Source organism: Equus quagga, chromosome 7, assembly GCF_021613505.1.
Source record: "Equus quagga isolate Etosha38 chromosome 7, UCLA_HA_Equagga_1.0, whole genome shotgun sequence".
Lineage (NCBI taxonomy): Eukaryota > Metazoa > Chordata > Mammalia > Perissodactyla > Equidae > Equus > Equus quagga.
In genome coordinates, this window is record NC_060273.1 from 113,031,590 (window position 1) to 113,103,678 (window position 72,089).

The window sequence follows — 72,089 nt, forward strand, 5'->3', positions numbered from 1 at the left end:
TTTAAATAGACATGTTATGAACTCAGGCTAAAAATAAGAAAATTTGTTTTTAAAACATACTTGTAAAAAGATGTGATATGCAATAAAATGTCAATTTGCAATATTCTTTTATATCATCCTCCTTGTAGTCATAAAAACATATGAACTTATTATTTCAAAAGCAGAGATGGTGAGGAGGAGGAATGCGATGGTATAGAAAAGCAGCTAAAGAAGTTCACCTCGTGTTTAAAGGGATAAAACATCATGGGCTAGCTAGAAGTCCTGTCTGAAATAGTCATGAAGTAAGATAAGGCAGCAGGATACAACTGCTGAGCAGTGAGAATACTTCCTGTTTTAGCGGCATAAGCAAGACTCCAAGAACAGCCAGAGAAAGGCATACTTGTGCCTGGTATATAGCAAGAGACCACGTAGAGGCATGAGTCACTGAGAAGGGATGGATTCTCAAAAAAAAAAAAAAAAAAAAGAAAAATTTAAGCTACAGTGTGCCTAGGAGAAGAAAATAGGGGTGAAAAAAAGTGTGACTAAATCAGATCTAAAGACTATATGGTAACTCATAGGTCATGGGATTCATTTCCTGTTTTAGAAGAGTCATATTTCTATATCCGTGGTTCCCAGGGTTCTTGTCATCACCAAGAGTAGAGGCAGTGGATTCCGCCACAAGTAAAGAGTTCCAAAGGAATGACAGACTGGGTAAGAAAGGAACAAAAGGAAGAAATTTATAAATTGGGATTGCTTTTTGTTGATGTTCTTTCAGTTTGTAGGATCATTGACTAGCGGTTTTATTTGGGGGAGATATTTGGGGGTATATTGATGTTAATTTTGGGTGTCTGAATGCTAACACTGGAGCATTATCTTTTAACGATAAACGACTAAGGAGCCTCATGAAACTAAATCAAATCTGAAAGCAACCTTAGTCTTGGGACTCATTTATAAAGCAAAGATAAACTAGGATCTAGTGCGTGCTGCCAATCATGCATTCATAATACGCAAACAAAAGATGGTAGGGTTAAATCTTGTGTGAAATGGAAAATGTGTATTTTAAATATTGAAACTGAAAAAGAGTTATTAAAGATTCACTTAATGCATGCATACACAGATGCACATGCACACATACATACACACAAACATATCTCCCCAAATTTAAAATGTGCTTCCATTAATTATCTGTAAAGTTTTATATATTTCTCTTCATGGAATAAAGTCAATGGTCTTTCAAGACTTTTTTTTTCAAAGTTTTAGGGGTGTTTTAATTTACCTTTAGTTTCCCCAACATCAGTTCACTATGGATTCTCAGTACAGTTTAGATGAAGTATATCCATTGAGCAGTTTTCACATTTTGGACACTTAGTAAGTGTTACATTTTCAAAATAATGTAATGTAAAATATTCATTTTATCAAGTATGTCAAGATATATATGAACTAAACTATGTTTTAAGAAAAGACTGGGTTACAAATTTATTAGAAGAAACTCTGAGATTTGAGGAAAAAATATCATTGCTGTTCAAAACATATAGATGTTAAAATTAAAAGTAGATAAGATATTTTCATTTTCCGAAGTCAAAGGCCCAAAGTGAAGAAAATAAAATGAATACATTAAACTTTGGCCAGTCTTAGCAAAACAAAAGTAATAAATTAAAAATAAAGTATTAAAAACATCCTCAAATTTTACAGAAGCCATCATGTAACAGGAATTGCTATGAACTCTGCTTGAGATTTTAAAACTAGTGACTAGATTATTGGGTAAATATTGATTTTCAGTAAACTACCTTTCAACAAATTGGTCATTTGGCAAATCGGCTTTCTAAGGATTAATATTTTTCTCTCCCAGAAAGTTGACAAACTCATTTTGTCACTTTCTCTCACCATGCTCTAACTACACTGAAGCACGTCCCTTCAACACATTATGCTCCTTTCATGAATGAGTCTCTTTGGATAATGTTCCATTTGGCTAAACACTCTTTCCCTTCCCCTCCCTATTTGCCTAATGAAATCCTATTTATTGTCAGCCATATGCCAATTCCAGAAGACATCCTCTTAACCCCAGAATAGATAATATAAACATAGACCTGATCTATAGTTACATGTTCATTGGTTTGAATATTTGACTAATGATAGTGATACACTGGATTATTTTCCAGCAAATATTTATGACCCTCCCCCTTGATGCAGAGTATATTTTCCTGCTCTATTGATGTTGGGATGGGTCATGTGAATTGTTTAACTACGGAACATGGGCCATGTCTGAGCCAAGACCTTAAGAAGCATCACGTATTCCACTTACTGTCTTGCTCTTGCCCTTCTGTCACTTACCATGAAAAGAATGTGCACTGGATAGCCAGAGAACGAGAAACGCCTGGAGCAGAGCTGCACCCACTCTGTATCTTGTAGTCAACTTCAGCAGAGTCAGAGCCAAACCAGAGATTTGTGAGTGAAAAAAGTAATGGTTTGGTTTTAAATCTGTCACTTTGGAGATGGGTCGTCATACAGTGTTATTGTGACAATAGCTGACTACTACAATGACTGTTTCTCCAACTATACTAAAATAATTCTTGAATGAACGAATAAATGCATGAAAAATGGAAATAACATAAACTGTATATGCTATAGTCAAATGGTTAAATAAAACATGGTTCATCCTTTTGAAGATGACTATGCAATAACTAAAAATTCTGCTTTCAATCTTTTAAACGTACAATACCAGTTTTAAAAAAATAATAGCATTTTTGGAAAATAATACAATTCATTATAAAAAGTCAATATAAGAGAGAATTCCAACGAAGACTTATTTTTTTTAATTATGCAAAATAAGCCATTCACACACACACAAGATAAAATTGTCAAAAAATTCCAGAGGGGTATGTATATAGATAAATAGATACAAAAATAGAAATAATTTTATAAATAATGGGACCACATTATATGTTATTTTAAAATTAAGAGTAAATTAAATTTAAAGTTAATTAAATTAAAATTAAGATAATATAATTTTACTTGAATGGAGCAGAAAGAAATATTTTGAAGTGAAACTGCAGGAAATGCTAAATCCCATAAGACATACTATCTTCTAAAAATAAAACTTTCTCTATTTAGAAGAGAAATAAAAATTGAGAGGACAAAATCATGCATTTGTATTATATATTTCAAATGTGGATAGTATATATTGACTTTCTTTCATGACTTATTAGATAATTGACACTCTCATACTGTCATCCAAAATTTCCCCATCTCAATGTCTATTAGTTCCATGATCGTTGAGGATTATTGCATTTACATTCTATTTTATAACCATTTTTCCCACAGTTGTTTAGACTTAAGTAAATTCACTGTTTACTACCAGTCCTTTTTCCAAGACTTCATCACTGACTTCTTCATTTAAATTCATCTCTCATTAGAATTCCCTTTGAAAAGGAGTCTTGAGTGCATTATTACATGAGTTCTTTCATGGTTGAGAATGTATATCAATTGTTTCTGAACTTGAGTGACATAGTGGCTTAAAATAATTTTGTTCTGTTGTGAGTTATACCTTCATTCAAACATACCCCAGTTGTCTTATGTCATTGAATATTTCTATTTAAAAACCTAAAGCTAACTGGGCATTTTTCCTCTTTATAGGGCCCTAGATTCTTTGTTGGCCTTTGTTTTCACTTCAATTGCAATAACATACATAGAATATATCAATATTGTTGATGATCTTTCTGAGTCAACATTTCTTAACATTTAATTTTGCCTTTTGATACGTAGATTTAATTCTCTCTTCATTTCAAGGGTTTTTTTCATGTCATTGCCTTAAATATATATATATATATATATTCACTTGTTGAGCTTCTTAACAAATTTGTAATGACATAGAAAAGTGCTTATATTAAAATTGTAGGTGAAAATTGAGGTTATAAAATTGATATGAGAGAAACGACACTTATTTACACAGGGGAAAAAAACAAAACACAGAAAGAGATTGCGTAGAAATCCACACTGAAATGGTTCAGTGTTTATACTGGTTGCACTGCATGATTTGTGTGCACATCTCCCTCCTCCACAATACAGGTTTTTTGTTTGTTCTGTGTTGTTTTAAATAATCAGCTTTGAGATTCTAAAATAAACACAAAATAGAACAAAACTCGTGGTCAGACTGATTGAAGGTCAAAATTCAGCTCAAGCTTTTATTAAATGATCTTGGGAAAGTTCCATAGTTTCTTTGAGATTCAGTTTACTCATCTGAAAATTGAGTTTAGTAAGAATATTCCATAGAGTTATATGAATTAAGTAAGCTAAAGGAAAGCACTCAGTCCGTATCTGTAAAGGATAAATAAGCAATAAAATACCTCGTATTCATTGTCTTTCCAATATCTACCTTAGCCCAAGCCACCTTTATGTATTGTTTGCACTGCTCGTGTTCTCCAAGTCATTCTCCACACAGCAAACCATAGTGTTCTTTTAAAAATATAAATCATTCTATGTCATTCCTTTGCTTTTGTAACCAGTACAACAAAGTCTGGGGTACAAAAATTGTCATGTCTCATTTTTCCACTAATGACTCCAGCGAACATATGTGAACATAAGGAAGAGGCTCCAAATCTCCCTCTGAAGCTTCTTCCAGCCCTGATTTCAAGAACCCTAGGCACTTATTTAAAACAAATAAATCTCTCCAGAGACTCTGGAATCTTATGATCTGAGTGTAAATTGGAACAATTTTTCTGGAAAACAATTTGACAATAACTCCTAAAATATAAAACATGTATACTGTTGATTAAGAAATTCTATTTTTCAGAGTTTATTCCTACATATTAACAAATATGCATAAAGCTATATGTGCTATAAAGCTAAATAATATGCTTGCTTCATTTTCTTTTGTTAGAAGAGAGGATAGGAACAACATTAACGTGCACCAATAGGGTAATAATCAAATAAGTCACACTATACCCTACACTATAATAAAATGATACTATAAAAAAAATGAATGAGGTAGAGGGATTGGGCTTCTAAATAAAAATGGTAGAAAATAGTTATCTTCCTCTGCTTCCCTTCACTGAAATCCCAAAATGCAGTGAAAGGAGTAAAGGACATAGACATCATTTCCAACCCTGATAACTCGAAGAGACAACTGAAACATCAAAACAGAAACAAGAAGAAAGACTGATAAACAGGGAAGATAGAAGGGGTGTGGGAGGATGTGGAGAGAAAATGCCTATTGCTGCACATCTGGGTGTACGCTGGCACATTTACTTAGTGGGTAATAGTAGATAATAGGATATAAAATCACCAAGGCTTCATTTGGAAGAATAAAAATAGGGTGAGCTAAACAATCACATCTCTGCTTTTTCTCTTTGTTATTGAGATAATTGATTTCTTGTTTTGAAAAGTTTATGGGCATACATTTGGCCAAAATTTTAGTCTCTTATATGGTGACAATTTTCTGGTTGTTTGTTTCGTTTCTTGCCTTCTTCTTCTTATAGTATCTTTGCATAGATTCTTTTTCTTTCCTTTGGAATTAGTGAAATTATAAAAATAATGATAACAACAATAATGAGGAGCAGAGAGTTATCCAGGGATATAAACTAGGCTGTCATTAATTCTTCTAATGTTGCAGAATTGAGTGTGTGAGTAAGATCATTCAGGCTTCATATTTTCGCTGTCAGCTGGGATGCTCAAGGCTAGTTCATCCACAGTGGGAATTATCTCTCTATTCCTGTCCTATGGTCATCTGCAGAGGCAGATGGACCTCACCCAAAATTTGGTTCAGATGTCAAGGCTGATGATGCCACATATACAAAAGGATGTGAGAAGTTTTATTATTTTCATAATTGAGTTGTCTGGGGACAACAGGACAAGCTCCTGGTAGGTCTGAAATGGCCTGAGAGAGCAAAGAGACTGGCTCTGAGCTTTACTGTGGTTCAAAGATAGGCCAAGGATGAGACTTCCTGCACACAGGCAGGGGTTTGCATGGTTTGAATCTCCTGCCAGTGCCAAAGGAGAGAACATTAGACTTTCTTATCAGCTTGCCTAGATGTGGGGCACAAGGGGAAAAGGTTGGGGAAAGCTTAAAAGCTATTGGCAGTCAGAAAAGAAAAGGAATTGGACTTCTCATTATACCCCACCACACTCACAGAGTGCTTCCTGTAAATATGGCTTAATTGTGTGCTTCTCGATGGAGCACCATATTAAATGCACACTTTAAACAAACACTATATTTATCAATATTTAAAGTTTTAATATGACATTTAATATGACAAATTTGTGTGCTTCCTTAACTCATCTAGTTTGGATGGACAATAATGTTACTCACAATGGATAATGTATATTTAAACTGTTTTTATGTTTTATTTTACTAGTGTTCATAGTAGAGAAGCCAGTCTTAAAATTTGCATTGACTGAAGGAAAGAAGATATTTTAAAGCCATGTTAAGAAATTCAGAATATTAATTTTTACCTTCTTTCTAAAATGAGATAGGTGATGCTTCATATGTTTAAATTTTTTAAATTTATTTTTATAATTTAAAAATGAATTTAAAAGAATCTCCATAAATTTATTTTTATAAATTTTTATTTATTCATTGTTTATTTTTAAACTTTATCTTCAATTCATCATCATAGTCAGGCCAACTATTTACTCTATGATGTAAAAGCTAAATTTAAATTATCTTTCAATAATAAAAGATATCTAATAAAAATGGTTGCATGAATTTCCTATCAGGATTTTTTTGATTGAAAATAGAATTCAAATGTTTAAGGGATTTGATGACAATTTTTGCAGATGCACAATACCAATATTATCTCCTACTTCATTGGCAACGGTTGTTAAATTATGTAACATACAATAACTATCTGGAGAAACTCTGTTCTAACGTCTAACTTTTGTTGATAATCCATACATTTTCCTCAGTTTTGTTATACACTCATTACCATTGACAAATTAACCATAAGATATTATACATTATATCATGGTCTTAGTGAGCTCAACTAGTATGCATGCCTTGCTACCTGTGACTTATCACATGGGCACAATAACATCCTAACTGGTCCATCCAGTCTTGTTCATCAGTGCTTGTCAACTGATCACATGCTTGGATGTTGCATCAACATCAATTCCTATAAGTTTCTAAAAGCACATTCACAATTTCTATACTCATCTCAGTATAGGTCATTAACCAACGGTTTGCAAATCAGCACTAGGTCACAGACTAACCTTTGTGTCGCAGTGAAGAAAAGGTATAATTATAAAAGTAATCATTAGAACAAAATCTATGGCGACATATAAAAGAAATCACAGACAAAAATGTATTCCTTAGAGTGAAAGACTCAAAAAGAAGCAATCGACTCAGAAAGTATTACATAAAATATGTCTCTGAGACTAGAAATACTTACATCAATAAGTGCAAATAGGGAAAATGTATTTTTAAAATGAAAAAAATTCTCAGAGCAAATCACAAAATATTTTAAACATAGATGCAAAAAAGATAAAAATATGGGCAGAGTTATATAAGATAATTATTACAAAAAGAAGGTATGTGATTTAACCTTCCTATCTGAAAAGGTGAATTCAAAGAAAAGGAGCATTAAAGGAGACCAAAAAAAAGGTAATTTCTATTGCTAAAGAATTCCATCAGTAGTGAGTTCTACAATTTAGAAGTATTTATGCACCAAATAACATAGCATCAACTTTTTACACAAGAACATCAGGAGATAAAAGAAAAAATAATGGAAAAGATAATACTGAGTATTTTTTCACTATGTGACAGATCATGTGAACAAAACTAAGCAAATTTGTAAAGGCCTAAACAGCATACTCTATAAGTTAGATCTGAAAACAAGGAATACACTCTCTTTTCAGCTTACCCAAGATCATTTGTAAAAATGGCCGTATATTAAGCCCCACAAAACTCTCCATATGTTTCAAAATACTACTAACAATATCCTCTGAACAAAATGCAATTAAAGTAGAAATGAATAACACCCAGACATAAATAAGCATACAAGGAATGCTTTAAAGTCTCTCAAACAATTCTTAAGCCAAATAGGAAATATATAAACAAATAATTATATATATATATGTATATATGTGAAAGGATAACAGTAAACAGAAAAGGATAAAGATTACCATTATTTGCAAATATTATTATTAGATTTCTTAGAAAAACTAAGAGAATCAACATTTTTATCATTACTATGACTAGGACCACCACCACTAATAATAGAAATAATAAATACCATTACAAATAATAATAATAAATAATCTAATAATGTAGCATTGATGATTTGCAAATACATAAAATCAATCAATTACAGAATGTGATTTTAAAAAACTGTCTAAAATGACACCAAAAAGATAAAATATCTGAGACTAAACAAGAATTTTGTTTAAAAATATCTATAACAAAAACTTTAAAACACTTCTTTAGAACATGAACAGATAAAAAAGGAAAAGCATACCTTATTCTTGGATAGAAACACTCAAAATCCGAAAATTGTCAATGCTTCCCAAGTTAATCAATAAATATAATGAATACTCCCAAATATCAGTGTCTATTATGTCTGTATTCATATCTATATCTGACTATTTATGCTTTTTTAAAACTAGATGAGTCAATTCAAAAGTTCTTCTGGAAAAATATACATACAAGAAGAGTCAAGAAATCTGAAAAGACAATAAAGATATTAAATATCATTCAGCAGAATAAATATATGTGGCATTGGCTCATGAAAGGATTGAAATTTCAAAGGAATAAAATAGAAATCCAAAGAAAGTACCCAATACATCTGAGAATTTAGAATATGATAAAGTTATTTCAAATTTATATTAAAAATTAATTACTCTGCAAATAGTGTGGGAACAACTGGCTTACTCTCTGGGGGGAAAATGGATTCCTGTATCAAATTTCTGATGATTAAATAACCCAAACCCCTAGCAGAAGCCATAAAATAAAGATTAGTAAATTTAGAGTATAAAAAATGTGTGACTGGAAAAAAATACAAAAAGCAAAGTTAAAAAACACATGACACGCTTGGAAAAAATATATATAGTTATATCATAGACACCCAGTAAATTAATTCAGCATATAATATTTCCACCAAATCTATAAGAAAAAGACCAACAGTCCAATAGAAACGTGGGAAAAGTAGAAGAGGAGAGTTCACAGAAATGGAAATGCAATTGACCTAAAAATGTGAAAAGATACTCAGCCTCACTCACAGAGAAATAGAAAAATAAAAGCCTCAACAAGTTTCTTTAAAAAAAATTTTTTAGAAGTGTTTTTAAAGATGATGTTGTAAAGGATGTGGGAAAAGAATCATCCTTATACTTTTCTGGTAGAAATGCAAATTGGTGCAGCAACTGTGGAGAGCAATTTGATACCTTGTATGAAAACAGTATTTGCACAAGCCTTTGTTCCAGCAATTTCATTTCTAGGAGTATATTCTAATGTATACTCTTATATGTTCTCTGTTTTATAGTATGCACTGTAACTTTGTGTATAATAATAAAAGACGGAAAATTAAAACGCCCATCAAAGGGGACTGAGTAAATAATTTCAGATACATCTATACCCTGGGAATATCATTCAGCTGTGGAAAAATATTAGCAGTTCTATATATACAAAAATTGAATCACCTCCAAGACAACTAGTTTTGTTCTATTTTTAAAGTGCAGATCAGTTTGTATCTTATACAACCTTCAGTATGTGTGTGTGGTGGCGGTGGGGGAGTGTTATATGTGTTTGTAACTAATGGAATATCTAGCAATCTCTGGAAAGATAGTTAAATTGGTCAAATGGCTGTTGTTAGTGAACAGGACTGTGTGGCTGGAGGGCAGGCATCTAACTTTAAGTTTTATAATTTTGTGACTTTTGAATTCTGTGATATTGCCTCTATTATCCACCCAAACAAATTAAATTAAAACAAAGCAAATGAAAAAGAATGAAGTACATTTCTAAGTGCAAGAATGGAACTATCTCCAAGACGTATGAATAAGTAACTCAAGGTACAAAACATTGTCTAATGCAAGTGTGCATCTGTTAGGTGTTTAAATCACATATTTGTATACATTTATTTGCTTTCGTTTGCTTGAAACATTTCTAGAATTATGTACTCAAATAAAGTGTTGCAAGGATCGCCTCTGGGAGAGAATCTGGAAGACCTAGCTCAGTTGTGGGAAGATTACTTGCTTTTAACCTTTGCATTTTGTTAGTTTGAATTATTTACTATGGGAACATTACTTTTCAAAAGAAACAAAAACATTTTCTAAAAATACCTTCATTTTATCTATTATATCTTTCAATAGGACACAGGTAAGCTTTACCTACAATTCTCTGATATACATTTCTTTTTATCTCATTATCCTCTTATTTTGATTTTTATTTTCTAATCTATGTTTTATTCCTTCAGATGGAGATTTTAATGCTAAGGGACAGCTATGACTCATTAGTAACTCTATACCAAAGGCAAGGTTTACTTTTTTTTCTTGCATACAGAAAATTTTGCATTACCATTGTTCGTCTAACTGGCAAGCTTCTTTCGAATGCAGTTAATTTTATGTAATAAAATATGTATGTTTTCATGTAGATTAAGACAAGTTTAATTAAAAATAAAATGTCTCCAGAGCAACCTACAAAAAAGCACATAGCTGGTAGTTACTTTTGTTCAAAAACACCTTGATCACTAAAAAAAAAAGACTATCAGAGTAATTCCAGAACAATTTTAAATTTTAACGTGTTGTTTGATGTGCTAAATTCATAATCATAATCAAATGAAGTAGACAAAAGATCATTGACCTTAACTCTTTTGAAAAAGGTGTTTTTATCATTTGTTTCACAAAGTCAAACAGAATAATAAAATCTGGTATCAAAAGAATTCAAACTTTGACCAGCAATACCACTGTTCCAAATGGGGCCATCTTTCTCATGAAATAAGGACCAGTTCTGTGCGTGTGTGGTGCATGTGTATATGCAAATAAATTAATCAACTCAGACAGGCAGGAAATCACTTCCATGGCTTATTTTAATATATTTGGCAAATTTACACTCTCCTTATGCTTGTGATTTACTACTATAAATGGGGCTAATCTGATTGCATGTTTCAGTATCATCCATATCATAAATTAAAAACCAGGCTTTGAAGGTTGTTTGCCCATCCAAACACAAGTATAAGCAAAATGGTAGCATTGGTCTTCTGACTTTATCTATTTTAATGAAAGAATTATTATTTTACAAGATTCCTAAGTCATTTAGTAATAGTTTTAAATGCCAATTGTACCATTCCTTTACACTTATATTCCTTTACCAAGGTAGTTTTCCCACTTTTTACTTCTTAAAATGATATTCTAATGAGCTTCAGTGCATAGCATCTGGGAAAATAAGTGCCTCTGTCATATCAAATATGTTCTCATCCACATGTTTTTTTTAAAAGAAGAAGGACTATTTACTGGTGGTTGTATTCATAAACTAGCCATAACTAATAGTTGAAATATCATTCACTTTCTAATCTGGGACTAGTTTATTAGCGATGAATCTTGCTATGGTTGGCAAAATGAACTTGTTTAAAAGGGATTTTATTTATCCAGAACAGTCTGAAGATGCAATGGCTTATCAGGTCATTTAAAAATTCCTCCAGGTTAAAAAACTGTAAGTTTTAACACCTTTCAGCGGACTTAGACTTTAGAAATCTACTCCTATTCATCTAAAAGATAGAACAATGCAAAATCTGCAACCACAGACATCAGTAAATAATAAAAAGAGGTAAAATATATAATAAAAGAACAAAGAAAGGCATATAGAAATAAAGTGTTCACAACTAGCACATATTACTGTGGAGGACTCATCCACAAAAGAAAAATCCAGTGGATGCTGCACTTCTTACAAATCAGCTTCCAAAAGTGGGGGGACCAATCAACCCTCTAACTAGGATGAAAGAATAAAGTCTTTCTATGGAACAATTATTTTATTGTAATTATAGAGAATATAATTAGACAAATATCCCAAAGGGAAATGAAAATCGCTGTTGTGTGTGTGTACACACGTGGATGAAAGAATAAAGTCTTTCTATGGAACAATTATTTTATTGTAATTATAGAGAATATAATTAGACAAATATCCCAAAGGGAAATGAAAATCGCTGTTGTGTGTGTGTACACACGTGTGTAAACTTGCAATAGTCAAATCGTCTCACACTCTTTACACTCTATTGCTTTCTCCTTCCTCATCCCTTTTTCACACTCAGCATAGAGTTGTCCCAAAGTCTCCCTGGGGTGAAGGCTCTTCTCAGATATCCTCACAGCTAACTCTCTCTCAATTACCTCAAGTATGTCCTCAAATGTCACCTCATCTGAGAGGCCCTTCCTAATTCACCTCTTAACTGCACTGTCCTCCACCTTTCTTCTCTCATTCTGCTTTAATTTTCTTCTTATCATTTATCATCACCTACTAGATAGATAGGTAGATAGATAGATAGATAGATAAATTTATTTTTGTCTCTTTACCCCTCCCTCTCAGAATATAGTTCCATGTGAACATGGATGCTCTTTTCACTGTGGCATTTCCAATCCCTAAAGCAGTACCTGACAAGTAAAAGATGATCCAAAGAATTTAATTAACAGGATACTGAGTAGAATTTGTTCAATGAATTATTGGAAAATAGTTGATAAGTGATTTAAACAACCCCAAACAACTAAATTTCTTTTTTCATTGAGAATTTAAGGCCTTATTCCAGAATTCCCACTCATATTGGGAACTCTGACAGGCAGGGAGTGGTAGGTTTGTGATTTTTGATTGAGACAACATGCCAGTTCAGAAAGTAGATCTTTCTCTGTTCCATTTGATGACTGATAACCAAGTCTGGCATAAATCATTCTAAGAAAACTTTCATAGAATTGATGTGATGATTAAATCAGTTCCTGTATTCAAGTCTTCTCAAATTGTTCTATTCAAGTCTCAGTACCAACAACAGAAACTAAATGAATACAAGACTTTCATATCCTGGGAACCTGCCAATCAGGGAGGCAGTAGAATCGAGTGTAATATAGTGGTTAAGAGAAGAATCTGGAGTCTGACTGTTCCTTTCAAATTTTAGTCTGCCACTTAGTAGCTATAGCATCTTAAGACCAATTTAACTTCTCTAACCTAGTTTCCTCATCTACAACAACAATACTTACTTCACAGAGCTATAGCGAGGATTCAATTTTTAAAAAATCAACAGAAATCTCTTAGCACTGCTTAGCACACAGCAAGGGCTCAATAAAAGTGAGTTCCTATTAGGTTTTTGTTTGTTTCTTCAGATCAGGAACTGTGTCTTTTGTTTAGCAAATAATTATTGAATGACATTCAGGTCTTATTGAGTATTTCACAAGAACCTGCTTATCACGGAACATTTTGCAAACATTGAACACTTAGAGAAATCATAAATGTACACAATTTTCTTTATTTCTAGACTGAAATCTCCCAAGGATCAGAAAGGTTCTATCATCTTATTGCTGTATTCTTAGCATCTGACACAATATCTGGCACATGGTAGATACTCAATAAATAATTGTCGTATCAATGAATGAGTGATGAACCCTTAAAATCAGCCACTAATATTTTCATAATTAAATATTCTATTAACTGTATTCTCCTTTCTTAACTCGCTTTTTCTCTTAGATAAGTTCCAACTCATGTAGAGCTGTGTTTCAGCCACAGAAAGTATATGTTTCTCTCTCAAGGAAACATTAGTTTGGCTCCTACCTCCTAGAAGCCACTGAACATAACTTTTTTTCCAGTTACCTGGTTTATATTATTCTTGCCTTTTAGAACATCCTTCTAAATTCCTCAGTTTCTCCCTGACAACTATGTCCCTTCCCAACATCTTAACTCTCCAAAAAAATATGACAAAATGTAGTTGGCTTTTTGGAGGGGAGAGGGACATTTTTTTCATCCTTCTAATTTTGTGTTTCCCATAAGAAGCACCCATTACTACCAGAATGTGGCACAAATCAATATAATTGGGTATGTATCATCATGAGTCATCTAGGACTTTCAATTTCTCATAAAGTGCACCCTCTTACATAGAGCTTAGGATAACACGGAGTTTACTATCACTTGCCTTAAGGATAGAGCTTCTATTTTGTTTGACTTTGTATCTCCAGGAAATGACTCAGTCTCTAACCTATATCTGGAGCTCAGGAAGTGATTGCTGATTGTTGAATCACTACTTCAAAATGCCAAATATAAAATAAGAGGGAAATTTTCTATAATTTTTATGAATAGAATAAATCTGGACAGGACACACTTTTGAATGGCAATGTTGGAAAGAATAGAAAGAATGAAATCCGTATAGAAGCATATCCTTCATTTCTCAATGAAGTAGTGATGAAAAATCTCAAAAACAACTTTTTAATTTCTAAGAAATAGAATTTATTAATAGCTTTGTATTCAAATCTAAATTATAAGAAAAATCTATTTTGAGGTTCAAGAAAAAGTTGATAACTCAAGACCCAACATTGTTGCCTCAAGTAATTTAAAAATATGTAGTCCATTCACTTGTGACAAGGACCAAAACACGATGTATTGAAATGTGAATGTTCTTCTACTTCTCTTTTTGTTCTTTCCTCCCTTAACCCTCTTCTATCCCTCAAGAAAATGTGCCTTTACCAGCCCATTCTCTCAAATGTCACATGGGGACTTGAAGGGATGAGTGAAGAGACACAAAATTAATGAGACAGGAGGAAAATCGAGACATAAAATCTTCATGAGTTGAAGTTCAGACAATTTTTTTGGAGAGAAGGGGTGAAAACAAGAGGCTTATCAGAATCTGTTATGCTGTGAGCAAATAAGGAGAAGACAAAAGGATGATTTTTCGAAGTATTTTTCTGAGACGTGAACTTGATTGAAATTGGAGTTATTTGAGAGAGACAAGATAAATCGGTATTACGTTACAGTTGCCTTTTTTATGTACTGGTTTTGTTTGTTTTTTAGTGATGCTAAAACTGGGCCATGCAGGTCACTGAGGTGATCATTAGAAACATGAGTTGCTACGGAAAAACATTCTAACATTTATTAAGCATCAATTATTACACATACAATCTATTTGTAAACAGGTATTTTTTGTAATGTTCATAGCCACACTGTGATTATAAATAAGTAAACCAAGATTCAGAGAGATTAATTAACCCACACTAACAAGTAATGGATATAAGATTCACTCCCAGATATCTTATTCTGAATTTTATGAGCTACATCCTGCAACCTTTGTATAAGTCACAGAAATTAGTATGCCAATGAAACAAACTAACCACCAAACCTAATAAAATATAATAAACAAACAAAAATTTATTTTAATTGTATTTGTTACAAATATTTGGATTGAAAATACCACATTTTCAATATAAGATTGAAAATGTTTTGTTTGTTGAGTAGAGGATAACATAGTGTTAAGCAAATTATTTCAGAAAATGCCTGTTTCAAGATAACTCCTTTTACAAACTAGATATCTGTTTGACACCACTCCCACTGTGTTAGTCCATGATACAATTCATCACACTGTAATGTTACAGAAATAATCTCTTTTCATTTATTTCCAGGCACCTGTAATTGACCCAGAGAGCAGTTGCTGTATTTGAAATGAATCTGGCAAGTGGAAAATGAATGGGCAAGAAGCTCTTTTCTTCATCTGCTTGCCTCTTGGCTCCCCAGTTAAATTTGTCTAGTCTGAAAATCTCCAGTAGTAAATGCTCTTATTATTCTGAAACACTATAAACATTTTCACTGAAATGTTATTCAATTCATCATAACAGTCTTTGGGAGGTATCCCCCAAAATATAAATAAATCTAAAAATGTATTCTCAGGTCCCAGATCACTGTATACATTATGAGATCATATAATTTGCTTGTCTCTGCTATTTTCCAACATAATTATGTCAGTTTATACCATATAAACCATTAAATCACAATAAGAAGAGGTCATGAGGTGAATTCTGTTTTGTGAAGCTCTTATATGTAATAATAGTCAATTTTGTTATCAAATGTGCAAATGATTAAGGAAATAAGACTATATGAAGAAGAAAATTCAATATAAATACAAAACACTGATCTTGTATGCAGTCAATCAGATCTTGAAAAGGTAAACATTTATGGTTGTAAATTAATATTAAAATAACCTAGTATAATATAGCTGTTTATCTTGATTTGGGGGCACATACAGAGAAAATTGGTCAAACCGAAAGAGAGATTTCTTTACAGTAGAGATAGTTAAACTCTGATGCACTACTGGAAAGATTTTGAAATAAAAATAATTTGCCTGTTCGAAATTGTTTCAACATGCTCTATCAACCCACAAATATGTGTTCTGCTCCTGCTGTGTGTAATGTAACATAATATAATATGCATATAAGGGCACAAAAAAAGTCAAAAGTCATAGACCTTGCCCTCACAGAACTGCAGTCTAATTGGTAGACTGCATGAAATAATTAAGACGACCAAGGTGTAAACAGAAGGCAAATACGTAAATACATATAGGAATTAAAAGGCAGGGATAATTACTGATGGAAGAGGAGGAAAGAGCCGGACAGAATTTAAAATAGAGCATGTATATGAGATGACTGCATAAAAGGAAGGAAGAGGGAATTCCGTGTAGGGTGAAGATTATGTAAAACAGAATTAAATTAGGAAAACACAGGATATGAGACAAGAACATGCCAGATATTGGTTGGAGTAGAGCATTTATATATGAGAATAGTTGGAAATGAAATTTAAAAAGCAGTTTGGGACCAAGCTGTAAAGATCCTTGAGTGCTAGGTTAAGAAGCATTGTTTTTTCGTGTTGTAAATGAGAAATGTGGTATATGACCAAAGTGATGCTTTACAAAGATTAATTTGATAACACTTGGCATTGTATGGGGAAGTGTAGGTAGGTAGGAAAATTAAGAAGACAAAGAATTAGAAAAAAATCAAATACTTTTTAGGAAATTGTGGTAGATACTGTAGTTTGGCTGTCTCAGCACCAATTCCAATCTCCTTTTCCTTAGCCTTCCCTGACTATAAAGGATAATGAGCTAAAAAACCACATCTTCCAAGACTCCTTTTCTTGTGGGAGAAATCATGTGACACTCTTGGTCAATGAGACAAAAGAAGAATTCTCTTAGAAGATCTGGAAAATCCTTAGACGTCCTGATAAGGTTGTCACTCTGTCTTCTTTCTTTTTTTTTTTTTTTTAATAAAGATTGGCCCTGAGTTAACATCTGTTGCTAATCTTTTTTTCTTCTTCTTCTCCCCAAAGCCCCCCATATGTAGTTGTATATTCCAGTTGTATATTCGTCTAGTTTTGCTATGTGGGATGCAGCCTCAGCATGGCCTGATGAGTAGTGGCTGGGCCATGCCCAGGATCCGAACCAGCAAAACCCTCGGCTGCTGAAGCAGAGTGCATGAACTTAACCACTAAGCCACAGGGCCAGCCCTTCTGTCTTCTTTCTTCTACCTCTTTTACCTTCCTGCCAGGATGGAGACTTTATGGCAGCTATATCACAGCCTTAGGTGAAAAAGACCAAGAGAATAATAGAAACCTTAGCTTGGACATCTTTGAGACATCAATCTGATTGGGGTATTTATACATAGGCATATGTATTATATTACCCTGTTGTTTAAAACACTTCATTGACTTCCCCTTTCCCTTAAAGGACCAACTCTTTAACATGAATCTCAAGACACCTTGTGGTCTGACCTGCAACTGTTCACATCACAGAAATCTCCCTCTGTGGACTCTAGCCTCTGAGACTTTCTCTCAGTTTCTTAGAATGTTCTGTCCTCCTTCCTTTGTACCTTTGCACATGCACCTTCTCTTTACAGGTCTTCCTATCCACACCCTCCTGCCTCACATGCTTCTCCTTCAGCTCTCAGCTCAAAAATTATTTCAACAGAGAAGCTACACCCACCTACCTGCTAAATCAATCCCTTTATTGTATAGCCTCATGGCCCCAGTGCACATCCTATTCCTTCATAGCACTTGTCTCAGTATAGGGTTCATATTTATTTGTGTGATTACTGTAATTAATATCTATCTACCAAACTCGAATGTCTAGGGTCTTGCAAAGTATCTTACACTGTCTTACAAATAAGGAGCTAACCAATATTTATGTAATGATGGATTATTCTGAATCAATTCCAGAAAAATGAAGCCCCATGAGCCCAGGGACAATGTCCACTTTGACTCAGTGTTGTAGCATCAAGAATAAATGAATGAATGAATGATCAAGATAAGAAAGACAAAGTAGGAAAGGTACCTCCTACCTTGAAAAAGTTCCAGAGATGGATGGTGGTGATGATTGCAGAACAATCTGAATGTACTTGATGCCACAGAACTGTACACTTAAAATGGTTAAAATAGTAAATTTATATTTTACCAAAATAAAAGATTTCAGAAAAATAATAAAAGAACTCAACTGTACTAATTTGAACTGGATCTGCTATATATTAGTTGCATTACTTTGGACATAGCCTTAAACCTCTTAACCTGTTTTCTGATTTGTAAGAGGGAGGTATTATTCCTAACCTCACAGGAATTTTGTATGATAACCAGAATCTGACAAGTAGTGGGTATTCTAGTAGTACGGAATTTGTTGGATTTATATATTTTGAGAAGATATCTCAGAGATTCTTAAATAGGTGCATTGTTTCTGCTATTGCCTTAAGGAGTATTGAGAAATAAATATTGTAGGAAGGCCCTTGCATGAATGGATGACAGTGATAAGAATTAAGTAGAGGGTTTAATTTGGCTACTTCCAAAAGTACAGCAGTATCATTTCAATTCAGCTTGGGACTAAGAAGGCCCAAATGTTCGGTCCAAGTTTCCAGAAATATTTAGCTTTGGTAACGGAAATAAAACTTATATCTAAATTTTGGGCAATTGTGTTGTCTCTCTTAATCTAATTTACCTTCCATACTGTATAAGAAAGATTCTTTTCAAGAGGAAATTGAACATTTGCATCAAATGCCAATGCAATTAAATTTTGTGCTGACAGTTGTGGATATTGTTTTGTCTTAGGGAGAGCAGAGCAAAAGTTCTGTTCTTTGAAAAAAATGTACTTGCACACTTTTTTATTATAATTTTTCCCTTTTTTTAACTTTGTCCAATTCCTCAAAGCTATGATCTATATTGCAGCTTTAAAATAGAGACAAAATCTGCACCTAGAATGCTTGTTAGCTCATATTCATTGAACAATGTCATTCTCTCTGGTTAAAGGGCGGGGGATGGATGTCGGTTTGAAAGGTATGTAATGCACATCTGGCTGAAGCTGTTTCATGGCTGAATTAAAATGCGAATAAACCCATCCCATATGGTATCACTCATCAGCATTAATTTAGATTGACTTTTAAGAAAATTAAAATGCTAAGAGAAGAGTAATATGGTGCTCCCATTATATCAGTTACAGTACTACCAAAATCAGAAAGAATATAATCTGCACCAAATCTACAATCGTTTTTGTGCATTTGAATTTATTGCATACACACAGGGGACATATTCATTTGTTAATAGCCTATCAGTTTCCAATTTCTTCTTAGTTTTTGCTAAGTCAAACTCAGAATTAAAAACTAAAAGCAATTTAAAAATTCCACAGTGCTGCATGGCACTTTGAATTAATGCAGCAGTTAGGAGAGTGAATTAATGTGCCATTTTGCAATTCTTAAAGAATTGTAGGCAATGAACACATCAACTTGCAAGCAAAAAGAAAATAAAGTGTTGATAAAATAACTCTTCAATCATCATTTGTTCCATCATCACTCTTTAGTGACTTATGTATAATAGTCATGTCTCCACTGTAGCAAGAGAGAAACTGGCAGAAATAGTGTAAGACAGGGAGTCAAGGAGGGACCTAGACCACTCAATGCCTGTCCAAGCATCTTCCATGGGCATTCCATGCCCCAGGACACAGGAGTATGCTTGGAGAACAAGGCTAGGCAATTCTCTACACGGTTTAATCCATGTCAGGATTTGGGAGGCAAAGGCCAAGCTGGAATCCAAGAGGGTGCAGAGGCTTGCCTTGTTCTCTGCGTATCTCCTCTGCAAATATATAGTGGTAATAGAGAGATAACTCAGGCCTTGGGGCACTTGAGTTCTAGCTAGAAATTATCAAAATTTCTCCTACACTGTGTGTGGGTGGGTGGGTGGAAAAAGAGTATATAGAAAATAAGGAAAATTGGATGGGATGAGTTCATGTAGTAAGAGGAGACGATGAATATAATGGTAAGAGGATACCACTGAGTATAGCAGTAGTGGTAATAATAATAATAATAACAATGATAAATTTAAAAATAAAGAGGAACTATGTTTACATGACCATCATATGTCAGGTACTGTTTGAATTCCATAAATGCACCTAGTCCTGCCTCAAAGAATTTAAATTCAATGAAATGATGGAAATAGTTAGATTTTGAGTACTACCAGAGTCAGAAGAGAAATGTTTAATCCAATCAGGAAGTTTAAGAAAGGCTACCTAGAGTAGAAGTTTCCTGAACTGAATCCTGGAAGATAAGGATAATTTATCTGAGTTATGAGGATGAGAAAAAAGAGTAATAAAAAGGTATAAGGTGGTAAAATAACATAACTTCAAGTTATTATTATTAATGATTGAAGTTCAGGTTAAGAAGCAGAAGTTAAGTTAGAAGACAAGTCACAAAGGGTCTTACATCACCAGATGAAGTATATTAAGCTTATATTGTAAAAGCGGTGGAGTAAAGACAATCCACCATGGTCTCTGAGCATCCTTCCATGTTCTTGCTAGTTCTACCATATTGCAAGACTTACCTATCTTAAGATACTGAGAAACTTCTGTAGTTAGTCACATAGGCAAATAAGTAAGTCAAGGTTACTACAGTATACCTACTGTGTAACCGCTCACATCCCACAGGAGAAAAGCGGCTGGTTTGTTTGCTTCTTGCTCTAATGAGTGTTGTTTGCTCCAAAACTGCTGGGTTCCTGGGTTCCCTAGCTGAGAAGTAAAGCCACTGCATAGGCAGCATTCATCCAGGCCCATTGTATCACTCTGGTGGAATTGAAGGTAAGAAGACTTGATACACATATGCTGCTGCTCACTGTTTGCTGGGCCACATGAAATAAATTCCTTTCTCTCTGACTCTAGAGCCTTCTGACAAGATCCAAACAATTGTGGTGACCTAACTTATTAGCTTGCAAATAGGGGTAAAATCTCACACTCTTCACAGTCCTTGACACTTGATTTCAGTAATAAGAGTAGCTTGAGCAGGGTATTGTTTCCTAACCTTGGAACTGTTGACATTTTGGGCTGGACAGTTCTTTCTCATGGGGGACTGCCCTATGCAATGTAGAATGCTATTAAACAGACTAGATACCAGTAGCACACCCCCATTGTGATAACCAAAAATGTCTCCAAGCATTGCCCAATGTCCCCCAAAGGGACACTGTTGAGAACCACCAGAGTAGGGGAGAGACTAGAGTTTACGGGGATTAGCTGAGAGAATCTTGCAATATCTACAACAAAGGAGTGAACTAGGAGAGTGGTAATAGGGTGAGATAAGAGAAAACAAATTCAAGAACTATTTTGAGGTCTGATTAATTATTATCCTTTTGGACTATACTGTGGCAAAGCAGGTAGATAACATACCCCTAGGGCAAGATCATGAATGCATTCAGCTGTCTATCCCAGATGAATGAAAACTTTTGATCTTTTTCCTCGATAGAGATTGGGGGTAAAATGCACTTCTCAGATCTATAGCCATATTCCATGTTCCAGAGGCAATATTGATCTATTTTAGTAGAGATGCCATATCTCCCATAGCAACTGTAATTCAGGTAACCCTTTGGTTATCTTTATGGTATTCCACCATTATTTGCCCTGATAAACATGGTTTTTGAAGGAAGTGAGCTGGTGAATTAAATGGAGATATGGTGGGTACCACAACCTCTGTATTGTTTAAGTCTTTGAAAGTAGCACTAATTATAGCCAAATCTTTCCTACCTGAAGTTCAGTATTGTTTCTGATTTACTACTTGGTCAAAATCAGGGTAGGGTTACTTTCAGGTGCTTCCACTTTTACTTTCCTACCATGATAAATCCTTTCCACAGTTCATGGAACCAATGTGAATGTTATGCTGGCTGCTAACAGTAACCATTCCAATTATGCACTGAAAGATGAGGGAAATGACCTGAAGTTTGGTCCATAGACCAACTAGGTCTTTTCTAAATGAGCTTGCAATAAGACTTCATTATTAATGAGCTTCCATATACTCTCATTTTAAAGAGGGGAGGATGATATTTTGGGGCCCCCAAATCAATGTTAGCTTAGACGTTGTCTCCAACAATCATCAAATTATTTGGGTATTGCCTTTTCCTGAAGCCAAGTTATTCTGGAAAATGGTCATAGAAGTATTGAGGTAATTGCTAAGTAATGCTATGGGATTATAGTCTTTTCCCAAAGGAACCAGCCTCCCTTTCACTCTATGGGCTCTGGGCTTGAGAACTGGGTCAAGTCTGGAACATAGGAAAAGAATTATAATTTTTATTATGATGAATGATTTTAACCTCCTCTTCCTTGTCCTTGATCTCTTCTGTCATAAAAGGCAAATAGTACCCTCTATTGCTGCTCAACTATCTCAAACTTAGGGTCATCATGATCTACTAGCCAAATCCATAAATTCCTGTCAGTCGAGGCTCTATGTTTGCCAATTCTATCTATGCTCCCTCATACCGTAGTTCGCCTTGGTTCTGACTGTTAAGTACCACCACCTTCCTATCATCCTCACTGACATCAGAAGCCTAGATCCATAGCATTCTACTACTAGCTTTTCAACAATGCATGTGTCCCCTTCACTGATGTATTCACACTGCTTTTGGGAAGAATGTATCATGTGGGATCTGCCAAAGCCCATAGTCAACTGTGTGTTCTCTGGCCTATCACCATTAATCAATTCTAACATTTCTATTCTCTGAGACTTTTGACGACTTTATCAATACTTTTCTAAGGCAGTTCCACAGCACTACCTCATTTCTGTAAGCCACTGTTGTTTCTAAACTTCAAAGAGCAATGCCAGAAATGGAATGAGATAGGATCCAATTTTCCTTCCTGTGAGTCCTGAGTCATGGGAGGGTGCCCCCATCTCAATAGATTTTAACCTATTTTATATTCTGCATTACCTGGGGTCCAGTACTATTAAAATCTTTTCTCAGATATGTTCTCCCAGTTCTTGTCAACATATGTTAGCTAGATCTGTAGCTCTTTTAATAAATCATCTCATTCCACAGCAGGGACAGTACCACTCTATACAGGTCATTACTTCTTTGTTGAGCCAATACTTCCCTGATAAGATTTGGCCCTAGTTACTGGTTTGGAAGAAATGAGGGGATTCAAACACAGATTTAGAGGAAGGAAAGCATCATCTTGTGAAAACTTGGCTGCAGGTGAAGTCTTTGCATGATATTCAGACCTTAAGAAGCCATTCTCCTTTATTAAGTGGAAGAGGTCATTTGTGTTGGCTCATAACATTCAGGAGAATCTTGGAATTCAATATTTTTAGGTGCATTCAACCCAAATATCCCCACCCCACGACTCAGTGCCCCACTACTTCCCTATCAGGATTCTGATGTTAGCCTAGAAAATTTTCTAGTACTATTAAGTCAACCTTCTTTGTTTCTCTGCTTCTCTCACTATTAGTCCCTGAGTCTGAAGTATCTCTTTCAATGCTGCCATGGAGGTTATGATTATTCCTTGGGTTGATAGTTAGGTGAACTGAGCCTTTTATTTTCTTTTTTCAACATTTCATTGGCAATTAACAGCCAACGATACCTCAAATCTTATAATTACCACTGTCTCCATATCACTCAAGTACTAGAGACATTGCATGAACTCTGGTATCTCCCTGTACGTGTCTTGAATCTCAAATCTCTATAAATGAGAGTTTTAGTAATTTTGATGTGACAATATGCCAGAAATGATCCTCACCCCAGGCTCCACCAGGAATAGGGTAGTTTTTACCACCTGGCCATCAGTGATTCAATTCCAAAATCCTATCCTGAGAGCCTATATACTAAGACCACTTCTGGTGCCACCTGTTGTAAGTTAGCTTTCCCAAGAAGCAGACTCTGAAACATGGATTTAATGAAAGTAGTTATTTGCAAGGCAATTCCCAGAAGCACTGGTAGAAGGGTGGGACAATGAAATAGGAAAGGGAAGGAAGTAATAAAGGATGTTATATGGAGCAGGTAACTGCAAAAGTCACCTGGAGCTCAATCCTACTGGGAAACACTGAATAACAAAGTAACACATACCTTGAGTTTATCCCATCCGAGAGGCCAGTAAGCTGGGAGTTTTCCATCATTTCCCATCAGTTAGTCACTGATGAGGGCTGCTCATGGGAGTGAAGTGGATGAGTATCAACTACCTGGCAATACTAGCCCACCCAGCTCACAGGTGAAGAAAGTTATCAGCATCAGAAAAAGTCTTTAGGTAAAGAGTTGCAGGTGCTTCTACTTGGAAGCTATCAAGTCATTATGCACGGATGTAGTGAGAACCAAGAAAAGATGTGCAGGCCATCTTCAGTGTCTGCTACCTTTGGTCATTTCAAGTCACAAAACAGCCTTACTTCTGTACTTAAAATGCCCAGTCGCAGGTAATACTCAACTCTTCCAATGTGAATCAAACATACGGCTACTCCACCTCCTCCTAGGAAGGTGGTCATTATTGTCTTTTCTGTCCCAACTCTTTTCCCCGTGTTATTTTGCTGCCTCTGGTTTCTGAGCCCTCCAAAGTTGTAAAATAGAAAGGAGGAAAATTAGGGGAAAATGCAAAGTTCTGATTTGTCTGGAGCCGTCACAATCTGGTGTCAAGTGCTCTCTGGACACGACCAATGTTTAAAGCCTGCTCTTTAATGGATGCTCTTGTAGGTTCTTTGGAACCCTTTGTCCCACAGGTCCCATGATACAATCTTTTCTGATTCATAGCTTTCTCCTCCTGCAGGCACAAGAAATCCTTGGCTATATTTTCTTTGTCCTGAGGCTTCTTTAGCTCTGTAGAAAGCCCTATTAGGCAGGATTTATGATCACTCGATGCTGGTCCTCTCTGCTGTGTGTGGACCTCATCCATCCACAGACAACATTCCTGATCCCTCTACCCTGACAAACTCAGAAAATGCAGATCACTCATGCAGACATCTCTCCTTTCCTCCACCACTGAGGCACTGAACCAGCCCACATTTGCTTTTATATATTCTCATATGGGAGTTGGACATTAGTCTCCTGCATCCATCCAACCAATAGACATGTATATGCAACTCTCTTAATGGTCTTAGTGAAGCTTCAAACCCAGTTTAAGGTGGTGGGCAGAAAACTCTGACCCCTTTCCCAGAGTAGGAGAAGGGGTTTCCAAAATATCCTCTCCACAAACTCTTTCCTAAACTCTTTTCTCAACTCTATATATCTACAATGTATGTAAGGGATTTAAGAATTATCTAACAAATGTTTGGCCACCTACTTTTTGCAAAACCTTCATGGTGGTCTACCTTATAATTCACTGTGGCTTCTGATATCTACTGTCATCAGACCTCAGACAAAATTGAGACAGGAAGGTCCAAGTTAAGTATCTTATAATAGACATTTTTAAAAAATCAAACAATTCCTAGAAATTCAGAATGTGGTTGCAAAAATAAATATGATACACACTCTTTACAGGAAAATTAGAAAAAAAAGGAAAGTGAAGAAAAAAATAGAAAAGGAAAACATGCCCCATAGCTCCAGTAACCACAGACAACCAACAATATATCATTTTGATGTATTTCTATCCAGTTGTTCTTTATTCTGTGCATATGATTCTTTACATATTATGGTAATACTCTACATACAATTTCCCATTGGGACTTCTTTTGACTTACTTAACTCTGGTATTTTCCATATGATTCTAAACACTTCGCAAATGGGATTAGTAGGCATAAACTAGCCCCCTGGGGAGATGTACCACAATTTATTTGTCTCTTCCCCTATTGTTACATACTATGATTGGCTCCAAATTTTAGCAATTGTGAATATTAATACCATAAGTACTTTTTTCCCCGTAGCATTTTTTCCTAGAGCCTAGGTTTAGAATCTACTCACAGAGGCATAATTACTGGCTTAAAAGGAAACCCTCAAGATTTAAAGGTTTCTCACTGGTCTAAAACTAGGACCCCACACTGTTTTTTTTATCCTGGCAGGATAGCCATTGTAAAGACTGGAAGAGGATCAGAATAGACAGAGGCTGAGACCCTAATCTAGCGGCCACTTCTGAGATCCTTGAAAGGGCAGGTAGAGCCCAAGGCACAAGGACCCTAACATGTGACCAGGTACTTTTGTGGGATGATTTTGGCTAAGATAATCATACTCCGTTTGTAGAACTGAAGGCTGAAATACTATGAGAGACTCAGTTCTTTAGTTTAAGACAGTGGTGGAAACCTCAAAGGTTTACAAGTCCTGCAGGCCACATAGGGAAGTGAAGAGGGCTCAGTGAGCCTGCAGCAAACTGTTCCCCATCTATGGTGAGAAATCATTGCTTGCCCTCAGATAGGCTTGTGAGATTTAGCCAACAAAAAATACAGGGTTCCCAGTTAAATTTGAATTTCAGATAAACAAGGGATAAACCTCTATTGCCTTAGTAAAGTGTGTCCCAAATATTGCATGCGACGTACTTATATTAAAACATTATTCGTTGTTTACTGAAACTCTAATTTAACTAGGTATCCTGTATTTTATTTGCCAACTCTAGCCTCACCCAGCTGTTGTCATCCAGGAGCGAGAGCCTAGAATTGCTAGTTCTTCAAATCTCCCAAGAGCCACCAGAAATCTGTACTTTCTTGTGAAATCTCCGTATTTCTAAATTTCAGCAACTAGTTCAAATGTTTTAAAAACACATCTGGAAGCCAGATTATGGCAGTAGGCCATCAGTTAGGGACCTCTGATATTAGATTATGATCCAGAATACAGACTAAAACATATCTACCATTGGAAGAAACAGTTCTAACACATATTAATGTCTTCTTCATGTCAGTGATTTTCTGAGAGCAGGTGTAGATGGAAAAAGACAGAAAAAAAACACGTGGCCACAATACCTTCAAAGGAGGCTGGAAAAGAGAAGGAAGAGTTGGAGTCATGCTGGAGAAAAAAAGAGTCTGGATACCACCTATAAACTATTCCTACTTGACTGGTTTAGATACAGCCAGACTTGTGGATTAAAAAAAAGGAGTATGCCCTTGAAATTCAAATTTATTTCATTAACCATAGTCAGGTCAACCATTTTAAAGTTATATAAGGAAAATGCAAACTTTTCCTTTATTTAAATCCCATAAGGAAGAGCTTCCAACAGAAAACAATAAAAAGCTACTCGAGTTAACATGTACTAGAATAAAGCAAACTGTACCTTCATTTTAAATCTCTGTTTGTTAATTAAGCATGTTTATGTTTTCTTGGTACTAAAATCAAGGCAATTTTAATTGAAAAATCTTCCATATCTCTACAAGGTAAGAATGATTTCCTCTGATGGTGTGCAAGTCCCAACTTCCTAATTAAAATAAAATAATGGCTTTCCAATCAGTTGTGGAAAGGAGACATTTAGAGAATTACCATGAGGCACTTCACAAGGAACACCATTAAAAATGATGAATATGGGTAGCTGAACATTTTGCTGCAGCTAAATTGAATTTAGTGGATAGGTGAAAGAGCTTTTATTTACTTGGTGCCAAGCCTTGACACATTCATATAAATTGTCTGGCACATGCAGTATTATGAGTCAAACAACTCTGCTCTTATAAAATATTCTACAGTTTCCCAGATGTAATTTCCAGAGTTCTATATTCAGCATAAAGAATTTGCTTCTTACTTTGGCTGGAACAGGTGTAACAGTGTACAGTCTTTAGCAAAAGGGAGTGAGGTTTGTAACTATCTCTACCTGGGGTCGGAGCTTCAGTTTAGAGCTGAATTCCAGATGTCTTAGTGAGTTGTTTAATTAATTAATCAATGACTGAGTATAAATATTATTCAGTCAGGGATGATATTCAAAATATTTAACTTTCCATATGGCATAAGTACTAACCAATCAGAATGGATACCAACCTAAACAGAATAGATATTTGCTACAAAAAAAAAAAAAAATGTATTCCTGTAGCAGTATATCAGCACTGTACAATCCAGAGAGAGTTGCTTTAGGAGGAAGAAAAAATTAGACTCTGCATTCAAGAACTGTGTACTATAATTGATGTTTACACTGGGAGGCAACCTCTCCGATTATCATCTAATACACCTGCTCACAAGGATGAGGCCCGGGGAAGAGGAAAAGTCGGAAAGTGGAGCACCACAACTATCCAGTTCTTTTCTTATCCATAACATCCAATAGATTGGTGTGGTTTGCAAAATTGGTGCAGTTATTCCACTCCTGGTAACCATGCACCTTTTCAATGTAACTTTGAGGCTACTCTCCTCAAGAAGGGGCTATTTCTCTTCCCTTTGAATTTGAGCTGGACTTGTGATTTGCTTTGACCAACAGTGGAAATGTTGTGCCAGTTCTGAGCCTTGGTCCCAAGAGGCAGGCATGCTTCCAAGCTCTTTCTTTGAAACTTGCTGCCACAATGTGAACAAGTTTGGGCTGGCCTGCTGCATGATGACAGCATATAGTCCAGTCACCCCTGCTGCCCTAGTCGAACTGCTGGCTGACTACAGACACATGGAGAAGCCCAAGCCAAGACCAATCCTGGCCAAATCAGCAGTGGCATCCAGCCAACACAGAGACTTGTGAGATACAATAAATAGTGCTATTTTAAGCCACAAATATTGGGGGTGGTTTGTTATGCAACAATAGATAATAAATACAGTTGATTTGGCTAATTTGAGAAAAAAGAAAGCAAAAACTAGAATTTTTATTAGCAGACAAGAATACAGATATACTGTCAGTTTTACAGGAGTGTAGGGAATGCTTCAGAAATGCAAGCAGGTCCCTCTCACTTCTACAGAGCTGAGGTTGACAAAAAGGTAGCTGTTTGAATACAAAGGAATTGAGGGGATAAAGATTTTTTTGTACCATATTACAGTAAGAAGTGGAGAAACAGGTTTTCAATAGATAGTCTCTATATTATTTTTCTCATTGATGCTACAGATAAAAATAGGCAGAAATCATACTTCCAGAAATCTTCTTTTCACTACAAGTCCCAATGTACTATGTGAAAACCTTCTGAAATTGAAATGGACCTGATAAAAAGATATTTCTTTAAAGAAATTTCTTAAAAACCATGTACCCACAATGTCACTTTAAATACCAATTTACTAAAATGTCTAAGAAAAGAAGCTGACCTTTCTCGTCATTTAAATGGAAATATTTGGGTCTATATAGTACTTTTGATTTAAATGTCATTGATTTTTAACAAATGTTAACAAGAATGCTGGCACTGAACACTCCTAGTTATATATATTTTTTTCTAGATGCCAAAAGAGTACAGAATTAGAGCTGGAAAGTTGTCATTGAGGGGTAAATATTGCATAAGGTTAAGGATAATGAGAAGGGTGAACTTCAGAAAAGATCATAGTGACTGTTATTTCAGAAGAATTACAAATGAGATAGACATTACTGATTCATAATGCCCTGAAATCCTGACAAGATGGCCAACTAGCCTAGGCTGTCATCTCACTCCTCTAAAGTCAGCCTGGGAGAAACTATGCAAGTGAAATGGAAACATGGATCTGAGGAACTAACAGTAAAACAATGAGAAGCCCCTGGGATGCTAATACTAAGAGAATGAAACAAAAGACTATCTTGAATGAGCGTGTGTATGTGAGAGAGAGAGTGTGTGTGTCTGTGTGTGTGTGTGTGTGTGTGTGTGTGTAGAGTCTGAGGAGTTGTGGAAACAATGGGAAAACCTGTGGCAAAGTGGACCTATACTGCTGTGGAAGGAGCAGCTGGGATGAAGTATTTAAATTCTGTTCTTGTTTATTCCCCAGAATCTCTGGAGACAGTCATAGTCTGTGTCACTCATAGATGTCAACAGTAATAGTGGAGTCAGTGGAGAAGCATCAGGCAGCCTGAAAACCCACGGGGTGAGGAGCTAATGAACACGGGTGTAGGCTGCCATGCCCGGCCACAGGCAGTCGCTCCACCACTGCTCCTACCAGTGGAGAGCCAGTGGATTAGAAGCCATGGAGTTTATTTCTTCATGAAAGTTCCTGACCAAATGAGTTGCCTGAAGTCACGGCAGCAAATAAGGGTCGTTCTAAAGAGTTCTGAGGTATGTGGGGCAACTGGAGTCATATAACCAATTACCTGCAAAACATTTCCCTTTGAATGCTTCCTTAGGCACCTTAGTTTTCTGTTTGTTTGAAATTGAGATCATAATAGTTTACAACACTGTGAAAATTCAGTTGTACATTGTTATTTGTCAGTCACCATACAAGTGTTTTCCTTTACCCTTTGTGCCCACCCCCCCAACTTTCTTTCCCCTGGTAACCGCTAAACTGTTACCTTTGTCCCTGTGTTTATCTTCCATATATGAGTGAAATCATATGTTTGCCTTTCTTTGTCTGGTTTATTTCACTTAACATAGTTCCCTCAAGGTCCCTCCATGTTGTTGCAAATGGGACGATTTTGTATTTTTTTTATGGCTGAGTAGTGTTCCATTGTATATATATATACCACATCTTCTTTATCCAGTCATCAGTTGATGGGCGCTTGGGTTGCTTCCACATCTTGGCTATTGTGAATAATGCTGCAGTAAATATAGGGGTGCAGAACTGTCTTTGTATTGTTTATTTCAAGCTCCTTGGATAAATACCCAGTAGTGGGATAGCTGGGTCAAATGGTATTTCTATTTTGAATTTTTTGAGAAATCTCCATACTGTTTCCCAGAATGGCTGGACCAGTTTGCATTCCCACCAGCAGTGTATGAGGGTTCCCTTTTCTTCACAACCTCTCTAACATTTGCTGTTTTTCGTCTTGGTGATTATAGCCATTCTGACACACGTAAGGTGATATCTTAGTGTAGTTTCTTTTGCATTTCCCTGATAATTGATGATATTGAACATCTTCTCATGTGCCTATTGGCTATTTGTATATCTTCTTTGGAGAAATGTCTGTTCCTATTCTCTGCCCATTTTTTGATCAGTTTGTTTGTTTGTTTTGTTGTTCAGTTGTGTGAGTTCTTTATATATTATGGAGATTAATCCCTTGGTGGATATATGATTTGCACATATTTTCTTGCAGTTGGTGGGTTGTCTTTTTGTTTTGATCCTGGTTTCCTTTGCCTTGCAGAAGCTCTTTAGTCTGACGAAGTCCCATGCATTTATTTTTTCTTTTGTTTCTCTTGTCTGAGAAGACATGATATTCGAAAAGATTCTTTTAAGAATGATGTCAAAGAGTTTACTACCTATATTTTCTCCTAGAAGCTTTATGGTTTCAGGTCTTACTTTCAAGTCTGTGATCTATTTTGAGTTTATTTTTGTGTACAGTGAAAGATAATGGTCCACTTTCGTTCTTTTGCTGTGGCTATCCTGTTTTCCCAACACCATTTATTGAAGAGACTCTCCTTTCTCCATTGTATGTTTTGGCACCTTTGTCAAAGATTAGCTGTCCGTAGATGTGTGTTTTCATTTATGGGCTTTCGATTCTGTTCCATTGATCTGTGTGTCTGTTTTTGTACCAATACCATGCTGCTTTGGTTTCTATAGCTTTGTAGTCCAATTTGAAGTCAGGGATTGTGATGCCTCCAGCTTTGTTCTTTTTTCTCAGGATTGCTTTAGCTGTTTGGGATCTTTTGTTGCGCTATATGAATTTTAGGATTTTTTGTTCTATTTCTGTGAAGAATGTCATTGGGATTCTGATTGGGATTGCATTTAATCTGTAGATTGCTTTGGTTAGTATGGACATTTTAAGTATGTTTATTCTTCCAATCCATGTGCATGGACTATGTTTCCATTTCTTTATATCATCATCAATTTCTTTCAGTAATGTCTTATAGTTTTCATTGTATAGGTCTGTGACCTCCTTGGTTATATTCCTAGATATTTTATTCTTTTTGTTGAGATTATAAATGATATTATATTCTTGAGTTCTCTTTCTGTTAGTTATTAGAGTATAGAAATGCAACTCATTTTTATAAGTTGATTATGTACCCTGCAATTGTAAATGTTGATTATTTCTAATAGTTTTCTGATGGATTCTTTAGGGTTTTCTATATATAAGATCACGTTGTCTGCAAACAGCAAGAGTTTCACTTCTTCATTTCCTATTTGGATTCCTTTTATTTCTTTTTCTTGCCTAATTGTTCTGGCCAAAACCTCCAGGACCATGTTGAGTAAGAGTGGTGAGAGTGGGCACCCTTGTCTTGTTCCTGTTCTCAGAGGGATGGCATTCAGTTTTGCCCCACTGAGTATGATGTTGGCTATGGGTTTGTCATATCTGGCCTTTATTATGTTGAGATACTTTCCTTCTGTCCCCATTTTGTTGCATTTTTATCATAAAAGGATGCTGGATCTTGTCAAATGCTTTCTCTGTGTCTGTTGAGATGATCATGTGGTTTTTGTTCCTCATTTTGTAAATGTGGTGTATCACATTGATTGATTTGTGGATGTTGAACCATCTCTGTGTCCCTGGTATAAATCCCACTTGATCATGGTATATGATATTTTTGATGTTTTGCTGTATTCAGGTTGCCAATATTTTGTTGAGGATTTTTGCATCTATATTAATCAGCAATATTGGCCTGTAGTTTTCGTTTTTGTTGTTGTCCTTGTCAGGTTTTGGTATCAGGGTGACACTGGCCTCACAGAATGTGTTAGGAAGTGTTCTGTCTTCCCCAATTTTTTGGAATGGTTTGAGAAGGATAGATATTAAATCTTCTGTGAATGCTTGGTAGAATTCTCCAGGCAAGTCATCTGGTCCTGGACTTGTATTTTTTGGGAGGTTTTTGATTACTGTTTCAATCTCTTTACTTGTGATTGGTCTAGTCACATTATCTATTTCTTCTTGATTCAGCTTTGGGAGGTTGTAAGAGTCTAAGAATTTATCCATTTCTTCTAGACAGTCCAATTTGTTGGCATATAGTTTATTATAGTATTCCCTTATAATCTTTTGCATTTCTGTAGTATCTTTTGTAATTTCTCCTCTTTCATTTCTAATTTTATTTATTTGAGTTTTCTGTCTTTTTTTCTTTGTGAGTCTGGCTAAGGGTTTGTCAATTTTGTTTATCTTCTCAAAGAACCAGCCCTTTGTTTCACTGATTCTTTCTACTGTCCTTATTTTTTTTCAATTTCATTACTGCTACTCTGATTTTTATTATTTCCCTCCTTCTGCTGACTTTGGGCTTTGTTTGCTCTTCTTCTAATTCTGTTTGGTGTGGTTTGAGATTGCTTCCTTGAGATTTTTCTTGTTTGTTAAGGTGAGCCTGTATTGCAGTGAATTTTCCTCTTAAGACTGCTTTTGCTGCATCCCATATGTGTTGGTATGGTATGTTTTAATTTACATTTGTCTCTAGATTTTTTTTATTTCTCCTTTAATTTTTTCAATGATCCATTGGTTGTTCAGTAGCATGTTGTTTACTCTCCACATCTTTGTCCCTTTCTCAGGTTTTTTCTTGTAGTTAATTTCTAGTTTCATAGCATTATGGTCAGAAAACGTGCTTGTTATTATTTCAATATTCTTAAATTTATTGAGAGTTGCCTTGTTGTCCAACATATGGTCTATCCTTGAGAATGTTCCATGCACACGTGAGAAGAATGTGTACTCTGCTGTTTTTGGATGGAGCGTTCTATATATGTTTCTATTAAGTCCATCAGATCTAGTTTTTCATTTAATTCCACTGTTTCCTTATTGACTGTCTGTCTGGATGATCTATCCATTGATGTGAATGGAGTGTTGAGGTCCCCTATTATTGTGTTCTTGTTAATATCTCCTTTTAGCTTTGTTAATAGTTGCTTTATGTACTTTAGTGCTCCTATGTTGGGTGCATAGAATAGATATTTATAAGTGTAATGATTCCTTTTTTTTTTTTTGAGTAAGATTAGCCCTGAGATAACATCTGCCACCAGTCCTCCTCTTTTTTGTTGCTGAGGAAAACTGGCCCTGAGCTAAGATCCATGCCCATCTTCCTCTATTTTGTGTGGGATGCCTGCCACAGCGTGACCCAACAAGTGGTGCATAGGTCCACACTCAGAGTCTGAACTGGCAAACCCCAGGCTGCCAAAGCAGAACGTGTGCATTTAACCACTCCAACACCAGACCGGCCCCAAGTGTTATGATTTCTTGGTGGAGTGTCCCTTTTATCCCTATATACTGTCCCTCTTTGTCTTTCTTTGCTTATCTTATCTTGAAGTCTACTTTTTCCAATATAAGTATGGCAACACCTGCTTTCTTTTGTTTGCCATTAGCTTGGAGTATTTTCTTCCATCCCTTGACTCTGAGCCTGTGTTTGTCTTTGGAGCTTAGATGTGTTTCCTGAAGGCAGCATATTGTTGGGTCTTGTTTTTTAATCCATCCAGCCACTCTATGTCTTTTGATTGGAGAATTCAATGCATTTACATTTAGAGTGATTATTGATATATGAGGGCTTAATGCTCCCATTTTAGTGCTCATTTTCCAGTTCTCCTGCATTTCTTTTGTTTCTCATCCCATGTATTTCAGACTACCAATCAGTTAGGTAGTTTTCTATGCTGGCTTTCTTAGTTTTCTGCTTATTTATTATTTGTGTCTCTGTTCTACTTATTTGTTTAGTGGTTACCATGAGATTTGTATCAAAAACCTTGTAGATGAGGTAATCCATTTTCTGATAACCTCTTATTTCGTTAGACTAAGCTGATTCCATCCCTTTCCTTTTCCCCTCCTAAGTTGTTTTTGTCACATCTTATTCCATCTTGTATTGTGATTTTGAGGTTAAAATGACAAGATTATATTTATTTTAGATGTTTTCCTTCCCTTTATCCTTAACATTATACTTGAGTGTTTGCTAACCTGTTCTGATGGGTATCTACTTTTCTTATTTTGTCTACCCGTTTATCTCTATGCTCAGGGCTTTGTAACCCCTGTCTTTTTTTTTTTTTTTTTCAGGTATGAGGGTCTTTTTGAAGATTTCTTGTAGGCAGCATCTTGTAGCAATGAACTCCCTTAGCTTTTATTTATTGTTTGGGAAAGTATTTATTTCTCCATCATATCTGAAGGATATTTTTGCTGGATAGGGTATTCTTGGCTGAAAGTTTTGCTCTTTCAAAGATTTGAATATATCACTCTACTCTCTCTAAACAGAAGCCTGTAAGATTTCTGCTGAGAAATCCCCTGAAAGCCTGATAGAGGGTTCCTTTGTAAGTTATTTTCTTGTGCCTTGCTGCTCTTAGCATTTTTTCTTTGTCAATGACTTTTGCCAGCTTCACTACTATATGCCTTGCAGTAGGTCTTTTTACATTGATATAGTTAGAAGATCTGTTTGCTTCTTTCACTTACAATTCCAGCTCCTTCCCCAGGTTTGGTAAGTTCTCCACTATTATTTCTTTGAACAAGCTTCCTCCTCTATTCTCCTTCTCTTGTCCCTCTGGAATACCTATAATCCTTATGTTGCATTTTTTAATTGAGTCAGATATTTCTCAGAGGATTTCTTGATTTCTTTTTAGTCTTAGCTCTCTCTCCTCCTCCATATGAAGCATTTCTATATTTCTGTCCTCAGTATTGCTGATTTGTTCCTCCACAATATCAGCTCTATTGTTCAGGTACTCCATATTCTTCTTTATTGCACCCATTGTGTTTTTCATCTCTAATATTTCTGATTGGTTCTTCTTTGTAGGTTCAATATTTTGTTGTGAAATAGCTCCTGAATTCATTGTACTATCTGAATTTTCTTGTAACTCATTGAGTTTTTTTTTATGATAGCTATTTTGAATTCTCTGTCATTTAGATTATAGATTTCCACGACTCTAGAATTGATTTCCGGGTACTTCTCATTTTCCTTCTGTCTGGAGATTTAATATATTTTTTCATACTGCTAGATTGCATCAATTTGTGCTTCCACATTTTGGTATCATTTGTTAGCTGTTTCCACCTGCCACTATTGGGTGAGGGTCAAGAGCTGTGTATTCTGAGCACACCATGATCCATAACTCACTCACTCCAAGCTGCCTCTTTTCTGGTCCTGCTGAACTAGGATGCAGGGTGGGGCAGAGGGGTGCTTTCTTTCTCCTGTGCGATCTTGGGGTCTTCTTGCCCTACCCTCACTATCTGCTCTCCTGGAGTGTTAGCTTGATGTGGACACCCCCACGATAGCTAGTTACGTCTGTGTGGGGCTTTCCCCTGGACTGTGAGGGACCTTGGATAGCTATGGTGTTCCTACAGAAGGTTGCCCCTCCCCCTTTTCCTCTTGGAGCTGTGCACAGTCCCTGGGTTGCTGCCCTTCAGGAGGAAGAGAATATTTCTCCTATTTCCTTCTACTTCCTTGGGGGGGCCTCCAGCTCCTCCACCTTCAGACTTATGGCTGTGTGGCTTTCTCAGACGTTTATTGTGTTGTGTGGATGTCCTCTGTTGAAATATGAATGTCCTTTTTGTTGTATTTTAGAGAGGAGAATTTATGGGGACAGCTCACTCCACCATCATGCTTGGCACCTTAGTTTTCTTATGTCCAAAATAGAGTTTGTCTTCTCCTTAAACTCTACACCTCTTTCTTTTTTTCTTTTATCCATGAATGGAACTATCACCCATGAAGCCATCCAAGCCAGAAACTTGAGAATAATCACATACTTTTATAATAACACTTGTTACTAAATCACGTCACATTTTTCTGCTAATATACATTTTCTCCATTCCCACTGCTAGTGCCTTAGATATAGAATTTTAATTTATATTGAGCCATATGTAATTTTGCTATAAGGCTATCATTGTCCCTGACTTCGTTTATCATCAGAGAGAAATTTATAAAACAAAAATATGATCACACAGCAAGACAAAAACTTAAAAGTCCTCCTTTCGATCTTATTTCCAGATTTTATGTTCAATCATAAACCATTCCACACAAGTAATATATATGATATTTTTAAAGATGTCCAGAGAGAGAAAAAAAATTGCTATGCCAGTACTTAACCATCTATGTTCTAAAGATTATTTTTCTGCATTAAAATTATGACTTTTGTAATGCTATTTGAAGGTCTCCCTATTATTTCAGTGTATACTGTTAACAATAATGACTTTTCATGAATGATTCTGAATTATCCAGTGTGTAATTCCATTATTTATTAATTTTCCTAATTGATTGCCTAGAGAACTACCCTCTCCCCATTTCAAACCACTCACATTCCAATAACAGAACTAAGGAAATGGTTGAGGAGAAAGAGCACTCCTCAGCTTCATTAGTTCTTTTCTTTTCGTTGTCAGTGATTTCAACTCAGCCACCAAAAGAAATCCCAAGTTCTGTAAATAGGATGACACGTTCTCTCCATTGAAGGAGGTGGGATAGAGTGGGACAGTTTTGTGTTGCCACCCTGTCTTTTCAGTTTTCCTAAGACAATTAAGTGTGCTGGCACAAGCATGTATGTGTTTTTAAATACATAGGATAATATCAATAGCTGATATAAGTAGAAAGAGAAATGTAAAGCTCATCCTAATTTTGATCCTTCCCAGAGTTTCAAAGAGAAAGCTTTTAAGGAATTAGTTAGAAATGTACTTATAAACATCCCTGAATTTTGATCTCTCTCCCTTACCCTGAGGTCTGAGGATTCCTTATCCATGAGCCTTTTTCTAGGAGTTCCTATACTCACATTTTCTCCTTCCTGTCTTAAGAAAGCACACCTCTAATCAAAAGTAGAATGTTATTCCCTGTATTCATTCTACCCTTACTCCACATGCCCAAGTCTAGGACAGTTGGTCTGGAGAAGCAACCTGAAACTCTGAAGCCCAGCCAGTGATAGAAGTCTCTAGAAGAATAGCAGGTAGGGGAGCTCAGGTTCTTCCAAGTTCTATGGTCCAGTCTGAAACTGGCTCCTCCAGCTTGGATTTTACTTTTGATATCTCCACTAATATGAGATAAAAGCTCAGCTAGTTCTTTGTCTGTTGAACCTATTATATTAAATGCAAGATCTTTCCCTATGGCAGGCACTAATTTGGGGGCCAATACTATTGATATTATGGCACATCTCCCTTCTTTTAGCATCAGTGGGCCCCCTACTGCACACTATCATATTTGGTTTCTTTTCTAGTCCTGCTTGAGTTCAAGCAATATAAAAAAGGAAATATATTTCTTTTAATGGCTTCTCTTCTTGGAAGTGCTCAAGATTGATCATTCTAGGAAGGATTCACTAAGTTCTTCTATTGTCCTCAATCTTTACCTTGTGGAATTTAGGAATGGGAAAAAAAGAAGAAAATCATACCCAATTCTTCTCAATATATTTATTTTTGCTCCTCTTTCTCCATGTCTAAGCTGTCATGCCTACCTTATGCGTTCTGATTTTCCTTCAATTAATAAAGTCCAGTATGTCATTGTCTACCTTAGTACCTGACACATAACTCCCTAAATATATGATGACCACATGAATAAATTACTGAATAAAGAAACACAATTCATGGTGAATGTGCATGGCTGTTGCAGAAAAAGCCTTGACTCTTTAATTGTGGTACATTTTACCTGCCCAGAGTAATGGGTTGTTTGCCATTTAATGAAATACGGAATATCAGAATATCAGAAAGTGACATTTTAAATATTACCACAGAATGAAATCTTGGCACCAGTGCCCCCTCCAAATGCCAAAGCTAACTGAAACTCAAAGAGCTTTTAATAAAACAGCAGTTAGAAGACATTTATCCAGCGGCTCCTCTAGGTCTGTCTGTAAGGGCCACAGAGTACTGCAGTTGCACCCTGAGGGAGAAACCAGCCAGCTCTTTATCCCTGATCTCTAGCTTTCTTATCACATTCTCAGCTCCAAAAGTTACCATGACTGAAACCCCCAGATATTCCAGAGTATGGAAATTAAATCTTACTTAACTAAAATTCTGATATATCTCTATCTTGCCAAATAAGACTATTTTACTTGCATTCAACTTTACTCCTCCATGAGGATTTATAAGCACCCACTGTTTGCTAGCATTGTCCTGGACATTTTAAGGATTTCAAATAGATTTTGAGCTAGGTGGCACATAGGAGAAAAGCACAAAAATGATTTGGGGAAAATATAAGAAAACATCATTAAACACTAAGAAAAAGCTATAGTTTATAGAAACAGCTTTGGTTTAAAGAAACAGAGAGAGAACCAGGAAGGGATAGGAGAAATAGCATCCTCAAGTAGCACCTTAAGACATAGGTGAAAAAAGAGCAGGGTAGCCAATGGAAATGCAGGTGCTGGTGTCCTCATCTCCATCTCCCAACCTCCAAATTGTATCTTCAACTCTGTTCCTGATAATCCATACTAAAAAGTATTGACACAAATCACATGAAAATATCTTTGAGTTAACCAAGAAATGCACCCAAAGGAGTAAATTAAAATCATAGTAAAATATTGTTTCTTCAACATTATTGAGAGGTTTTTTGCTGTGTTTTGTTTTAGCACAGTGAAAAGTAGAAAAAACTTTGGGTGAACAAAGATGCGTATTTTACCATTAGACATTCTTATCATGTGCTGGCTTTGGGTGAATCTAATATTGCTTGTGCATCGGTCATAATGATATCTGGGATTTGGTACTCAGGATCAAATAAACCCACCAAGAAATCCAGGGAAATCTGTGTGTCACCATCCAATACTGCTGAGCTTAGAGGAATGATGAGAACCAGAAAATTTTAAAGTTTATAAAACAAAAGGGAAAACAGCTGTAAAAGATGAGATCCAAATAGACAAATTTGTCTAAGGAGGAAAACAGATGTTGCTCAAATTTATTTCCTGTTTCTTCCTGTCAATGATGTAACTCTCTGAACTCAGACATTAAGCCCAGATGGTTCAGCCACAAGGAGACCTGTGGCCAGAGACCTCATCTCAACCAATTATGGAAAAAATCTATTAATTTATATTATTGTATTCTAGTCTTTATTTGCATGACTTTCAATTCCTGAATTTCAAAAAATATCTGAAAATGTTTGCTCAAAAAAATTCATATCTGGCCAGATTCAAGCAAGAAATTATTTTAAAAGTTTATCAAAATTAAACCCAAGCCGTGAGAACTGTCCTTGGCAACATTCACAAAAAAATGAATTGTATGATTAGGATGGCAAGTGTGTAATACATTACATAACCTAATATTCTAGAGGTAAAAACTGAGATGAAATACACTTAGATAAAAGAAGGGTTTAAAATAAAAAATAACGGTAATCATCCAACTCAAGAAATTTTTTTTAAAAACCAAACAAATAAAATAGGGACATAAATAAATAAAAGTAAACAGAAATTATAGAAAATTAACAAAAACAAAAGTGAGATCTTTGAAAAGACTACTAAGTCAGATGTATGACCAAAACCAGTGAAAAATAATAAGACAAAAAAAAAATCAGAGGAATGGGTAAATAATCATTGATACAACAGAGATGTAACATGTAATAAAATAAAATTACGAATAGCTATTTACTAATAAATTAGGAAATTTGGATTAAATGGATTAATTTCAGCAAAATACAGCAATGCAAAATTGGTTCAATAAAAAAATAGAAATTTAAGTTTAAATAACTTTTAAACCTATTGAAATAATAATCCAAAATTCTCTCAGAAAAGCCTAGTTCTGGACAATTTTACTAGTGAGTTCTATACCCCACTACCACTCACATAGCTAGTAGTTAATTTGATCTAATGCAGACTATTTCAACCTGGTTTTTGTGGTAAAGTGGATGAACTCCACCTCAGAATAGTGTTTTCATACATTTCATAAAATAAACATAAACAGTTTTTGGTTTGCACACTGCTATGCTAACAGATTTTATATCAGTTGCCACAAAACTATGCAAAGCAAAGACTATATACAAAATTGAAAAGAAAACAACTATATTGAAATGCAATTATTAAATATGAAGTAGAAAATGAATAAATGCATTCCTGGCTTCTTCATTAATGCAGTAAACCAGTAAATGAGATCTAGACGTGATTCCAATACCTACCATAATTTCCAAAAAGTGATGAGCATCAATATTATTTCAAGATAGCTGCAACAACCGAAAAGTGATATAAAACTACGTCTACATTTTATCATTGGAGCAGTAAGAGATATATCAACATTATCGTGTTATTTTGCCTGTATTCGTGGTTGGAGAAAGTGCTAAAATTCAGTTTCAGGGTAGTGAAAATAAATACTTGCTTTTATCTTCTTCTAAATTTTTGGATACATTGAATTCAATCCAGGGAAACTTTGGTTCATAGACCTCAGATTCAGAACCTCAAAAGGCGAATTATTCAACCTACGGTACTTCAGTTTCCTTATCTATAAAATGGAAAAAATAGTAGTACCTACCGTGCTATATTGTTGAAAGAAACAAATTAATAAATATAAATATAAGTAAGTTAGAAGAATAGATATAAATAACCATCTGCTGCTGTTATTAATGTTCTGAATCTTTCAATGGACAATTAATTCTTACCTAATAAAAGTCGCTCCAGAATATAGAAAAAGATAAACAATGCCAATCTGATTTAATGAAGATAGTGCAATTATTCAAAACCAGATAAAGACAATTTATAAAAGCAATCAGAGGTTCATTTCACTTATTAACATAGAAAAAAGAACTCTAAAATAAATGTATCCATAAATAATAGATCATGCTCAGAGTTTGTCAATACAAGAAAATTTACCAATGATATTCACCATATTAATAGATTCAAAGATAAAAATGATATAATTACCTCAATAGACACACACAGAAAACAATTGTCAAAGTTCAGCACTTATTTAGGACACAAACTCTTAGTAAGCTAGGAATGGAAGGGAACTTCCTTAATTTGGAAAAGGCTATAATTCAGGTAAGCACAGTAAAAATTATATTTAATGGAGAAGATGTATGTGAAAGCCCTTTAAGATCAAAGCCTGAAGTAATTTCAGGGAAGCAGATTTCCTTATTAACCCTAGGGTTGCAGGTTAGTTGCAATTAAGATATTAACAAGAAGATTGATATATAGATAATGAAAATTCTATATGGCTAGGAATAGAATGTTTAAGAGTTCCAGACACCAGCACTTTGCCATGCACCTCTGTGTGCTTAATATCGACAAACTGACTCCAAACACATGCAATGGAGCTGGTTACAATATTGTTCTATCACAACTATCGATATTGAGTTTTTATTCCAAGCCAGAAATAGAAATAAATGTCATAAACATCAACATGAATTAGGACACCTCAGTTATGCAAGGGCTCCTAATTTTAACTGCTGTCTTATTAAAAAGGCATGAATCAGCTATAAATTATTTCTTCAGTGGCTGTGAAGCCTATTACTGCATTATTTCTACAAGGATTTACAAAGCAAACATACCTGTGCACCTCCTGAACCCTCAGAAGGAATTCTGGAAAAAAAAATCAATTCAACAAATGAATTTGACAAATACGTATTGATCTGCTAATAGTACCAGACTTTGAAATAGGTGAACATATATGAAAATAAGCATGAGAGGAGGCTCTTTGCCCTCAATAAGCTAACAATTGAAGAAGAAGAAAATATAGGAAACCAAATAATTATGATACAACGTAAGTGCATTTTTACCTGTGCTCTTAAAATATAATCTGTCATCTACATCTTCATGCAACTCTCAGTTCTGCAATGACTCAACCTCTCTGAGGACATAGATGAGGGAGTGATTAATTCTAAAGTGGGGTGGGGGAAGTCAGAGAAGATGTTTTAGAAATTTAAACTTTCAGCTGACTCCTGAGTCTTATGTTAGCTCCTATAAACAACTTAAAACCCATATCGCCACCCGGCAACTGAAAATATTTGGTGTTTTTTAAAAACAAATTCTTTATTTCAGTCTTTGTGTTCATTAAGTTACTTAAGGTTCTTAGATATTGAAAGTAACAGAAATTAACTCAGAGTAAATTAGACAAAATAAAATGAGTTAATTTGAAAAGATATGCTGATGTCAAACCTAAGAAAATCGGAAGGACAGATCTTAGAAAGCATAGGAACTGAAAAGGACCTAGAAAGCTACATAGCAGAAACTCTTAAAGAGTCCCTTCAACATGCTGTTGTCCAGGAAAAAAACTGAATTCTGATCATATGTTAAAAGTATGACATATAAAATATATGCAAAATAGGTATATCACAAATGCACGTAACAAATATTTACAAATAACAGTTACAAAGCAAATACTCATGTAGCAGTCACTCTATGAAGAAATAGAATATTACCAATACTCTTAGAAATCTTGAATACGTCCCTTCCTCGTTACAACCCAATCATTTCTCCCTGAAGGAATCGAAATTCTGACTTTGTGAAAATAATTTTCTTCCTGCTGCTAAATTTATATAAAGTTCAAAAACAGGCAAAACTCCAACTATTGTCCATTGTCTATTCTTTCTCACTACAATCAAATTCATATTTTAGGAAGTAATAAAGACAAGACTGGAGGGAGAGAGAGAGAGAAAAAAATGTGGTGGAGGGGAGAGGAATAGAGAGAGGAAAGGAAGAAGATTGACTTAGGTTGACCTAGCTTGGGGCACATCCCCACCCTTGACTGATAGTCCCAGTAGAGACTAGAATCAGGAGAGATAGTACCGAAAGCAATGCAAGGATTCCAATACCAGCAGAAATGTGAATCAATGCTTGTCAGATAAAATTGACAAATTTCTATTATATCCCTAAATTTTCTATTAGTGTCAACATAGAAAAATTTTTCTATACACAAAAAGATTTCCAAATGTCAGAAAACTGTCCTGTTTGGGACCATATATCTTAACTCAATCAAAAATTGAAATCTTGTCTCAACATTTTTTTTATAGAGCCATTTGACCATACCTTCTCCACTTTCTCCATGTTGTAGATTTTATTTAAGACTTTGATCAAATTCTGCCTCTGCTAAGAAGCCAGCTAAAGCCCTTGTAACTATCCTTCTATAGACTAAGAGTTGGTCCACGTAAGTCCCTGTAATAGTCTCTTTGTGCTAACCTTTGATGTAATTTCCATTTAATGAGCACTTACTGTGAACTATGCACTGTGCTAAGCACTCACATTCACTACTTTAATTTTCACAATGCTCCCATGAGATAGGTAGTGTTATCATCCTCATTCTGTGGAAGAGGAAAAATGAGATTTAAAGATATTAATAAAAGAATCATTACAAGAACTGTGATTACTCTTACATAATCCAGGGCACAAAGTCAATAAACACTGGTCTCTTGAGTGCTGTTAGACATTCTCAACCCAACAGAGCTTCTAAGTACCGATATTAGAAGAGGAAATTTAGAAACAGAAAGAACAACCTGGAAAGTAAATTGAAATTCCTTTTCCATTTTAAGGTACTTTATTGGAAATAATCTATGTTAAAGAAGGATTAGTATCTTAAATCAGAATTTGCCAAACTTTATGACAGGAAATATGTTGAGTTTGACATCAGAAATTATTTCCTTGTAGGAATAAGTAATATCAAAATATAGTACCTGGCTTTTGAGAAAACTGAAATTCAAATTTTTGTCACCTATTATAAGATTTCTATATGATTACATATCCCAGCATTTTTATATGAATAAAAAACAAGAAGATGGACCATGTAGTATATTGTTATGCTAATTAAGTCCAATTAATTACATTTCTCAGTATCCACATCCTTGTGTGTTCTCCTCTCAAACTGACTTGCTCATGTGACTTCCTTAGGCCAATGGGAAAAGTATGTCTACACTGGGGCTTACCATGTGAAGTATTGCCGTCACCAAGTGAGAAAGCCCATTCTAGACATCTGGAGGATCAAAGACCATATGGAGAGGAGGCGGCCATCACAAATGTTCCAGCCAAACTGAGCTCCCAACAGACTCATTAGCTGAAAGAATCTGTGTGAGTGAGACCAAAGTAAAGCCACGGAAGAACCATTAAGCCAACCCACAGAATTTTAAGAAATAATAATTTTTCGTTGCTTTATGTCAGCAATAGAGATTGATTTGGAAATTTATACCAGAATTGGATGTCTGCTACAACAGAAACCTGAAAATTCTGGTACTGGTTTTGGGACGGGGCAGTGGGGGGGACTCTGAAGTGGTGGAGAGAAAACTGCTGTTAGAGGCTAGAAAGATGTCTTGCAGTATTGAAGCAATGGCAAAATTGTTTTATTTTTATTTTGGAAGATATATGCTTAGTGATTCAATAATGAACTTGTAGATCTGGTTGAGAATTGTAGGCAGAGTGTTAAAAGTGTCAAGTGTTTTCTGCTAGCTGTGTATGATAGAGTAAGGGAAGAGAAAATAAGGAGCTAAAAAAGAAATTTCACTTTGCAAGGTGAATTTAGAGAATAAAGAAAGAAGCCAGAAGTTGCTTAGTTGGAAAATAAAGTTATTTCACATATTCAGCCTCTCCAGCCAGCAAAGTATTCTCGAAGAAATATATACCTCTAAGATAATTACTAAATCAGTGGCGTGGCTATGAGACCCTTAGTTAAGACCTCAAAAAGAGTTAATGAGATGTCTAGTAGACACTCGCATCCAGACAAAAAGGCTTCTAAGACTCTTACAAGCATTGCTCCCAAACAGTCACAATATGCAGTCTAAAGTAAAAAAAAAAGAGGTCTGCCTGTAAAATAATTGTAAATGTGGCTTCAAGGGCATTGAATGAGCTCCAATCTGACTTATAGAAAGATCACAAACTTTTAAAGGGAATTTATCAGTATGAACTAAAAGGTATAGAGAGAGTCTAAAAGGAAAGGAAGTCTCTGGCTCCCCAATCTACTAACGGCAGTAGGCTAAGAAAGCTACTCAGCTACAAATGCAGGTCATTTCTAATAGAAAAGAATAAAAATGTCTCAAAGACCAGAATCAAGTTCTCAGAGACCAGAGCCAAGAGCAACAGAGAACAATGTTTTAGAGAATTACCCCCAGGGAGCAAACATAGCCCTAATCAAGAAACATTTTCCACCCCTAGAGTAGGGAGGCCTGATTACTAGTGCCTGTCTGGCTTTTAGAATTGCTATGGTCCAATGATTGCTATGTTCTCTTTCTTACTCTTTTTGCATGAGAGTGTCTATTGCTTCTACCTCTTCCTGATTCACTGTTCTATGTTAAGTATGTGAGGGGCAAATAACTTGTTTTTTTAGGTCATGAGTGTTTGGATCAAGAGGAGCTCCACCCAAAATGCCTCATCCATATCCAGTCCTGATTCTGCTTATGAGATCATGGGCTTCTTAATTGATGCTATGACTGGATGAAGCCATGGGTGTTTAGGAGGTGATGAGTGTATTTTGTGTTTGGGAAAGATATGAATCATTGAGGCAAGAGGTTGGAACATGGCAGGTTGTTACCAAAATGGAACCCAATGAATCATACCTTCCTGTAACGATACTTTCATGAGATCCCCTCCCTCACAGGATTTGCTTTTGCCAATGGGGCATCAGCAAATGTAATGCAAGGAGAGGCTTGATAAGCATTTGTACATTGGGGCTTGAACTCTTGAAACATTGCTGCTACCATGTGAGGAAGCCCAGTTCAGCTTTCTGAGTATGAAAGACCACATGTAGAGAGACGTCAGTTCATCTGCATTGTCTTAGCTGAGGCCAGCCCCCAGCCAGTATTCTAGCTGGGTGCAGCTGCATGAGTGAGCCCAGGTGAAGGCAGCAAAAGAACTACTCAGCCACAGATTAGAGACCAGTGTTTATTTCTCTGTAGCCCTTATCATTCCTAACTAATTCTGAGAAATAGTAAACATTCAATTAGTGATGGCTAATTGATTGACTGACCCTTCCATATCAATTGTTTTTCTTCCGGCGTACTTTGGTTTTTAATAGTCTATATATCCATAAATACAGAGCACATTTAAAAGGTCTTTGAAGAATAGGAATTTTGTTAGTTAGCTCTCTGGTACCACCAAAGCAGATGTTTAATTTTGACTATTGATTTTACCCTCCATTTTTCTTAACATTATGATGCAGAAATGGAGGAAATTTGTTAAGAATTTTACATTTTAAATCAAGTCTAAAATTACTGAACCATGTATATTTCACATTTGATGACTGAGATTTAGCTTAGAAATCTGGATTTGTCCTGAATGATGCTTTGCTCAAGCTAGGAGGGCAAGGAGAAAAGGATAAAAGAAGTCTCAGGTTAAAATGCCACAGACTCCAAAGGACTAGAGCAAATTGAACAATCTGAAAGGATATTGAAAATAAGTCGATTTAATGTCTAGAAAGATACGTGAAGTCATTAACTCCATAAAACAATGACAGAAAATAATCAGACAAGAAGAGCCAGATTTGAAAAGTACCCAAAAATCCTTGATATGAAATATAGGAAAGGAAATAAAAATTGTTCCAAATGGATCAACTGCAGATAAGATACTGCTGAAGGGATATTAATGAATCGAAATAGAGATTTCAGGAAGTCACCCAGACATAGATTAAATGGAAAAAATGTAAAAAAACACCATGAAGAATATACATCACCATCCCATACTTCTCTCCAAAACTCCAAATTTGTATATTCAACTGCCTATTCAGCATTTACACTTGCATGTCTAATGGGCATTCTAAACCAAATATGTCTAAAATTTAACTCTTGATTCTTCCACCAAAAGCTGTTCTGTTCCTTACCTTTCCCATCTCAGTTGATGCCAATTCTATCTTTCCAGTTACTTGGGCCAATTATCCTGGTATAACCTTGACTTCTACTTATTTTTGTATCTTAAATTCAGTGTGTAGTCCACCTGTTGCCTCTAGTTTCAGAATATCTCCAATATCTGACCACTTCTCACCATGTCCACTAATGCCTCTTTGGTATAACCCACCAGCATCTCCTGCCTGAGATGATGGATTACTGAAAAAGTCTCCTGCAGTACCATTGCTGCACTATAGCCTGTTCTTGACAAAAGCAAAATTATCTCTTTATAGCATAATTAATATCATGTCAATCCTGTGCTCAAAACTTGATAATTTTGGGGCCAGCTCTGTGGCATAGTGATTAAGTTCTGTGCACTCCACTTCAGTGGCGTAGGTTTCAGGTTCAGATCCTGGGCACAAACCTACACCACTCATCAGCCATGCTGTGGTGGCATCCCACATACAAAATAGAGGAAGATTAGCACAGATGTTAGCTCAGGGCTAATCTTCTTCAGCAGCAACAATAACAATGAAAAACAATAATTTTATTTCCATCAGGGTAAAAACTAATGGTCTAACATTGACCTTCAAGGGCCTACATAATTTGCTGCTTGCACACACATTACCACCTCTCAGACTTCATCTACCTTCTCTTCTTTCCTTCCCCGTTAGTCATTCTGCTCCAGACACAGTGAGATTCTTGCTATTCCCTGGTTACATGAAGTATACTATGCCCTTAAGCTGTTGCTTCTGTCTGGAATATTCCTTCTCCAAATAGCCACATGGCTAAGTCCCTCATCTAATGCAAGTAACTGTTGCAATGTCATCTTTTCTATGAGGCTTCCTTTACTATCCTGTTTAAAATCACCCCATCTCTCATGCCAAGCACAATGGCTAACTGGGTTAAACACTTAATAAATGTCAGCAATTATTGTATTTTATATGAAAATGCTTGATAAAATAGATTGATAATAGTGACATGACAAAACATTACATTGAAAGAGTTACTTCATTTCAATCAACTATGTGAGTTATTTAGGACTCATATAATACTACCTTATATTGTTTGTAGAAGATCAGAGGATAACAAAAGGTATGATTCACTTATTCTGAGTGCAAAAACTAGAGCCAAACTAATTTAGTTTCAGGTTGCAAGGGGGGCAGAGTAGGGTAGGGCGTGTGAAGGACTATGAGCCTGGTCATCCACAGGAATTGCAAACTCAAATGCCACCTGGAGCTGGGCTGGCAACCTAAATGTGTGTATGTTACCCCTGAGCTATACTTTTTCATGGGATATAATTCATTACTTAGTTCCATTAAAAAATGGTAGGTAAACTAACCTACTGTTTTTTTGTTTCTGTTGCAGTCTTATTATTGCTGAAGATAATTTTTTGTGGGATGGAGATGCATTTATTTAGACATCATTTAATACATGGTTCTCAACAGTGTTAACACTCTCATTTCTGTGCCTAATGTTCTAACTGAAAGAGTCACTTACATACTCTTAGAGTCTACTTTCTTATTCTAAAAACAAATTCAGTGCTTGGGCTTGATCAGGCATCAGGGAATCCAAGTCCTCTCAGGCTTCAACTGTGATTTTTCTGTGTGCAACTCAAACCCTTGCAGAAAGAGGTTCTTGGAAATGACACATAGATCTCTTGCCATATGGTTCGCACATGCATTTTCTGCATGCATGGCTAATTCAAGAGCATGAGAAAACATATGCAAACGCTATTGGGCATAGAAATTTAGACATTTCTTTGAAATGTTGACCTTTAAATGTTTAACACCTGTAGTATACAGGATGCGATAACATCTCACAAAACTACAAATCTTCATTGAAAATATAAGTGGAAATGGTCATCCTGTGAAAAGGGAAAGAAATCTCATTCTCTCTGCGCAAGAGGGAATCTCAGCTAGTTGAATTTGGAATGGGAATATTTGTCCATTCCAAGGTTTCTTTCTTCAAAGTGGACAAGAGAGTTGACTTAAATCACCATCAGAAATAAAATGTCCCTCATCCTGCAACATTCACAACATAAATTATAAAAATAACATATAATATCTCAAGATAGAATCTTGTGCATCAAAAATAAAATAAATTTATTAACTCTCAGTTTTTTGCACTAAGGTTATGATAATTGAAAAGTACAATTATTCAGAATTTACATATAGAATGCCTTTTTATTCATTTAATGTGACACAGTACCATCTAAGGAAAACATTTAACTGTGGAAATAGAAAACCTGTGACACTACAGCTATAACTTTAATAATTATAACTTTAAAATTAGGTGAGACAGCTCAAACAAGTCATTTTAATTTTTTGAGCCTCTGTTTTATTCATCTGTAAAATGAGCTCAATGATACCTACCGATGTGTTGTTATAAAGATCAAATGAGATAATGTAAATCAATAGGCTTTGTAAATTGTGAGGTGTTGTCTATCAGCTAGCTTAAAGTGGATCTAGACCAACCCGAGACTAAATCTTGATTTTGCCACTTACTTGCTGTGTGAAATTTGAATAAGCAATTCTAGTTGTGGTGGTGGTGGGGTGGTATTTTTATAGCATATTACAATCCCCTCAATGTTTATATTCTGTGCACTGGGTGATTGCTTAGAGGAAGCTAGGGAGTATGATGGACAATAGCACCTAGTTGAACTGAATTGACAAATGTCTATGAAAATGGGACGATCCATATGCCAATAATAATAACTAAAAGTAATCGATGTTTGCTGAGGAGTTCTTCTGTACAAAGAATTTTACAAGTATACAATATAAGTCCTATGATTCTCACTATGAAGTACATAACAATGTTCTCTCTGTTTAATAATAAAACACATAGCATTGGAGATTGGACTGGTGGCTACCATTAGGGAAAGGGGGAGGGGGGAGGGCAAAAGGGGTGATTAGGCTCACATGTGAGGGGATGCACTATAATTAGTGTTTGGGTGGTGAACATGATGTAATGTACACTGAATTCAAAATATGATGTACATCCAAAAAAAATTAAAATTAAAAAAAAACTGATGTTCAGGCAGATTAAGTAGCAAACAAAAGTCACAAAGTAAGGAGAACCAATACAACTGGGATTATAAAGAAGATTTTTTTCCATTTCACTTCTGAGTTCATAACATTTAACTGTTAATATATATTGGCAACTGTCATGGCAAAAAAAAAGGGTCCATTGTATTTTTTACTACGGCCTTAATAAATGTTCACTTTGGCAATATGTGAAGCGTGTGTCTGTGTGTCTGTGTGTGGTACCTAATCTTAGAACACGTTCTTCAGTAAAACTACGTGCAAAATAGACACAAACTGAAATTTCTCAGTATCAGTATTATGAGATAGGCATGATGGGCCTCATAGTATGGATAGAGACCAGAGAAATAGGGAATGGACTCAACACTCATGAGGGAAGAAATTTAAAGTCAGAAAGCCACAGGGAGGGATGGCAAGAACCTGACATGTGAGCTATTACTCTCCTCTCTAGAGCTCTTGGTAGACATCATGAGTGCATCGTAATGCTCTTACCTCGAGCCCAAACATGATCTTGGAATCATCCTTAACATAGTTCTCTGGACAGCTATTAACAATTGTTGGTGAAAACTTATTTGTCACCCATAGACTAGACCAGTGGTTCTCAACTGTAGTTGTGCATTAGAATCTCTTGGAGAATTTCCTAAAACTACCAGTATTCCGACTCTTTGAGGGATTCTGATTTATTTGGTCTAGGTGGAATCAGGCAACTATATAATTTTTTGAAGTTCCAAGAAGTTCTAATACGCATCTATATTTTTTTAAAGTTCCCAGATGCTCTAATATGCAATCAAGTTAAGAAATTCTGGCTAAGACTGTGGGTGAATATGGTTATTAGTATTTTAAAAGGACAACAAAGATAGACAAAAAATGAATTGGCATGTATCTTTCAGAAAAGAGTACAAGCAAAAAATAATTCACTATGAAATTCAGACCATAAATATTTTAAAATTTGAATATGAAGCTTCTCTATTTTTATTCCCAATGAAAGGGTTGAACCGCAGTTAAAATATTTAATGTGCTTAATGGAGGATATGAAGGGGAAACAAAGGCGAGTCTTCCTTTTCTCCAAACATTTAGTAATTTGCCTAAAGCACTGGTGGAGCTTTAAGGCAAGGAGAGAATAAAGTGGGATGAGGTCTGCACTCCAGAGGAACACAGAGAGGCCAGTTTCCTTTTCAACAAATTTCAGAACAATTTTAACTATAGAGACGTCCTTTTCATTTCAGTTCATATCCATTTCATCCATTTCATGTAAGCGGTGATCATTTTTCTAAAAAAAATTCCTGTTCCATGTTCTCTAAAATTCTTTTTTAGTATTCACAGTCATTTTAGTAAATGTAAAATGGCAAAATTTCGAGCTAATATCTTAGCTATATTTTTTTCTTAAATTAAAGAATATCGAAAGCAAAAGACAGGAGATGTAGCATATACTCACCAACTGTGAGCTCAGACTAGTGACACTTAACATTCCGTTCTCACTCCTAATCTACTAAAAAACAAAATCACTAGACTTGACATTTGTGCCAGTGACAAATTACAAGAGTATCTTCAGGACACTCAATGGTCTTTTGCTGAAACTGTAGTCAAGTTGCCATTTTCCACTGACATTCTCCAACAATTTGGCAGTTAAACCCTTTGAGTTACAAATCAGCAGGTTTCATCTCAAACATCTGTGGACATTTAAGTTCACCGGAAAATTGGCAAAATTATCCTAAGGGATAAAAGACACTTGAGAGTGATATCAGTCATCCATCATCTCTCACAATCATTCCAGCAGAGCAACAGATTTAGAAAATTGGCATTGGGCTCGCTCACTTGTCTCCCCATTCTTGCCAAACCGGCCTCTCCTCTCCCACTCTCAAGTGGTGCACAAGGTGTTTTCATGGTGGAAATTGCTCACATGAGCATTCATCACGGCTGATTGATGGTCAATGCAAAGCATGAAAACTGCCTCCAAGTGACCCCTCATCAGACATGTCACACAGCTGCCCTCAACCAAACTGAGAATGTGACAGTAAGACAAGTTATAACGTGCAAATAGGAAGAAAGTAAATGGAGAAGGCATGAGAGAGAAAATTATACCAAGTGAAGATAAATTGTCAGACCACGAATTATTTAATTTTACTTGCTTTGCCTGACTTTACATTGACATTTAGTCCAACATTTTACCACTAACTCTGTAGGGTTTACGCCAATTCCCTCTCTGTCAATGAAGCATATTTAAAAATCATCCTGTGAAAATGATTATTGATTAAAGAAATTGATGGTGAATAAGTAATAGTACAAGACTCAGTCTGTAGACTCTGACTCTTTTATTTCCCCTCTTGAAACAGTATAAGACCAGCAGTTCTCAAAGTGTGGTCTGGAGACCCTGTGAGCTCTTGAGACTCTTCAGGGAGTACACGAGGTCAAAACACTATATTTATAATAACACTAAGATATTATTTAGCTATCTCATTCTCTCATAAAGAGATGGTAGATTTTTCCAGAGGTTATGTGATATAACCAAAATTATTTGAAAAGGCTAGTAAAACTGTTCTTGTTTCCAATTACACATCTCTGTGAGGTTGGATTTTCTTCATAGACTTTAACCAAAACAATGAATTATAACAGATTGAATGCAGAAGCATATCTGATAATACAGCTTTTTCCTATTAAGCTAGACATTTAAAAGATATGTAAAAACGTAAAACAATGACACTGTTCTTGATTTTTTTTTTGTTTTTGAAGCCAGTTATTTTTCATAAAAATATGTTACTTGCATAAACAAGTGTCGGGTTTATTATTTCACTTAAAAGGACTATTAAATAAATATTTTTTAAATGTCTCAATTTTTCTTTTTCATTCACTAAATATAAATAGATATAACCCACATAAACAAGAGTTTCTTGAAGTCCTCAATAATTTTTAATGCATCATGAGACGAAAGTTTTGAGATTTGCTCTTTTAGACTTTTTTGAAACATCATAAAGTAATCTTGTTAACATTCTGCATCATTTATGATTACTCTTTGTGTGTGTGTGTGTGAGGAAGATTCACCCTGAGCTAACACCCATTGCCAGTCCTCCCCTTTTTTTACTTGAGGAAGATTAGCCCTGAGCTAACATCAGAACCAACCTTCCTCTACTTTGTATGTGAGATCCCTCCGCAACATGGCTGATGAGTGGAGTAGATCAGCACCCAGGATCCAAACCTGTGAACCTGGGCTGTTGAAGCAGAGAGCGTGGAACTTTAACCACTCAGCCACAGGGCTGGCCTCCATGATTATTCTTTCTTAAAAAGATAAATGTGCACCTAGAACCCAGATCTTGGTTTTTGAATACCATGATCCCGTTAGGGAACCAGGACTTGTTGAAAAAATGGCCACTTCTAGAACTTGGGTAGGAAATGTACAAGATCAGCCAGGGCCATCTTACAGTGCTAGAAAGTAAGGAAGTGCTAAATCAAATAAACAGCAAAACAAACAAACAAACAAACCAATGATAGGGGTTTGTAAAAAGGACAGTGGAACCAACTAGAAGAGCTCCCAATAGCCAAAGCTGGAACAATTTGAGCAACAAAATAAAGCAGTATTGGATTATAATCCAAAGTACAAAATAAATATCACATGAGTCTACACTGATAAATAAATACTTGACTGAATAAATAAATGGGGAAGAAGGGATAAATATCCTGTGCAGAAGAATTCAAGTAATTTGGGTAGATATTCCTCTCTTAAGAAGGTAGAACATAACTCCCACATCTCAAGTCTGAACTTCCTTCCAAAAAATATGGAAAGGGGAAAAAAAGAGTAACTTTATGGTAGAGAACCTGCCAAACACTGCAAAAACTAGGAACCAAGGAAAATCTGAGAAAACTGTCACAGCCAGGAGGAGCCTAGGGAGACACAATGACTAAATACAATGTGGTATCCTGGAGGAGATCCTGAAACAGAGAAACGATGCTAGGTAAAGAGTAATGAAATGTGAAAAAGTTGTGCCTTTACCTAATAATAATATTCCCATATTGGTTCATTAGTTACGACAAATGTAGCACCTTAAAGTAAAATGTTAATGGGGAAACTAGGTACAGCGTTTATGGGAACTCTCTGTACTATTTGCTCAATATTTCTGTAAATCTAAAACTGTCCTAAAACATAAACTTTATTTAAAATAAGCTAATTGTGAATATATTACACTTGTGGTTGAGCTCCAAGACGGCAAACGGAAGAAGAGGCGTAATGACGGAGGAGACTCTACGTCAATGCTTTCCAAAATGCCGTTCTAGGAACACGCATGAGGCTCTGCTGAAGGAGCCCAAGAAACCAGGTTCTCGGAGCCCCCCCTCCGCACCCCTACCCCTGCCCTTCCGCCAGATCCTGCTGAAATAGGAACTGTGGGAAGCAGAGCCCAGGAATCACCATTTGAAGTCTAAACTGCATTAGCTGGTGAAACATGCTATGTTAGTCGCAAAAAATTCCTTTGGTGCTTTTACTTACAACTGTAAAAGGAACGAAACTAATCTGATCAAACAACAAAGAAGCAGCGGGTCAAACAAAGGAAAGTCTTCTCAAAGAATTTGAATAAATAGCTTAGGCTTTATGTATTTAAATTATTTGTAATCATATTAATTATGATTATTTTCAACAACGTGACTCAGAGGTTGCCAAAATATATTTGTCTTAGTACTAACCTCATAGATAATGATGCATTTTATAACTTAGAGCGGTAGGAAGTTACTCATTACTCATGTAACAAATTAGACTATCACCCTAAAATTAGTCATGCTTCATCTCAGCGTAAGAATACCAAGAGAAGGAAAACTAATTTCACCTAATTTTGACTCAATTTGAAATTTGTAATGTGAGTAAAGAGCTGCTTCATCAGACTTTGAAGAGTCAAGTTAATTTGCCTTCAGCACAGTAGTTATTTCTTTCTAAAAACAAATTTATATTATTAATAAATAAATAATTTGTGTGTGTGTATGTGAGGAAGATTGGCCCTCAGCTAACATCTGTTGCCACTCTTCCTCTTTTTGCTTGAGGAAGATCGTCCCTGAGCTAACATCTGTGCCAATCTTCCTCTATTTTATGCGGGATGCCACTACAGTGTAGCTTGACAAGCAGTGCTAGGTCCACAGCCAGGATCTGAACCTGTGAACCCTGGGCCGCCGTAGCGGGAGCCCGGGAACATAGCCACTATGCCACCAGGCTGGCCCACTATAACTAAATAAAACTTTAAGAGGAAATAAGATTTTATTGTGATGGAATGATGAAGGGAAAGAAGGCATTACCAGAGCAGTTGAGGGAGATAATTAATAGAGAGCAGGCTGTTCCCTTCTCCATCCTTCACGGTCATTCTTAGAATTTCTCACAGCATCAATCATTCATACAGTGTTCCCTAAGAAAGGTGATATGTTTTTGCAAAGCAGATGTTACAGAGGGGATGTTAAGATTGTTTTGCTGGTGTCATTTGAGTTACAAAAATGGGACATAGGGGCCAGCCCAGTGGTGCAGTGGTTAAGTTCACACGATGTGCTTCAGTGGCCCGGGGTTGGCTGGTTCAGATCCCAGGTGCGGACCTACGTACCACTTGTCAAGCCATGCTGTGGCAGGCATGCCACATATAGAGTAGAGGAAGATGGGCACGGATGTCAGCTCAGGGCCAGTCTTCCTCAACAAATGAGGAGGATTGGTGGCAGATCTCAGCTCAGGGCTAATCTCCCCCCGACCAAAGAAAAATGAGATATAAAAAGTTATGTGTTTGTTTCCTACTCTTCGCTCATCTTTGAAACTGTATCAAGAGAAAAAAACAAAGATATTCCATTGAACTTTCCTTGCTTTCTGGAAATATTTGTTTAATTGTCTTTTCACAGAAATGAAAATAAAAGCTTGCATACTTGACTAACGTTGATGAAAGTGTAAAATAACTGTGAGAAGGTTAAAACTGTTGAAAATCTCACTCATTAAGAGTTGCAGTTACAATCCTACAAAAGTTGAACTTTTGGTATCTGCACTTCTGATAGGCATTAAACAGGGGGAAATATTCAAACTACTGCGGCTGCCAGAAATTACAATGACAGATCTTTCACAGACGACTTCCATCACCACTATTCACAATGAAAAAGGACAACGTAAGCTGTGTGTGTATGTGAAAACTATAGCTACAGAACTATTTAGATATTTAAAAATGCATATTTAGAACTATTTATTACAGGGGCTAGAAACACCAATTCGAGATAATAGGTATACTAAAAATATACATAGTGAATATCAATCTCATTATACCAAATAAGATATTCAAAAAATTTAATTTTCTTTGCTACAGCTAAACTTAATTTGTATTGTAAGCATCTGTATCACTGTGGGGCAATAACTTAGTCGTTTCAATGTCTCGTCTCATCTTTTCCCTGGTTTGGCTGCTAAATTCTTCAGAACTTATATAGCGGCAGGTTGTGGAGGATGTGAATAGAAATCTGGGCATTTTCCGTCATAATCTATGTACATATTACTTTGCAGTCAGCTGGATGTTTGTGTTCCAAGCAGTCTTCTGTCTTCAGCTCATGCGCATCACTGTCACAGCCTTCTTGTCTTGAAAAGGAGGTGTTTGCAGTTTCATTGGCTCTCTGTGCCATGGCCATAACTGCTCTCTGCCATTCAGAAAAAAATACTTCTGCTGCTCCCTGGGGTCTCCAGGGGCACCTAGATATTCTAGAGGGCTGCTTCAGGCCCATTTACCTAGACAGCCACACAGATGTTTCCGCACCATGCTGGAGTACAGAGAAATTGGGGAGCCTTTTATTTTCCAGAATCTGCCTGGAAAAAAGAGCACAGGATCATTCCACTCTCAAAGTTCAACAGGTCCTCCTGGGGTGGGGGATATTTTCCGCCGGAGGATTTGGCAGTTAAGGGTGGAGAACGGAAAAAAAAAGTATACCTGGTCCTTTTTCAGGAATCCACCAGAGACTAAGAGCTCATTCCCCCTCTTTCTTTCTTCTCCCCACCACTCCCCAGTCTGGATATTCCTTATGTAGACAGTGGGACACAGGGAAAACCTAGTTCTTATTTATCTTGTTTGTTTCCAAAATTTTTGTTTTATATTTGATATTTTAACTCAAAAATTAAAAACTTGACTCTTATTCTCTGCTTTCTGCTGTAACAAAACTGTCTTGACTCATTGGATGCCTCATGGTCTAGCTACTGAAATGAAGGCAGTTCACAGAACAATTTGGAAACATCGGAGGAGGAGGAGGAAGGCATAAATTAATATCGCAAATATTCTGCCAATGTGCATATGTATATCACAGGAAAGAAGTCTGCCATGCTTCTATACTTTCGGTTCTTATCAAAAATATAACTGATATTCCTGGAAAGAAATTGAAAGTAAATATTATCAGAGTAGAAAATGTTCACAAATTGCATCTATTTCTGGTACAGAGTATCTTTCCATTCAGGCCAGCTTGGTTATTCAGCACAGATACACTCATGCTGGGTAAGGTTGAATTGACTGCCTCTTCAACACTAAATGATACAAACTGAAATTCAGACATTAGCCTCTGTGTGTTTATTCATCAGCTAATATTCTCTCTCTTTTTTCAGCCAACATTATCTTGACAACTATGAGAGAACTTATGTATCTTCTATGTATACTCAAAAATTCTTAGAATGGGTGCAGAATCAAGTATCAGGAAATATTTATGTGTACATTTTCATTAATGCATACTCTAAATTTTAGGCTTAGAAAGCCACCTTTCTTTACTAAGAAGCCAGAAAAGATTCCTTCCCTATCTCTAATTTCATTTCCAATTCTGGACTGACATACACATTCCTTCCAGGAAGAGATACACAAAAGTAACTGATTTTAAGTTATTTGTGGTCAGGTGCTATAATTTATATTTCATCCATGCCCACAAAGGGTGTCCACAACGAGTGCTCAATCTATGTAAAAAGGAGCAATCAAAGAATACTACAGAGAAATGATAAAGAAAAAGAAAACCACTCAGTCATATCTGAAAGTGTGACAATGAGTCAGAATCCAAATAAAGACAGGTGTGGAGAGATGAAAAATCCATGGGAAGTACCTGGACAAATCTCTCTGATGAAAGGTATCCAGAGAAATGCCCAAACAAACAAAATCTATATTCCAGAAAACTGTCCTCAAATGAGACTGATTTCTTTCTTGTGAAATTAACGTTTAATAAACATACAAAGAAATGATGTTTCCATCAAAGTGTTTATCCTTTCACACTGAGCTTTGCCTGCCAGAAATCCATTCTTTCATAGTGTTGATGGCTCTCAGTGACTCCTATTGGCATGAGTATGCACATCTGTTGTGTGCATGTTTGTGAGTTTCAGGTGAATATCAAGTTGCTGTGGCTCCAGGAATTCTCTAGACTTCTCCCCTACCCAACTCTGGCCCACCAAGTCATTCAGTGGTTTGTTTTGCTTTGTTTTGTTTGTTTCAGTGTCAAAATGTTAATCATCTAAGAAATGAAACATTATGATTCATATATATTAGTTTAGCCACTATAGGAAAAAAAAAGTTTAAGTATCCTTAATCTTATTTTTCTTTAAGAAAACTCCAGTCCTTAAATTGCACATAAGACAAAAATTAATCAAAACTTTTTTTCTTCTCCCCATCTGAAAGGTTGATATATTAGGCTCACTGTACACATTTGAAATGCTTCTACACAAACTCTATAACACTATATTATCCTTTCTAAGCATTAAAGTGAATTTCCCACTGATCATTACTCATGAATTAACGATAATTCTATGTGCTATAGGTGTTAAATTGCATTTTAGGTAGTCTGTTCCTGAGAGGTCCAACTTGTTCACTCTTCACATCCAACCCCCTCATCTAATTGGTCTACTGAGAAAATGGTTCTCTTAACCCTTATCTTTTTTTCCACTCCCTGCATAATGCTAAAGCATATAAATCTGCCTGACAGCAGCTCTGTAAAGGTGTACAACTTGGCGCTAAAGAGCATAGCCTTTTATTGGTTGTCTCCCTTTGTGCTGGGCTGACACAAATTGCCTTCTGACAAGAGCAGGATCAATTAAGCTGATAACAGCAGAATTGTGTGAGAACAATGAGACCTACCTCTACCATAACGCCAGAACTTTCATTATACAGATCCTGTGACTCCCCACAAATGAATAAAGACACATATTCCCTATTAAAGTCACTAGCTGCTAGTAGTTGGCAATGTTAGAGAAAGGGCTTAGAGGAATGTACCGTATATTCTCTTTGAAAGTGCTGACACCTCACTGAGCTGAAGACAATGAAAGCAACATGAGCAAGGACAGACAGAAGACAGAATAATAAAAATTGAAAAACTGCCAGAACACACTTTTAGCATACAAGCAGCTCTGGAACCTGAATGAAAATACCAATCTGGTTTCAGTTTCACAAAGAAGGCAATAAAATTTTCATTGGGCCTATTCCTTAATGTATGAAATGTTGAACTTGATCAAAGATCCATTCGCTGTCATTGGTGAGAAGCAAAAGATTCCTAGCCTTTATCCATAATTAAAGCAAAATGAAAAATCAACTTTTATTTGGAAACCTGCAAATGAGATTTGATCTGTCACCATATCTACACCATTGTTATCGAGAATGTTTATTTTATACTTTTTTTTTTTCATATGCAACTTCAGACTGGCAGTGTATAGCTCTAAATGATAGGTCTATTTCATGGCAAAATTTACTACATGGAAAAAAATGTCTGAAGTATTATAGAATTTACTATTTAGAAAACAGATTTGGCATTCCCACTTGCCCTTCTTGGCAGAACTTCTTCAGCCTGCCATAAATGTTGGTTCCCTGGTGTCCTCTGTTTACTTACCAACACACTTGGAGTCCCTCTCTTTAGTACAGGTTGTAGGAGCTACTCCTTATGCAAATGTAGACTTGTAAATTCAATTCTCATTGTTTTGCCTTTGGGTTATATGATCAATAAAAACACATTGCTTACTAATTGGCTTCCATATTTTATTGGTTTTATCATTTTGGCAAAAAAACATTTAACATAACTGACTTGAAGTGTTTTGTTACATCCTAGAAATGAAGGCTTTTCCAAAGAAAACAGATTGCAATTGAGCAGGTAGTCAATAGTAAAATTGAGAAAAGATATCCAAGCATTCCTCATATAAGATTTCGAGCATAGAATCATTGCCCATTTCAACAAAAAATATAACTTTGATAATTAATCCTAGTATTGGTGTCACTAATTTAAAAGAACTAATCAATATTTTAATGCACATTAATTCTCTTGGTCAATTCAAGAGGCCTGATTTGAGTGTTAGCCAAGAAAGTCACCTCTTGAAGTGCTTTCAAGTCTTTATTTTCCTGCCTAGGAATTTCTGTTAAAAACAGCAGGGCTGTAAGATGGTAGGACTAACATCCATTTGAACGACCATGCCCTATACTAGTCCCTGACTTCTTACTTCCCCAATTAGGTATAGCACAATTCCAAGAGAAGAGTATCATGGTTTGGACTCCTCCCAAAGCAGGCACTGGGATAGGTGGTAAATTTGGGAGATGATCTCAGCAAACACTATGAGGGAGTGGGGAAGTGAGCCAGGAAGGAGGAAATAATAAACATGCCTTAACAGGTTTGATTCTGCTTTAGTTGGATCTCAGGGATCCTGTGAGAGACTGAACAGACGTGCCTCAAAATTCTGCACAAAGATATATTTCCTGGAGTCTAAAAGCAATTATGACGTCTAAACAGAAACTTGAGCAGCTGATTGCCTTCCCACAGTAGGCATTGATTGCGCCCTACTCAAGTCCTATCAGTGACTTGACTAGTCCCCATCTCTACATCTATTACTCCTGTTCTTCTTGTCTAATTGCCTATTAAAGTCCCTGAGTTTGAGTCTGATTCAACTAGCTGACGTATGTTATAGGACACTGCTGTTCGTCTTTGGGTCATTCTGAGCAAAAATATGTCATCAATCAGTCAATAGATGACTGGATTTAGGTTGAGTCTACCCTGGGTCCAGGGTGGTGGACATATGAGGTGCAGATTATGTCAACTCTTTCATTAAGAATGCATCCAAAAGCACCTAGATATGACACAGGCATTATGAGGCTTCCCAGGAGGGGGCTTTTGAACTGGCAAGTACCTGGCTTGACTATTCTAACCACGGAGGTTGATAACTTTTATTTCATATATAATCCATCATACACGATGTGTGCACAGTTGGAGAAGTTGTAATAATTTGAAAGGAAGAGTCTAAAAGCTCAGAAGATGGGAGTAACATAATTAATTCCATATTGGTTGAGTATATGGGAAATCTTTAAGAAACCATCAAAGGTCCTCAGCTGCACACTAGACATTCTTCAAAATTTATTTTCCATATGACCCTAAGTTATATGAAAGAGGAACTCCTAGACTCTCAAGATGATCGCAGGAACTCAGTTCATGGACATTTCCAAGGACATGTTCAAGCAAGTCTCAGTCCCCAGCTCTTAGTCCCGAAGATCCCTTGCTTATGGTGAATACTGGAGATGGGTAAGTGATGAATCGAAAGAAGGAAAGAAGGAAGGAAGGAAGGAAGGGAGAAAGGATTTTCAAAGACATTTACTCATACTAACATATATATGACTTATATATACCTTATATATATGATTTTCAAAGATGTCGTACTCATACTAACTTATTTTAGTCTTACAAAAACTTTGTAAGGAAGATAGAGTTACTTTGAGAGTTATTTAAAAGGAACTGGGCTAGATGACATGTCTAAATGACATAGTCATTAAATGATAGGGTCAAGTCTACAGTATAATTTTTTGCCCATTGCTTTTTCCATTACACCAAACTGTAGCTCTACGATTCTGTAATGATATATCTACTCATACGCCAGTGATTTCCAAATCCCTTACTTAAAGTCAGACCTTTTCTCCAATTACCAGACCTATAAATTTAGCTCCCACCTGAAGGTCATCCTCTAGAAGCCCAATAGACAAGTGAAGCCCACCAAGTTCACCACATAACTCACTGTCTTCCCAATAAATTTGACCTTCCTCTGCCTGTGTTACAATGAATCATGTAAAAGAGAACCATATACATTATTCTCAATTTTTGTCTCTCCCCAGTCCACCGTATCTAATCAGTCACTGAGCCGTCCTTCCTTAATATTTTCTCCATTCCCAGTGCCAAGACGTTGGCTCTGATCTGCATTCTCTCTTACTATTAAGAGATAATAATCTATTATGATAAGCTCATGTGACCCTCAAAACCATCGTATGTCCTTTGACTACCTAAGTCCTTTAATAACCCCTTCTTTGTTAGGAAACACAAATGTAGCACATAACTGGTATTCAAATATCAAATCGGTCTTCTTTGCATCATATTTTTATGTCACATTTGCTATATTACAAAATATTTTTGTTAGTATTGCTTTTTAATACCATTTTTTAAGAAAGTGAATCAATAAATAGAGAATTATTTCTTTTCTCATTAACTTTTAGCAAACCAAATACAGTCTCTAGGAAAAAGCATAGTGTGAAGTCATTTCCTAAAATATTGTACTCAAAATATATATTATGGATAAAATAAGTCTTCATAAGTTGTGCAAAGCCATTTAGCTAAAGTGCTACATCTAGAAAGAATGCATGTTTATTTTTGAGGTTGCATACCCATTTTGTTGCTGGTATCTACAAAGAATTCAGATATAATCTAGTTCATAATATATGACATTTTTATTTCCTAGAATGATTTGATTGCATTTTGCCACTCTATCACTCATCTACAATGACCCCTTCAAAATGGAACCACTAAAACCTAACCCAGTTGTCTCATCTATAAATAAATAAATAAACATATGTGTATGTATGTACATTTGTGTGTACATATATAATTTTCTTATAGTTCTTAAAAAGATGAAGAAAAAACACTTTCAGAGAAGAAGCATGAAAGAGGCATTTAATTCACAAAACAACTTAGAGTACTGAAATAAAATAACATAAGATTTTCTTTAATACATGTGAAAAGATTTGATTATGAATTAGGCATAAATACTATCTTTCAGCATAAAGTACACACGTGCACTGGCATGCATATAAACACACCCTACACATACATGCAAATCCTGTTCAAATTTTTAGCCCATATCACCGCATATCATAGACACATTGTGTGTCTTAGCAACTGGGCTCATTTGTGCCACAGAAAAATATGGTAGCCACCTTTGGTTGCTCAGTGCCCATTTCAACTTCCCAGTCCCTTCATCAAAAGCTTCTTGTCCTACTTTTTTCCCCCACTTTTATCATGTTCTACTTTGTACTCATTTTGACCATATAATAACCTAAAACTATCAAAGGGTCTGTTCAGACATCTCTGTATTCATGTCCAAGCCAAATGGGTATGGGGAAGGGAGGAAGAATAAGAGAACATCCTCTGGAACCTGCAATCCCTCTGTACCACGTGCTCTGCTCCCACCCTGTAATTCAGCCACCATGGTCTTTGGGTTCTTGTGACCAAGTTTTGACCATGCCCGTGGTTTCTCTTCATATTGTTCCCTTTCTCTGGAGGATTCCTGTCTGCCATTGGCCTGGATAGTTCCTTTCCCGTCCTTCCTTCAAGTCTCAGCATAAGATCTCTTTTTCAGGGAGGGTCTCTCTACCACCTGGTGTACAATGGGTCCCTCACTTTTCTCCTTTATAGTGTCCTCTTTTTTCATTATAAAATTTACCGGAGTTATTCAGTATAGATTTATCTTTGGGTTTACGAGTATAATGTCATCTTTTAAAACGGACAACATGGTCCATAAGAGAGGATCCTCTGTTTTTTACCAATGTTATGCAGCACACAGCACAGTGCCTGGCCCAGTACATGGTAGAGGTGCAATAACTATTTAAGGGAGGGAGGAAGAACGGTGATGAAAACTAAAGAAAAGGAAAGCCAGAAAGAAAGCAGATAACGTTTTAAAGGAAGGTAAGGATAAGAAATGAACAAGCAGAAAACAAAGGAAAGATAGGGACAAAGAATAAAGTATTACAAGCTGTTGGGAGAAAAATTAAAAACAAAATGATCTCTGATGACAGTCCAGCCAATCCAGCATTTTTCCATGAATATCAACAAGAAAACCAGAGTGAAACAAGATTATGACTGTCACCAATGAAAAATTGTCATACTGATGTCTCCTTATAATGCATACATTGGTTTATGGACCCAAACTCCTTTAGTCAGCACCACAAATCTGGTTAATGTTCTTCAGAGCAGCATTTGCCCTTTGGGGTTCTGATTTAGCTGACAGATGTGTAAAACCCCTTGTAGCCAGTTACCTTGCTATTGATTACACATCTGTAAGGCTCATAGACATGTTTTTTCTAGCTAAGGTCAGCACTACCTTAAGCCCTGTGCCCTGGTGCCAAGCTATCTATTTTAGAGGGTATGACATAAATTCAAGCTATGCCTTGACCACTTCCACCTTATACCCCAGGCGGTTCTGTAGATGAATATGGAAGATATTGATCTAAAGTTCTCTGCCGGGAAATGAATGTGTGTTGGTGAATTTGGGGTTAAGGCCAAAGCCTGGTGCCATATCTCTCTATACATAAGCAAAGCCGAGGCTTGAAGTTGTCAGAGAACACTCCCAAATGAACTCAGGTAACAAATATGCAGCTGTCAATGAAGCTTACCCTAATGGCCTTCTTTAAAATTGCTAACTGACCCTTTCCACCACATTTCCAGTCCTTCTTAACCTGCTCTACTTTTTTTATTGCCCTTTATCAACTCCTAACATATTTCATGGCTTATGCCATTTGTTATTTATTTGTTTTTCCTTCCACTAGCATATAAGTGAATGAGGTCAGGGATGTCATCTATTTTGTGCAGTAATATATTCCAAGCACCCCCAAACAGTACCTGCTACTTAATAGGCACTTGGTTAATGCTTTGTTAAATGATGAATCAATGAATGAATAAATGAGCGAAGATCAGTATTCTGTATTACAGGGAGTGAGGAGGCTGGTAACAAAGATTTAAACATCGAATCTTTGCCTTTGAAGAGCTTATGGTTAAGTTGGGAAAATAAGCATACACACAGGAAATTGGACAATAACTCCTATGAGATAACAAACATTAATAAGTATAATTACGTACGTTAATAAGTGCAATTGAACCATAAGGAGAGCAGCTTCTTGTAGCAGTAACAACACTGGATTTGGAAAGTTGGAGTTGAATCCTGCCTCTACCACTTACCAACCATAACTTTACCACTTCCCATCTGCAACTCAGGCAAGTCACTTAAACCCTCTGAGCATCAGGTTCTTTATTAGGATAAATGAATAATAATGGCTTCTCATGGGATTCTTATGAGGGTGTAGTGAGATTACAAATGTGAAGTAACTGGCTAATAATATTTACTCAGTAAATGTCTATTGAATGGATAGATATTCTCATTTACAAATAAGACAAGCAGAATGGTTAGTTTACTCCCCTAAGGTCACTGAGTTAATGTCACATTAGAAATTCCAAGTCTCTGGATTCCCAACCCGGTGTTACTGAAAATAGAACATAGTGCCTACCCTGTCCCTTGACTTTATTCCTATGAGCAATTCTGTTTCTCACACATAACAAAAATTTATCATTTGTTCTAGAAAAGGAGCATCATTTCCCTGAAACACCCTCATTAGGCTCCAAGATGTCTAAGCTCTGTCTCCCTTTAATCGGTTTACTTGTGAAGGAGCAATTTGCTTTACGACCTCTTTGCAGAGTCTGAAGGGTTTATGACCATGTGGTGTCAACAAGGAGCTCTAAGATGCTTTCAGTTCCATTTACTAGCTTCAGAGACTTCAAATTGTATGAACCTATTTGTTCTGAAAAGACTGGAGTTTGAACATTAAATCTGAGCAGCCCTCATGCTTTTCCTCTTACTGTCACCTAGAACAAGAACTTCTTGTGGTCCATTCCACAATCAAAGAAGCATCCCCTAGGGCAATAAGATCAGCACCAAGATGGTGTGTTTTTAATAAGACATCAACTTAAAACACATCATCTTGTCCCTTCACAAGGCTTCTGAAAGGCTGGATGCATTCCCTTTGGTCAGTCTCATAACATTTTTCTAAATGGAAGTAAAGAGTTACAGGAAGCCAACAAACCCATTGGCTCAAACCTAGAAACCTGGGTACTGAATCTACAATAATGGAAAGGGCATGCTATCTTCCTACTTTCAAATGCTTGAGACAGATGTAAACAAGAGGATAGAATAGTTAAATGTTCAGAGGCTTCAAACTTATTCATCATGCGACCCAGTTAGCACCACATGGATCCTAAAGTATGTAATAGAATCCCAAAATAATGCTGAGGGGCAGGGCAAGAGATGTAACAGAGACTGATCAAGTAAAAGCTCACTCTAACTAGCTCAAGAACAAAAAGACATGGTTGGTGTACAGATGCCACCGTACTTGGTAATTTAAGAGCAGGATATGAAGTAGAATCAAGCAACACTCTCAGTCTCTCAAATGCTGCATTGACTCTAATCTCGGTCATAATCTGTTTCATTTCCCTCCTTCTGATGATCAGATTTTTATTTATTTTTTTTTCTCCTTAGTCCTCAACAGTTATGTGACTTTTCAGGTCAAATTTACATGTTCACTGACCCAATTTTTTGATGTCTCTATTCCCAGAATACTAAAAACTGAGAGGAGAATCTCGCTGGCCTTACCAATCTTTTCTGACTTGGCCACCTAGGGCTGGGAGCCCTGGGGGAGGTGGCGTCTTATGGGTAGTAGGTCCTGTAGTAGAGGCAGGTTCTGCAGAAATCTGGGACTGAAAATGATAAACAGACCCTCCTTATGAGTAAGAAAAATACAGGCTTCTTAATTCTGAAATTAATCTACTCCTCCCCATCGCCACTGTCTTAATTCAACCGAAGCTACTATCCTCACTCACCTTGATTACTGTATTGCCTCTACTGGTCTCCCTGTATCCAGATTCTCCGCTTCTAAATGCTGTCCAATTGCAACCAGGATGATTTCACTATGTCCTTCCTCTGCTCAAAACTCCAAAATGGCTCCTGCTTGTCTTCAGAGAAAGATAAAGTCCAAGTTCTTAATTCTCTGAAGTCTCATCTCACTCACTGTTACATCCCCCTGGCTCTTTTCCTTGTACTCCCTCCAAACCACAGCACCCTGGCTCAGACAAACTACCTACCTATAGTTCCTTGAGGATACCAGGTTCTTTGCTGCCTCCAAGACTCTGTACATTCTGTTCTCCTACCTGGCATACTCTCCTCCTTCCTTACACCTGTCTAGTTATATTTGTCCCTTAGAATTCAATGTAGACGCAAACTTCTCAAAGAAGCCTTCTCTGACCTCCTGCACCTAGAATGGGCACCCTAGGTATATTCCTATTCTTGCACACATTACACTCTATTATTATGGGCTGGTTTGCTCTCTTATTCCTACCACCCCTACCAGCATGTCAGTGCCCAGGAGGCAGACCCCTTGTGCAATGCATTGTATCCTCATCCCACCACAGAGCCTATTTAGTGCTGAATAAACATTTCTTGACTGAAGGAATGAGAAGGCAAAGGCACCTCAAAGACTGCTGGAGCCACCGCCCTGTTCTAGCCTTTTCCTGCCAGATGGTCATTCAGCGACTGATTGATAACCTCCATCTTCTTTCTGCATCATCATGATAATATAAAGCAATCCAGAGAGGTCACAAAGCATAGTCGCCATAGCTTTAAAATCCAAAATCCTCAGAAAATGCATAAGCAAAACTCGTATGCTTTCCCCAAAAAAATATTTAAGGTGATTGCAAAATACAGTACTTCTCTTCTCTGCTGGTATCAACTCTTAGGTTTGTCCCCTAGCACTAGAGTAATTGAAAGGACTTGGAATTGGCCTGCTGAGAGGTATTTAGATATAGACATCTAGATATCCACTCAGAGGTATGCCTCTAAGTCCCCCAGTCCCCACTGTCCCTCTAAGAAAAACCAGGAAGTTAATGTTGTCAACCAAAAATGGAACCCTAGCCCTCTAAATGAATGGCACACCAACACATCCCCACACAACTCCTGCAAGGTCATGTGCTGAAAAAGCCAACCTTGCTCAGGCTAGGACAGAAATGTGATATCTCATGGCCTTAAAAAAAAAGTCAGTTTTCTTTTCTTTGTTATCTGCCAAATGGAGCTGCTAAAAGCTTTTTCCTATATTTAGCTTCTACTTATCATTCGTGGAACATTCAGTACAACCCACTTAGACTTATAGATAGGGTCCTCCTGTCATCTGCAGGCCCACAGGTTACCCCCCACCCGAACATGCCTGACACATTGAAACCTGTCTGCAGGATTCGTGGGTTTCATTAAAAGCTTGGCAAGAAAACAAAAAGCTGTTTAACTTTTCAGCTGCCCAGAAACACAACCTGATTAACATGAGTGGACGTTTAGTAGTTTATGAAACAAGGTTCTAATCAGCTTTTAAATCTATTAATCTTTTCTCTCGGTTATGCCCAGGAGTCCCAGAAAAGCAGCCACTTAGCTCTTAGCCCACGTCACCTCATCGCAATCCCTTGGCTAGTTTTTTATACATTACTTTACGGTCACAGCCGCCCACCAGCAGAAGCGACTTCTGGGAGCTGAGTATTTAAATTCTACCTATGCTAAAATCACATTAAGAATTCTATTTATTATTTAAGCTGAAGCCTTCAACTAGTGGATTTATCTTTTTTCCTTTTTTAAAAGTTTTCAATTAAATCTCTTTAAAAAAAAAAAACTACACTGTCTTCATCAGGTGGCATTTCACTAAATCCTGACAAGAAAAATTTTTCCTGGAAGGAGCGTCTCTCTGCCTCGGTGCTTCCCTCTATATCTCAGGATCAGTTTTCATCTGTATACAGCATGAGCTGTAAATGATGATGTGGCAGCTCATTGGCTCGCTCATGGCACCTAGTACTCTTGTGTGGGGCAAAAATAGCAAATACTGGGATATGATATTCTCTAAGAGGAAGGCTTTGTCCAGGGCAAGCAACCGTATTTCAGTCGTGTCTGTTTATTAGCTTCAAGATTCCTGAACTAACGCAAGACTTTTGCCATAATGATGAGCCTCTGCAAAATGCCACCTTATACCAAATCTAAATGAAAAACCACTTATGAGAAAAAGAAAATATATTCATTTTGTTTCGGTGCAGAAGAGTATGTTTTCTTTTCTCAGACCTTCCTACCATGCAGTAGTTTTAGGATTAAGTAGGAATAATAATATATGTTTGGGTAGCTTGACCACATTCTCCAGGCATCTTTGTAATTCTCAGATTCATCAATTACAATCATAGACTCATTCATAGAATATCACTTTGGTATCCATTTAATCTGTTTTATGAATTTGGGTCTCGACAAGCTCTGCACCTTCACTCCTGACAAAATGCATTCATAGCCTAGTTCCTCCCAAAAGCAAGTGCCTAGTTAACTTAAAGTACAATTCGCCATTGAACCTTTTGATAAAGTCTTCACATATTCCCCACATATTCTCTCTGCCACTCATTTATCCACCCTCTACAATCTGTCTTCTCCTTTCATCACTCTATTGGATTTACGCTCTCAAAAATCTATCACTAGTCTCCTAGTGACCATTTTCTAGACCTCTTCTTCTAAGCCCTGCTGAAAACTCAGTGAATGCGACTATCATTTTGTTTTTGAAACACTCCCTTCTTAGCCTGAAACTCTGAGATAAGTGTGCTTTCTTTTATCTCTGTGACTACTCTCTATCTTCTTAAACTTCTTCCTCCTCTTGACCCAGGACTGGGTGTTGTCCAGGGTTCCTGTCCTAACTCTGGCCTTTTTTTCTCTTCTCTCCTTTCTCTCTTGTTTTCTTTTTCTCCACCTTATCTCTTCCTCAGTGATCACTTGTATGCTGGTGGTTGTCAGCTTGACAACTTTCCCAGACTCATGATTCCCATTCCTAACTGCCTGCTGTTCAGCACCATCTGAGCTGATCCATAGAAGCATCAAATTCAGTGTGTTGACAAGTAAACTCATTATTGTGCTCTTCAAATCTGTTCTTCCTCTGGTATTGCCTATATCTCTTTATTACACCATCATTCTCCCTGTTACTCTAACTTAAAACAAATAAAAGCAATGCTTCTCCCACTCCATTAGAATTCTTGCTGATTCTTTCACTCAACTTCTCATTCTATAATATTTACTGTACACCTATCATGTGCAGGCATCATGCTATTCGTTACAAAATACCCACAACAGACAGGATCTCTTCTCAACACATAACATCCAGTTTATTGCTGTTCTACTTACATAAAGCCTTTCATATTTATCTTCTCAGTTCCAACTGCCACTAAACCAACTAGGGAAATAATTATTTCTTACCTATTATAGTAACAGCCTCCTAATTGATTTCTTTTCTCATTCTCTTCTCTGTGTAATCCCTCACAGACATGACTGTAATATTAATCTTTTAAAGCACAGAAAACATGCCTATTCAAAGGACGATGGTTATTCCCCTTTCCTATAAAATCAGTTTAAATGACATTAGCATGGCCTATCAAACTCTACCACCTCGTGCACCTTTTCCAAGCTTATTTCTTGCTGTCCATGAAAACCATGGCCCCACAAAAACATTATACAAATTTCTACCATTTTTGCCATACATGTCTTTTCCAATGCTCTTTCTCCATTTATAACTCCTTTTACCCTATCCACTGGACTGTTCCCCAAGCACAACTTCCCACAGGCCGATATAAAGAGGACCCAGTAAAAGCTACATACACAATAGGTTGCATTACAAAAGGAACTCTGAGTTTAGGAAAATTGGATCTTTTACACTGGACAGTAAATCAGTCAGCTCTTTACTTCAGAGAGAGATAGTATTTTTATCTTCCAAAGCTGTTCGTTATACAAACATCCTTGAAAAGAGTCTTGAAAAACAGTAACCAATGTCTTTGCTGACAGTATGTGCAGAAACACAAGAGACTCATAGAGAACAGTCTCTCAACACTGCTAGCTCTGAACGTCCTTCTAGACCTGGAAAAAATTCACATATTTCACACAGTCTCATGTGATCTCACCATCCTTCAAACATAAGCCAGTTAGACTTGCAAGTAATGTCTTTCTCTTCTGAATGTTTCTATTTTCCTTATATTGTTCTTTTTAAGCACAACCTTTTCACTACACTGTACTTATTTGGGCTCATAGCTTTCTCCCCTATAAGACTGTAGATTCCTGAGTTGAGGGTCCTTCAAAGCACAAAGCAGATAGATTTTATGCTTTTAAAAAGGAGCGAATCAGAATAACTTACATGAAATGGAAACATTCCTAGAAAGACAAAAATTACTGAAGCTGACTCAAGAAGAAATAGAAAAAGCTGAACAGATCTATAGGTAAAGAGATTGAATTAGTAATTTTAAAACTTCTCACAAAGAAAACTCCAGGTCAGTGTGGTTTCATTAGTGAATTCTACTAAACAT